At 34.2% G+C, this 72,089-nt stretch overlaps 1 long non-coding RNA gene across 1 annotated transcript; it reads right to left on the bottom strand.

Moving 5' to 3' along the window:
• Window positions 1-39,324: 39,324 nt before the first annotated feature.
• Window positions 39,325-59,636, bottom strand: LOC131410500 (uncharacterized). Its single transcript, XR_009221267.1, has 3 exons — window positions 59,572-59,636; window positions 58,285-58,394; window positions 39,325-39,470 (listed from the first exon to the last, which is right to left on the bottom strand). It is a non-coding gene; the product is annotated as an uncharacterized LOC131410500 (long non-coding RNA).
• Window positions 59,637-72,089: the final 12,453 nt, after the last annotated feature.

The following is a 72,089-nucleotide window of genomic DNA, read 5'->3' as shown; positions in this document are numbered from 1 at the left end:
ATTAAAAATAAATAAATGAGATTTCTTTGAGAATGTGATTGAGATTTGCTTGTGTGGCGGGTTTTATGGAGTGCTAGGGAAACCATTTTATACCAAAACATCCCAAGGTCACAAAAATGTTATTAGAAAATCATCTATTTTAACTTCTCTTTCCATCTTTGAATGTTCTAAATATTATTTCAAAAATGTATGTGTGTGAGAGAAAAATAGCTTACTAATAAATGTTTTAATGGCTTACCCAAGCTGATCTCTAAATAAAAACTCCAGGCTGGGAAAATGTAAATAAACACTGAGGAACAGACGGAAGTGCCAGAATTTAGAAAACAAGACTGAAAGGAGACGTATCAGATAGATTCTTTATCTCCTTAGGGGGGCTGGCTTGGGTGCATATAATTATACACAGGACTTGAAATATTCTCTCAACTTTACAATCCATACATTGAAGACTCTTGAGTGAAATAAAGAAAGGTATATTGGGATTATAGCCCAGGGTGGTTGAATCTTAGAATTTTTACAAGTTAGAAAGCGCCTCATCTGACAGATAAGCTTGTAGTATAGGATTGAAAAGGAGCAGTTGGGTAACCTAAGTGACCAGAAGTACAGATTTTGTCCTATGAAGCATCATAGTTATATGAAGAACTCGCATAGTATCAAATTTAACCAAACTCCTTGACTAGAACTTCTTTGTATTTAGTGGATATCCTGACCTTGAGAAAGTCACTTAATTTCTCTGTGCCTAAGTTTCCTCATCTGTAAAAAATAGGGATTCTAGTGATAGCTACTTGTAGAATTGTTACAAGGGTGAGATAACTCAATATTTGTAATGTGCTTAGAACAAAGCTGGTACATAGTTATTGCTACATATGTATGAATGATACATACATATATGTACACATTTATTTTCTGACATCAGCCTTATTTGCTTCATCATCATCTTCAATACGTTTGCCTTCTCACTCCTCCACTTCCCCATAAAAAATGAGAATCACTTCTTTGTAAAATTGCTGAGAGCATAATTTTCAAGTTTCTTGAGCATAGCAACAATCTAAATCCATGTATGTTAACCTTCATTATCTGATATTTATACTGAGGTTTGTTTTATGTACATGGTTTTGTGTATATTGTAATTAAAATAAATATTTGATAAAATATTTAAAAATTATGACGAGTTCTTCATATTTTCTCTAAAATTTCAATGTGATTATTACAATGAACTGAAATCAAAACTTTTCCATAACATGCATACTAGTAGCTAAGCCATTTATAAATTGAGTGCTATTATGTGTTTATCCAATTATAAAAACAGTAGAGATCTATTGTAGAAATTTTCAAAAATACAGGGAAGTATAAAAAATCACAAATTCCTTTCAGCAATAAACGTTGCTATGTTTTGATTATACCTTGCTAATCTTTTTTCTAAATAAGACTATTTTTAATGAAATTGGAAACACATTGTGCCCATTGTCTTGTAATCTTATTTTTCCACTTTACACATAAGCTTTTTAAACTTTATGCCTGTGTGACTTTGTACGAACAAAAGGGAGAATCTATGATATTTTGTTTGGTTTTAAACTTTTCTGATTGTGAAGGTAACACCATATATTTGAAAAGGTTAGCAAAATACAGAAATGTAAATAAAGAAATATAATTGATTAATCTTTTCCTCAAAGAAATTTTCCGTTTCAGTTTTCTGTGTATGTCTACAGAATATTTCCTTTATATATACAACCATATGGATAGATTTAGTATAGTTATATATATTGTTAGGGTGGTGTTTTTACTTTACAATATATTTTGGCCATCTTTCTAAATCAGTACATTGAAATCCATTCAATTTTTTTAAAAGCTGCATATTATTTTATAATGAGAATATATCACATTCGTTAAGCCATTACTCTTATTTCTGGACATTTGGGGTGTTTCCAGTTTTTTATGTTACCAACAATGTCTTAGTGAATCTCTTATATTTTTAGCTTTGCACACTGATACCAGAATTTCTGTGGCATGAGTTCCTAGAAATGGAATTGCTGATTCAGGGGAGAAGCATATTTATAATTGCATTAAATTTTGATGAATCTTCCTCCAAAGTGGTTGTAGAAATTTACATGCCCTAAAACAGAGTAGGAGAGGACTTGTATTCTACTCACTGCATATTTTTAATATTTCACTTAAATTTTGGCCATCTAACAGGACAAAAAGAAATAATTTTCTCAACAGTACAAATTGTCCCTTCATGTTAGACTACTGGATCATTGCTAATTTTTTGTGTGTCCAGTATTTGTTTGCCATTTTAGTAGGAGGTTGATGCTTGAACACCATGGGGGGTTTGGGTGGATTACTTAATGATGTCTATGTACCTTTCTCTAGTTTCTAGTAGTGGTAATGAGGACTGCTGGGAAAGTTGCTCACCTGTTATCTAGAAAGAGAAAGAGAGAGAGGCAAGTATGCAAACATAAGTAAGACATACTTCCTGGACTCAAGCATACACAAGCTAGAAACAAAATGAGAAGTTTGTAGGAAAAGAAGATATTATATCAATTTAGAGAAATAAAGAAAGGCTTGCAAAAGAGAGAACATTTTTAACTCTCTTATGAAATAAACGGTATTACAATTACAATATAGCAGTTGAACATTATGAGTTTTATTTTAACTAATAGTTTAATATCCAGTTATTAAATGGTCAATTAATCAAAGTGATTAAACTTTGGGTTTGTGTGTAACCCTAACCGTTATAGATATCCTCCCAGAACTTTATTGATTATGATCAGGAAGACTCAACAAGTAAGACCACAGATGCGTTAGCAGCACTGAATAAGTGAGGAGAGGCCCTGGGAATAGTTCTTTCCATCATGGTAAGCCTGATATCAGGGGGAAATGTAAATAAATATTAAAAGGGATACCACAGAACTGGACTCAAGCCCTGTTTTGAAACAATCTAGTGGCAATTTTAAATCATTTCATCTCAAATATCAGATTAATCATCAACAAAATTACTACTGTGAATGGCAGGCTCTCTTTGGTTCCCACCAGCTCCAAGACTCTATGAATTGGGATTCTGTGATCTCTTAGCAACCTCTGATCTCTGCTACCTTCCACAGTCTGCCTACCTATTTCTTTTAGTTGTACTCTCTGAGTTAACATTAAGCTTACTATCACTTCAAATTATCCATATTTTTAGTAGGTCTTACTAAAGAGTAAGAGTAACACAGAGTACTTACTAAAAGTACTCTTTGTTAGCATCCATCCCTTCTTTCTCTTTTAGGGCTGATCACTGCCCCTATTCTTTACCATAGTAGGTTGGAGGCAATGCTCTTCCTTTCACTTTAGAAGCTGAAATCTTCCTACTGCCCACTATTGGTGGTCAGGGCACTAGCCATTGGTTTAGGATCAGCTAATTGAATGCCCCTAGTTGGATTTTGTATCTTGAACAAGTGACTCAAAGACGAAGGGGTGATTAACTAATAGAAGCTCCTTTGTTCTGATCCGGCCATTCCAACTAAGTGTTGATGGCTGAGCCTCCCACTTCATAGACTTTGGAGCTGCTGTTTCCCTGACCATTTTCCAACACTGTTTCTCCAGTCTCCTGACAATCTTAAGAACCCTTAATATCCTTCCAATAAATAGTTAAAATTACTTTCTGTTCCCTGTGATCTAAAGGATTCCTAAGTATTATATCTAGCCTCTGCACTGGGTCATTATTTTTCATGGAGTCTATTCTTGTTAACACAGGAGTAATTATTGGAAATAAGGAAAACTTCCATTGAAAAAGAGTGAAAATGAAGAGTGAAAAATGCTGGGACAATAAAACCCTATGTTACAAGACTACATCATTGTCAGCTTTTGTTAACTGGAAGGAAGTGCATATAATTAGAAATAATTGATGGAAATCCACTTACTTAAGTGGCTAATATATGAGGGGCAACATTCATGAAGTAATATTTGTAAAAGATCCTGTGTTCACACCAATGTTACAGGTATTACAATGGTCTCTAACTGCTCTGCTTGACATATCCATTTTCAAAAAATTATGACATTTAGCATAATCAACCGTCTATTTTTCTTTCACTATAGGAGTTGTATATTAATATTAGACAATTCTTACAGGGAATAATATAGCTAGCTTGCCTCTGCTTTTTCTCTTGTTTCCAACCCACCTAGAAGATGGGATGAGATATAGAAATGAAAATCAATGAGGATAAAGCTTAGTCAATAAATATTTTTCATGCTACTTAGTCTTATTGCTTTACATAAAAATATTTGGGATTGTAGAGCCAAAAGAGTGCTGTAATTCTAAGGGTACAGGTTTCAGGAAACCCAGAGCTTCCCAGCATTAAAGAGAGCAGTGTATATTATAGTGTCTGGCTCATAGAAGAAACTCAATAAGCGTGTGTGGAAGAAAGGAGGAAAAAAGAAAAAGGGAGAGGGAATGATAGAATAAAGGAAAGGAAAGGAAGGGAGGAAAAAAGAATGTGTGCAAGTTGGGTTTTTGAACATCACAGAGTAAGGAAATTTGCTTCTTATTCATTCTTTGATGAATTTTAGGGCCTGCATAGAGTATAGCATAAATTGCTACCAAAGAAGTTGGAACAGAGATTAAATAAGACATGTAAGAAATCATTTCTCAACATGAAAGCACTGTATAAATATAAGATAGACTTACATGCCAAATTTTCAGAAATCTAGCAAAGCACACTGTAAGGTCTATGGGCCCAGTATCCAAATCTGACACTGTCATTGTCTTACCACCAACTGCATGGCCTCTCAGTTGTTCATTTGGCAAAACAAGAATGTCATGTTACTGTGGTAACATAAGGAATGATGTAGCATATGCATCCTTATGGTTCAAAAGCTGTTATAAAGCAACTCTACTAAATACTGTGCTACCATTTGAGAAACCAAACAATAACTTCTAGGGGACCAGGAAAGTCTACTAACTTCCATTAAGGTTGTCTTTTTCATTTCTATTTTTCCTTCCTTCCTTCCTTTTTCTCTCTCTTGTCCCTCTTTTCTCTCTCTCTCTCTTTTCTCTCTTTCTCTCTTCTTTCACAGTTTCTAGAAACTGGTCTTCGTATATAGAGATGTCTTTTAAAACCAGATGATGATTGAAATTAATTACCAGTGATGATCCCATATGCACCTTACCTCAGGATAGGAAGTCATCATGCCTGCAGAACCTGGGGCCATGCAGCATGAAATTCAGGTTCACAACGGAAATCAAGTCATAAGTCAAGTTGAGTGGGACAAGAAATCTAAGAAGACATACAGAAAAACTACTCCTTCTCTCCATTCATTCATTTAACAAATATTTCTTGAGTTACTGTATTGTGCCAAGGATATGAACTGGGCTATAGAGTCGTGTAGGCTCCAAGGTACAATCTTGCCAAATACCAGTTACTTTACTGATCCTTGATGGACCTTCTAGTCCTTGTATTCTCTAATTTATAAACAATTTCCCACTGAAAATTGAAATTTTAGATAAATCTCTGTAGGCCTCAATGACTTCAATAATAAAATGGGGACAATAAATCTAAAGTGCATAGATGTCATAGCTTGGGCCATATAAACGCTCCCAATAAACCCAGCACTACACTGAGTCAGCTTCAACTATGTCACTGAAGATAACGTTACGACAGTGGTATCCATCCTGATATCTAAATCCTCTCTTCCTTATCCCTCTTTAGCCTCAGTCAACTCATTGTCTTTTCTAAACTGTAGCATGCTGAGTAACAGTGCAGTACTACCGTAAGAAATTAGTTTTTATTTCTACAGTGAACCAACTTTTCCATTTGGTTTGGTTTGAATACGAGAAGAGAAAGCAGCTGTTAAAATAAGTAGCCTGTGTAAGAGTTCATTGTGAACATTGTACCCCAACAAAATAAATATGCCATATTTTCTGAATAATACATGTGTATAACATGTTAATCTTTTATAATATACCCTTATCAGGAAATAAATCTTATTAAGGCACAAAAAAGTTACTGCATTTATTAAAATGGGTAAATCAATTTAAGCTTTCTTATGGTTTGTCAAATTTGTAAAATATTATATTTCTCTTCAGATAAAGTTACATACTGTGTAGCTCAAAGATAACCCCTATGGTCTTGGCATATGTTACTTAATTGTCTCAGAAGGAAATGCCATAAATAGCATGCTGTCATCCCCCGCAGGCATTGGCTCATCTGTCACAGTGGGGGCTCCAGACAGGGTGAGGTGCTCTAAGACATTTCTTAGTCTATGTAAATCACAGCCATTACTTCTTACCACTTCCCAATTGGTCAATTATGTATAAACATGTGTTAATAAAAATTTGCCTCTGTGCCTCTAAGGTACACACCCATAAAGCTATGTGAGTATGATAAAGTATAAATGGCATACATTATTATCTGATTCAACCTACCTCATAAATTATGATCCAAAGTGCTTTCATGGAAACAAAACTCCAGAAAAGCCTCTAAAGCCAAATGCTTGGAAAAAATAAAAAAGACAGAATAGAAAACAATAATTTTTTTTTCGGTCTTCGTAACTCAGTGAAGAAAACACTCAGGTTTTCCTTAGGAGCAGAAAGAAAACTAAAGAATATATTAAATTTTATAAATGTTTTTTATAAACATTTGAACTCTTAATTGTTATAGATAGTAGGATCATAAAAAATAAAATCCCCTATTGTGGTAATAAATATAGTGGCATAACTGGAAAAATCTATCTATAAATGCACAGGTTTTAGAAATTGTTGGGAAAATATATTTTTTGATAATGTGTAAATAATGATTGTTCTAAAGATGGGCCATACACATTTTGATTGGGGTGCTCCCAATCAAACAATATAATGAACAGTCCGATGTAAAGCTATTGAAGTTTATGAGAGAAATATAATAAGCATGTTGTAGTGGAAGGTGTAATGGGTTTAGAATCATAAGGCCTGAATTAAAGTCCTCACTCTGTCTCTGCGAAGGCTGTATGACTTTGGACACGTTATAAACTTTTCTAAATATCAATAATCTTAGCAAAAAAATGGTTGATGACATCAGCCCAAGTCACAGAGTCAATGTGAGGAACAAATGAAATTAGTAAATGCTGAAAAATAGTTTACAAATATTAGTCATTATTATTGGCGTTTTAAGAGGAATTCCTATTTTTAAAATAATATTGAAAGACCCATTTAAGACTAATTATCATAGACTTAGGGTTAACTTTTTGGGAAGTAATAAATATAAAATGTCTTTTAAAAGTAAATTTACTAGTGTTTCTTAATTGATTTAACAGAATAGACAATAGTAAATCATGCTTGAACTGAATTAAAATTGGAATAGTAGTAACTGATTGTTTATTTTTGCACTAGGAATTGTATCTGCCCTCAATAAGCATATAATTTAGAATAAGAGCTTAGAAACAAGTTACTACAGACACCAAAGAAATGTCAGAATTTATCTATCTATTTATCTATCTATCTATCTATCATCTATATTTCTATCATCTTTCTGTCTATCTAGTACCTCTTTTTATCTGTGCTTTAAAAAATATGGAATTCCTTAATTCATTGACAACATTTCTTTAGCTTTAAAGTATGGTGGATCCCAGCTTTGTGTACAGAACTGTCTGGTATATCAGGACACACTTCAGCATATAATTGCAGAATCAGCCAGAACTTGATACCCGGTAGAATAATTTTGTGAGCGTTGAAATAAGGTTAAATCACCACCCAAAAGGTATTAAATTGACTTTTGGCAGTGATGGAATTTTAGAATTCTGTTTTAGTTTAACAACCATGGGCCAAGTGTGTTATTAATATTGTTTAATATTTCTGAGGATTCACATCACCCTATCTACTTGTACATGATTTATAGGAATCAATTCCCAAAAGACATGCCACAAGCAATCTAGTAAAAAAAAGCATGAAGCATTGAAGGATCTCCAGAATATCTTTGGAATTTTAAGGTCAAATGTTAAGTTGAGATTATATTTATTATTAAACTAAATAGAAGTGACTCTAAATGGGCTGCATCTTAACCAGTGGATCTCTTTTTATCAGCCAAGTCAACTATTATTTATGAACTATGATTATAATGAACAATTATAATGATGAATGATGGGTAGTGGAATCATAAAAAAATAGAGGGCTAGCTATTTACTTCTTTTCCTATCACTACAGCATCATTCCATGTGGATTTAATATACTAAACAGGACCTAGCACTTTTTAATGAGAATTTTTTGAATCCTTATTCATACTTGCATTTATTAAACCTTTAACCTACTTGTGACCAACATAATCCATAAGTAGATCCAAAGGGAAATATACATCATTATGTGATAAAATTAATAAATGTACAACAGAGAGGTCATTGTGTATTCTGGTCGCTTTTAACGTTTGTATCTGAGTAATTAACTTGGAAATCAATAATAAAAATTTTGCTAGGTAATCTATGTGTTATACGAAATAAGGATTTTTATTTATTTGAGGACTATGCCACAACCTGTCTTCCTACCTGCTTTTCCCTTCTTTCTTCCTCCATTTCTTTCCTCCTGCATACGTTTATATTAATTCAATACACATTTATTAGATGACTCCTATATAATAGCCATTGTGTTAGATTCCAGGAACACAGAAATGAATAAAAATAGCCAACCTTCAAAGAGCTTTCATATGACACATACATTACTTTTCATACCTTCTTTGTAACAGATTAGTTGATTTACGTTGGAATGCTTTACCAGGAGATAAGAATACCCTTCCATAGCAGGCTGTAGCAGTAGACCAAAGTTAATAAACACATAATTATAGAGTAATTAATATAAGAAGATGCTGCTGTGAAAACAGAAACAATGTGACTCCCCATCACCACTACAAAGTATTAGGGCAGAATACTATACATACACGATTAAATAAAAATTTGCGTAAATCTGAAAAAGGAAAGTTGTATAGAGATGTGGGAGCAGACTTCTGTTTCTGGCAATATGGCAAACAAGATACCCTAGGAGTACCTCCTTTTGCAAAATTACTATATCTTAATAAATTTTACTTTTTGAATGTGTTGCTGGGTTTGTAATAAAGAGGGAATATCTCAAGGATATCCCATAAAAATGAATTCAACTATGTGCCCACAAAGTATCTAGGAGCAAAGAGAGGAAGCATAGTTGCCCTGAGGGAAAATGTCCATACAATGCAGGGATCTGACATTAGGTATATATTTTGTCTTGGACCAGTTGAAAGAAGGACTTGCTGAGCCATACCAAAATGGCTACAGATAAGAGTTAAGCAAATATAAACTTGTAATCAGAAATCATTAAACACATGTGTTAGAGTAGCAAATGCAGACACAAAAACAACAGATGTAGATTCCTCCACATTCGTTTGATATTAAAATGGTTACATTCAGAATATAGAATTAAAATTATAAAATGTTTTGTGCCGGCCTGGTGGCTGAGTGGTTAAGTGCACGCACTCCACTACTGCCGGCCCAGGTTCAGATCCTAGGCGCACACCGACGCACTGCTTCTCCGGCCATGCTGAGGCCACGTCCCACATACAGCAACTTGAAGGATGTGCAACTATGACATACAACTATCTACTGGGGTTTTGGGGGGAAAAAAAAGGAGGAGGATTGGCTATAGATGTTAGCTCAGAGCCGGTCTTCCTCAGCAAAAAGAGGAAAATTAGCATGGATGTTAGCTCAGGGCTGATCTTCCTCACACACACACAAAAAAATTATAAAATGTTTAAAAATATATTGGCAGCAAAGGCAACAAAATTTTCAGGAATGACTAGGCAGACTAAATGTAAAAAATCATATATATGTGTGTGTGTGTATATATCTATATCTGTGTACATATACAAAATATATTACATTGATGGTAAATAGCATTGATGATAAATAGCAAATTAGACAAAACTCAAAAGAGAATTAGAGAACTGAAAAATATATCTGAAGAACTTACTGATAACACAATATGGAGAGAAAAGAAGGTGGAAATCACGATAGAAAAATTAAGATTTATGAAAGAGGGTAAAATTATGGTATTTGTAAAATTGAATTTGAGTTCCAGAAGGGGAAAATATATTTCAGGAGAGACAATATTTGAAGAAGCCATATCTGAGGAATTTCAAGATATAATTATTTAAAAATATATATGAAATATATATTTTTGCTGAAATATGACCCATTTCAAGCTGGATAAATTAAAAAGAATGTATGCAAAACACTTTGTAGTGAAATTGCAGATTACCAAAGCACAAAATAATTTAAAAGCAACCAGATTAGAATAGAAAAAAGATCACATATACGAAGAAATACTTATATTGAAGTAGACTTCTCAAGAGCAGTAAGGAAGAGGTAAAAGTACCTTCAAGTACCACAAATAATAATAATAATCATGTACCTAGCAAAGGTGTCTTTTAAGATCTGAAGTGATATAAAGAAATATACAAAGAGAATAAAAATAGAGAGGTTACTATCAAAAAATGTGCACGTAAGGAACTTCTAAAGAATTTATTCAAGAAAAATGAAAATAATCTTAGAAGAATGGTATTAGATGCATGAAGAGGGAATAAGTTGGTAAGCAAATATGCATTTAGAAACAAAAACATCTTCATTAATCATAAAAATAATGTCTAATGTGGCTTTAACATATTTTAAGAGCTAAAACATTAGGTGGAAAACAGCGTGTGAGTTGGGTGCTCTGAGTTTTAACATCATTGTGTTATCAAAGAATGGAAGTAAGAAATTGCTTATCATTAGACTTGGGTAGATTGAAAAATATGTGGCCAAATTTAAAGGGTAACCATGATAAGACTAAAATAATAGAGTTTGTTCTTCCCAAATCAGTAGGGAGAAGAAAGTAGAAATGGAAATAAATAACACACAAGGAAATATCAACAAATAGAAAATTAAGGAGAAATAATAGATTATAAAGAAATATAGAAGTGCTGAATTAAAGGAGTAATATTAGAAACAAATTCAAACATACCAATGATTTCAATAAACACAAACGCATAAATGCACTGAATTTGTCATTTATAAGATAGTTGTTTCCACATTATAATTTTCTAAAAATCCTGGTGTGTGCTGTTTAGAATATATACATAGAAGAGTTGAGAGTAAAATCATTTAAAATACAAAACAGAAATATGATTTAAAAAAACCTTGTGGTAGCCATATTAATATCAGTCAAAACGGACTTTAAGACAAAAACACTATTATGAATAGAGACAGTAACGATGCAATAATAAAAAATTTCACAGAGATTCAGAATGATTTTTAAACCTGAATATTATTGGGCTAGGCCGGTGACGTAGTGGTTTAGTTTGCATGCTCTGCTTCAGGGGCCTGGGGTTCATGGATTTGGATCCTGGGTGCTGACCTACACCACTTATCAAAAACCATGCTGCGGCAGCATCTCACATACAAAATAGAGGAAGATTGGTACAGATGCCAGCTCAGGCCCAATCTTCCTCAAGCAGCAAGAGGAAGATTGACAACAGATGTTAGCTCAGGGCCGAATCTTCCTCACCAGATGAAACCCTAACCCCCACCCCCCCAAAAACCTTGAATATTATTATCCTATGGAATCAAAAATATAAATCAATTGATTTAATTATAAGGATGAATTGTTAAATTTTTAATCATAGTTTGAGGGTTCAAGAGATCTCTTTTAACCATTGATATGTTAGACAAAAAAATAAATAAAGCCATAGAATAATATTTGAATAATATATTTAGTAAACTAGATTGAGTGAAAACAAGCACACTGCATATGGATATACATGAGTATATATATACATACATATGTAGGTAGTGTATTTACCCAGTCTAGTTTATTAAATATGTTTTTCAAACATATTTCAGCTTCAAGCATTAGGATATGTCTGTCTTTATCTATCTATCTATCTATCTATCTATCTATCTATCTATCTATCATCTATCGTCTAGCTATCTATCTATATCTATCTACCTATGTATCTATATTAGCAATGAAAATTCGTAATGTTAATTTACTATGTAAAAAGATTAAAGGAGGAGAACCGTGTGATAATCACCATATGATAAATTCATAAGAAGCAGAAAAGTATGTTTGATAATATCAACCATTATTTATCTCTAAATTTTTTAGCAAAGTAATCCATTGAAGGTAACTATGAAAAAAAATAGCAAACACTGTTGTCAATTGAAAATATTTGAAGTATTTCCTTTAAAATAAGAAATAAAGATGCCCATTATCACCACTTTTATTTAATTTTGTACTAAATGTCCTAGCCGGCACAGAAAAAAGAAAATAACGAAAAAAATAAGTGCAGGCAAATGATTAGAAAAGAAGAAACACAATAAATGTTATGATTGTTTACATATACAACTCAAAAGTATTTACAGGGGAATTATTAGTAATAAATTCTAGATATCCTTAAGATAAATGTACAAAAATCTATTGAATTTCTATTCAACAGCAACAAACAAAAAATATAATTTAAAAATAAGTGCAATTTATAATTATAACAAAAACCAATGAATTCTTAGGAATAAATATAACAAAAGCTATACTAAAACTTTTATGGAGAATTTTGTAAAATGTTTTGGAAGGCACTAAAAAGACAAATAAATGAAGAGATAAATCAAGTTGATAGACAGAAGATTTCAATATAATAAAGATTTCAACTTTCCCAAACTGATGTATATTTACACATAGATTGAGCACTAATTATAAATGTGTTTAAAATACTTTTAAAAAAAATTTAAGTAGAAAATATAGGTGAATTTTTCTATTACTTCAGGATAGGGAAGAATTTCTTAAAAACCACACCTAAATATCTATAACCATAAAAGGGAAGATTAATAAATTTGACATCCTCAAGTTTAAGAATTTCTCTTCAACCAGAGTCATGAATAAAGTAAAAACATAAGCAATGAATGGGGTAATCATATTTGTAACAATATAATAAAAAATAATTAATATATAAAATATAAAAAGAACTACAAACCAATATGAAAAAGACAAACACTCAATTTAAAAATAATAAAAGATATGAACAGGTGTTTCATAGAAGAGAAACTAGAAATGGCCAAGAAACATAGGAAAAGATGCATAGTCTCAGTAGCGTTCAGGTAATTGCCAATGATAATTATAAATAAAATTGATTGGAAAATTAAGAAATCTAACAATACCAAATGTGACTTATTAGGAAATGCCTACAGTTTTTGGTATATAAGGAATAGTCTATAAGTAAATGTCATGTAATGAATAAAATGCATATTACAACCAGACAGAGGAAGATTACCAATGCCAGACTAGATTTTTTTCCCTGTAGAAAATAAGTGCTTGGGAAAATGATGTGAACATTGACAAAAATAGAGAAGTCAGGAGAGAAATCAAATTTGTGGATAATTGTCATGTTAGACATTTTAAGTTTCAGTTGATGTCATAATATATAAGAAAATATAGAGCAAAAGTCTTTGGAGACTCAAGTCTGGCATTTGATAGAGTTATTGGTCTGATTCATTTAATTGTAGTCAGTTATTTTAATTGAGTTACCATAGGTTCCGTTTTCCCACAGGATAGTCTCAGTTGCCCAACATCCCATCTGGATAGCATCTCCTTTTGCTTTCAAAAGTGTCCGTTTCGGATGAAAATTTATACTGTCACTCTATATAAATTAACTCTCTTTCAGTCTTATCATGCCATATTTTGATAAGGGTTTATAGATCCTGAAAACTGATACAGCAGTCCTCCTTTATCCGAGGTTTTGCTTTCTGAAGTTTCAGTTACCATCTTCAGTCTGAAAATGTTAAAGGGAAAATTTCAAAAATCAACGATTCGTAAGTTTTAAATCGGGCACCATTCTGAGTAGCACAGACGTGAATCATCCCTTTGTCCAGTGTATCCACACTGTATACACTATGCACTCATTAGTCCCTTAGTAGCCCTCTCCATTATCAGATCAACTGTTGAGGCATTGCAGTGCTTGTGTTCAAGTAGCCCTTATTTTACTTAATACTGGCCCAAAAGCCAAGTTTATTATTGTTACCTCTTACTGTGCCTAATTTATAAATTAAACTTTATAAAAGATATATATGTATAGAAAAAAAAACATAGTATATATGTTTCGTTACTATCTGTGGTTTCAGGCATCCACTGGGGATCTTGGAACATATCCCCTCCCCATAAGGTGGTACTGCTGTATATGAGATCCTCAAATGATTAGGCACAATAGCAAAAATTAATCAGGAAAAAATGCCAGACAATTTTGAAATGAAATGCTCCAAGGATAGTCACAATAGGTACTCACCATGTTGCTACTGATACAGTATGTGACTTTTTCACTTGGAAAATGATTTACAAAAACGTTTGTAGTTAGTTGATAGCAAATAGAGAGTGGAAAATTCTACCTTCTTTATCAAGAACAAAGCCTTGATAGAGTTCTCTTGCTGGAATAGATGAATATTTCAGAATCAAGATCGTGTGCTACGAGTTTCATTTGCAAGATACATAGCTATAATATGCATTCCAACGTGTCATGGAATTTTGCTAAATTCTCCACGTCCATTAACTATAGATTATTGTGTTGTAACGTATGATCCCGTATTTGCTGGTATGCACTATAAAGATTTTTATACGAAGCGGTCCCATTGATTAACACGGACAGGGGGAGAAGGAGGCATTCTGACTGGACAGATTCCATCTTTTGAAGCCTTGAGTATTTGGCCCAATTTTCAATGTCAAATATAGACTATAATTTATTCAGACTCGGCTTTTGTTCTTTCCCACCCCCAACCTTAAAAACTATAGGGTAATATTCGGCATTTGAATTTATTAGCATTCATCAAAGAGTATTTTTGGCAGCATTGTATCACAAAGGCTGACATTGGCGTATATAAAATAATACATGTGCAAGCCTGCAAAGAGAGGAAATTTGAAGGGAATGTCCGTTATATAACTTAAGCTATTTTTTTCTGGATCAAATAAAATGATAGAGGCGCCATGCATAGTACTGTTGCTGAAGGCCATCATAAACCCTGGTTTTCATGGGGTTGTATGGTCTTTTCACTAGGAAAAAAATTCCTTCTGTATTTGACTTGCCAAAGTATTGAGGCGGCCCGGGAAAAGGGAGATTTTATTTTTTGTTCAATTAAAAAAAGAGTACCCACAAAGTAAATCTTTTAAAGGTAGATGAAACCAAAATGTAGATGCCTTGACGACTATTCTGAAAGCATGTGTTTTTTTCTTCTTTTAGTAAATGTGTATTATGTGATTGTAGTTGTCTCTAGTTAATGTGTTTTAAAAGCAAGGAGATATGTCTATTACACTAATTTATTTTTCAAGTATCTTTGTAAAAGTGAATAAGCAAACGGCCTGGGAATAATAAAACAAATTGGTAAGCATCCTGTCACTCATTCACTGCTTACGATTCAAAATTATGTTTCCATACTTTTATGTGAGAAGGAAAACTAATTGCAAAAATTCCAAAACTTGCTAATTTCCTTATGTATTTGATGCTTTAAAAAAATAACAATCCAGGGAAACTGAAAATTTGAGTCACATCTGGATTGATTTCTCATAGGGAACATCTGTATATTCAGAAATAACTAAATGTTTTACTAAACCTTTCAGTCAGAGAGTCAGATATTTAACTAGAGAGAGGATTTATTTCTTTTTTTTAATTGTGAATCAAACAACATATACATGCCATCAAAACAAAATGAGCATAATAAATTAAATCAGCTAGATGTTTCATCTCTGAAAAACTTCTCAGACTCTATTACTGTCAGTTGTAAAATAGATGGCAGTTCTTTCTTGAAAATGCTATTAAATTGATGTTATGTCCTGTCAGTTTGTTCGATTATTGACAATGCTAAGTTTAATCATTTGGCTCAGGTCATCCACAAGATTTCTCCATTTACTAATTCTTTTCTCTTTTCGTATTAATACGTCATCTATGGGATGATACGCTGAGACTGTCTGAGTATCTGGCTTTCCACCAGTTTTTCACCAACAATTTTAGCATCCATTGACAATTTTCACTTAAAGTAATCATTTCTATATTTGTAGTAAGGCGATGATTTTCTATCTCTATTATTCCTTCTACATACTTTGGTAGACAGCAATCTATTAGGAAAAGCCCCCTCACCTCGAGTTACTTATTTTAATGATTTGTTTTTAGTATCAATAAGGACTCATGGATCCTTGGCTTACTCAATATTTTATAACCAATTTCTGTCCATATTTATTTTATGGCAAGTTGTCTCTAATTTGGCCAGTGAAAGAAAGTTCCATCTGGATGGCTTCTATATCCTTTAGAATCACTAATAATTTTTGAGCACTTCTTCAGTTTCTAACATAAAAGCAATGATAACTAAAATTAAAAAAGAAGTGACACTCGATTGGATCCTTGACTGAAGAAGAAAAAGACCAGCTGTAAAAGGCATTCTTGGGACAATTGGGAAAATTTGAATATTGACTATATATTAGATACTTGTATGCATTAATGTTAACTTTCCTTATTGTGAAAATTTTACTGTGTTCATATAGGATAACACTATTGTTCTTAGGAGGTATATGCTTAAATATTGAGGGGTAAAATATCACTGTGTCTTTAAGTAACTCTCGAATGTTGCAAGAAATGTTACATAACGTTAGCAGTTGGTAAGCCTAGGTAAAGAGTACTTTTATGTAGTTGAAAATATTTCTAAATTAAAGTTGGGGTAAAAATATAAAAATTATATTTAGATAATCCCCAATAGAGATAAAAGAGTAAATTTACCAAGCAGATGGAAAACAGTTGATGGTTTTAATTTTTTTTTTTACTAATGAGAACAAATAAAGACCTCAAGTTATAGGAAATCCAGTTGCTTACTTTAGTTGACAAAGATTCAATTCTAACACAGCTAAAATCACATGTCTAGGACTAAAAAATAAGCTACTAATCAGATGGAAAAAGAAACAGTGTGATTAACTGAATTTTCAGGTTTCATCTGTTTATTTAAAAAATCTTCTCTTTTTTTTTTTTCACTGAGGAAGATTTGCCCTGAGCTAACATCTGTTGCCAATCTTCCTCTTTTTGTATGTGAGCCACCACCACAGCATGGCCACTGACAAGACAAGTGGTGTAGATTCATGTCTGGGAACCAAACCTGGGCCGCCGAAGCGGAGTGTACCAAACTTAACCACTAGGCCATTGGGGCTGGCCCCAAAATCTCCTCCTTATATTTGTAAAAAATGTTAATAACAATCCCTGTCATTGTATTATATGTATATTTTCCTAATATATTAACTGTATATGCTAAATATAATTGAACTTCTATAATGTTCACCATAAAGTATGAAGATGATGTAGATGATTCAGCCGAATATGTACATTATAAAACAGGCTAGGATATTTTGTATATTAACATATGTTTCTCTCATAACAACTTTAGAAATGAAAGTTCCTTTGTTGTAGATTTTGGTTAGCTGGGTTCCAGTCAATTAAAGCCTCACTCAATAATTTCACCCATATTCTCAAGAACTCCTACAGGAGAAAAAAAAAAATTTTATGATAGCTTAGCAAAATATTAATGTTTTACGCTTGGGGAAGAGGAAAAGTGGAAAATGAAATTAAGTTTTCCCTATCTTGTTACTGAGTTTTCTGTCTGAATGAAGCTCCCTAAAAAATGAAATGTTAAATAAAATGTAGAGCCACGGGTAAAAAACAGAAAAAGATGTGTGCATATATTGTGTGTGTGTGTGTGTTTACATGTGTATGTCTGTATAGATATATATGTGCACATACACATATATATGTATATATTCTTATTTAATCCTCACAAAACCCAGATAATATGACAATGTATGGATTATCATCACAATTTAACAAATGAAAAGACTTGGACATAGGAAACTTAATCCAAATATGCTATTTTTAAAAGATAAATTCATGCAATTTTCAAGTTATATCTGGTGTTCTTCTGGAAAGAAAGACTTAATTTCTTTATAATATACAGGAGATATTGTTTATCTAAATGACTAAGCTACTTCCAACTCATCAAGGGCAAGTAACATATTCATGAAGAGCAAGTGCTACAAGATACATGAAATTGTTGGAAATATGTGAGGCGGGAAAAAGGAATTTATGAGCACTCAGTATTATAATAGTCAGTACTATTAAAAGTAGTCTGAAAAGTTGTTTTTGGAATTCTAAGTCTTCCATTTCAGAAGCATCAATTAAATTAAATTTATTTAAATTAATCATTGTAAAAGTTGACTTTTTTAATTACAAAGATTTATAATTAAGGAGGTAAAGACAACAGGTTAGCAGTGCATATTGGATGTGCTGGAAATCAGAATGCATATGAAAATGAAAAAATCCGACTAAACTGTGCATGCCAATAAGCAGCATATTATTAGCACTTTTAAAACTCTCCTTTTGTAAATCCAACTAAACTATATTTAGATTTCTAAACACAGAAATTTCCTGCTAGGACATTGCTGTTTTTGTTGTTTAGTTTTACTTTTTATTTCTTTTTTACAGATAATTGCTGCTTAAAAAGAAAAATCATGTTGTTAACCAATTTTTCAACTGTATTTAAGATTTCAAAAATAATTAGTCTCACCTATGTATGTTTTTACATGATGTTCAAACAGCATTTTGAAAATATATGGTGTAGTAAATAATGAACGGCAAGAAAAAATATGTTCAAAGGAGTAAGTAATATGAAATTAACATTTTGACTTTTAGTGCAAAAATACTTTATTAATTGGAAAATAAAAATGGGACAGAGATCTAGGCATTTGATTTTTAGATCATCCCATTACACAGGAGAGCACATACAGCCTGGATACCATGGAGGTGCAAGCTATGCAAAATGTATGAACTCTTACTGTTGAATATTATACATATCTTTTTGGGGGAGGGCAGATTGACACAGTCTTTGCAGAGCTTTACAATTGACTGTTATTAGTCAATTTTATGTTCCCTAAAATATAAAAAAAATATAATCCAAGAAAAATGTTAATATAATAATAATGTACTTCATAAACACAATAAAAATTATAACAATTTATTAATTTTTCAAATAAATTATGGAAAATAAAAGCACCAAAATATTATATAACTTAAATCAGAAATTTTATCTATTCAAAATGAGTTTAATAAAATTGAATAGTGATTTAAATAATTACCCAGTTATCTCCTCCTCTTTCTTTACCCTATTACACTAGTGATATATATATATAATATTATATAAGTATTTATATATAATAGATCATATATATTAGAATCTCTGGTAAATAATAATCAATTTTAGAATTTGATACACTTTAATAATTTACATTCTATTTAATAGTTTATATATTTTATAACAATTCAATAGCTAATGTGATAATGTCCTGGGCTAACATTATCACAAATATACTAAGAGAAATATAGACACAGGTCAGATGACTTAATTGATATCCAAAATCAAAGTCAAAGTCATAACTAAACAGAGACTTAAAGGTCTTATAAAAGATCCTGATGTTCTTAGAGGTGAAAAGGGCAGTATACCTGTTTTTGTGCTATTTGTCATTACAAAAGACTTCCTTATGAAACACTGTTAAGCGTTATTTGGTAAATATTTCCCCAGTTTTCTCTTTGTCTTTCCACTGTGTTCTCAGTTTCTTGGTTTCTAATTGCCAAAAATTCAGAAGCAAATGAAATATTGCTTCTTTATCATCATACTAATTCAACCCTATATTGTCCAGTTCTTACTAGTATGTACTAGGTGTCGTGGTAATGAATCAGAATATATGAGTTTTGTGACTAGGAGATTAGAACAATGATTGATAATACACATGTGTATTCCTCCATGCGATAAGTTGAAAGATGGGATAGTGGCTTTTGGTGTTGGGACCTACGCATTTCAGTTTATTTGCTAATGATGAGGAAGACAACATAAACAGGGAGATGGTGAAATAGTCTGACAACACTAAACTATTTTAGTTAGTTAAAAACTAATGAGGTTTGGGAGATGCTCCAGATGGCTCTAATCATACTGGAGAATTGGGCAGCCCAGTGGCAGATGAAATTCATTTTTGATAAATGTACAGGAAGGAATATTGAAAAATTATAATCTAAACTCTCCATGTATACCATGAGGTATTGAACTTGCAAATTCTCTGAGGAGCAAGACGTTTACTGCTACCATTGCTGGTTCAATGAAGGTGTCCCTCAGTGCACATCTTTTTGGAAATGGCTGAGTAAATGCTTGGATGTATTTAGAGAAAGGTTTGAAAATGCAAATAATAGAGAAAGCTGTTCTGAGACAGATAAAGAATGTTTTACCCATTGTGGCAGGATGGATTTCTTCTGGGTAACAAGTGAGAAGTGACAGAAACAAGAAAGCCACAGAAGCCTGTGGAAAGAGTGACTTATTTCTGAAGTAAGATTGAAAGATAGGCTGACAACTGGAAAACACATTTACATATGCCCAAACCTGTTAGTGCTATAAAGCTTTTCAGTTTTGAGCAAGATTTGAACCATGGAGAATTTGATCTCATTAACGGGGCAGCAACTGTGGGGCCCTGACAATTAATACATGAGTTTGAAGATTTGGCACTTGAAAGTTAAAAATTCAAAGCTTAGCTCTATTTGGTACTTGGTGGTAGGTGATAAATCCTGAATGTGTATAATCACAGCTTCTTTGTGATGTTTATACTTTAAGAAAAAGAGTGATTATATTAGCATATCAAAAGACCATGCTTCCAATTCACCACTGTTTGAGTAAGTAATAGGTAAAGATAGCAAAGAAAGTATTAGATGCATACACAGAGATTGCCTTGAACTAAAGAAAGTCAATAATAAATTGCTCACACTATATTTTTTGGGTTTGTTCTAAATGAGTAATCGAACTGCCTCAAATAGTTTGTTTTTGACTTGCACTCAACTAAAATGGGGAGAAACATTTTATATATTCAAGGTTCGTTGATAACGTTGACAGCTTTTTTTTCTTAACTAAATGGAACCATTTACTCTGTTTAGTGAAGGAAACATGAAAATATGTATTATTTTCTCAAGGGATTGCAACAAAGTCTTTTGATCTGTTAAGAATAAGTGAAAAGTATCAGGATAAATATTCTGAAAATACTATTTAAGAATTCATGGGAAACTAGCAAAAAGCTATGCTTTGAATGAGATAGAAATAAAGTTAGTCCTAAGAAATACAAATCAGCAGGTATCTAAAACTATATTACACATTTCATGACCACAGAATATGATTAAATAAGCTGAATTTAAATAGGGCAAATAAACCTAATAGCAATTGTATACCATATATTTACAATGTATATGTTTATATAATATATATATTAGTATGCATATTTATTTATTATAATTGTATAACTATATGTTATGCAATTATCACATACTTATACTTTATATATATTATATATTTATATAATATAAATACTTATACATTATATAATATATTCTTATTCTTATGTACAAGTATGTAGCCTACTACAGTGTATGTATTATATCACTGTACGTGTGTCACTAGTTTTTATTCATAATTAGAATTTGCTCTAAGTCTTTTATTCTTTCAATACATGATTACTAAATGAAGAGTTCAGTGAAGTTTACTTTTTGCTTTCCACTGGAGCAATTTTGGGAATATAATATTTGGTGGTGGAATAGATCTCTTTTGGGAAGGAACTTTATTTGGGAGACAGAATTCAAGAGACATGCTTCATAATATCTTTTTGTAGCAGATGTGCATAACGAACTTTATATTATTGATCCATGTAAGGTTTTCCATATTTTTAATAATTTTTTCATTGAAGTACAACCTGAACATTAGATTACAGATATGCTAAACAACTCTTTGGATTATTTTAGATATATGCATGAGACTTTAGGGAAACTGCCTAATAATTCGTTTGGATCTACATTAGAGCAAAACTACCTATATGTGGGTTTAGAGATCTATGAATGTTTCCAAAATGCTGGCATGTTGATGATGGCTGGGGATGCCAAGTGAACCTGCAGTTGCTGAAACAGTAGCAATAAGAAATGAATGAAATGAATGAAGCATTAAGGAAGAAAAACATTTCTTATCCTAAGCATGTCCCTCTGAATGCCACATGTTCTCTCAAGATGTTGAACAGAAGGCTTCAATGGGGATGCCCCCGTCATCAACCACATAGTGAAGGAAGGCACCTGAAACTGTGATTGAATCCTTCTGCATGCATCTGCACTGCCCTCTGGCTCTCAGCGTTCCTAGAACTCAGCTCTTCCTAGTAATAAATCTCTTCCAGCACACTACGCTGAAAGTTCACTATTCAAACATGCTGTTTCCCTTTTACTGAATAATTTGTAGAAGTGAAAATGAATAATATTGGTCACAGGAGTTACAAACAAAAGTGGTTCCACGTGTGCTTCAAGAGGCAATTCACTTCTGCAGAGGGGCAGCATCATCCTGTAACTCCACTGGCACACTAAGAAAGGGATGCTGATCCTAATTCTCCTGATGAGGGACCAGATTACTGTGATAGTGTTAGTTTGAAGTTGTAATTTGTTGATAAAACCTCTTACAAAATAATTGTTTCAAAGAGAGAGGACACAAATCAATGAGTATAATAAGCACAATAGCATCAGTTTGGGAAGCTTTATTCATATCTCTTTTACATTACGTTATCTGGAGATTCATGGGCACACTTTCAGTAGCAAGCCAAGTGTTTTACTCTTTTCTCTTTTTCGTTTTTTCAACTTTTAATTTTTCCAAGAGCCCTGAGTTCAGGGAAATAAATAAGAAAGTGGCTGCTTCAGCTGTTCAATGGATCCTATTACCAGAGGACTAACCTCATTCTCTTATCTCGCCTTCCATAAAAGTGAGCAGAGAGTGTTAGTTCGAAGGCATATAGTTTGAGGGCAAATTATATGTGTGAATGAATGGATAAATAAAATTTCCACTGTCCCCATACGTTCAAACCACAGCTAAGGAAATAGGCTTGGCAGAATGAAAGGAAAAATAAGACCCCATTGAGCTTGGTGGTAGTCTCAACAGTGAAATGGAACGAGAAATACAGCAACATATTCAAAATCATTGCTTCGTTGGTTTAGGTCTCTTGCAGCATTTATATGTCATTAGATTATAAATTATTATGGATCTGCCATCCTGCTCTCCCATGGCTTTATGAGAAAGAGTTATATCTATTCTCCATGAGGACAGGGGTTTTCTCTCTCTTTATTTTTTATGATTCTACACATTCTCTAGCATATATTTCACCAGAAAGTATGATTTTAACGAAGGAGAAACAGAGAGAACATTTGATATTTGTGATAGGAGGGAAAAATATGGTGAAAATCTAAAGGCATGAAAATGGAGGCACTTTCAATTGTTCTCTTAAAAAATGCAACATTTCAAGAAGTCTGTCTTACAGTATCCCATCATCTTATGTGTATTTTCAGTGCCATCAACCTGTATATTTTTATGGGTGAGAATATAGACATTCTCTTATAATTCCTGGTTCCTAGAGATAAGAATATAGCCTGGAATAAATTAAGTGCTCTATCTTTGCTTGTCTGAAACGAAACTTTCTCATCTCTTGATTTTCTTGATGTTGTCTTTCTTGATTCTCCACCAAATTTTATGTCCACTCATGTAACTCCTCTTCCTCCCAACAAAAAGAGATCTTCCCCAAAGCTAAGTCCATGTCCATCTTCCACATTTCTTATCAAACAATAGCTTGAGATCTCACGTTCATGCAAACGGCTCATCAATCTTTATATCCAGCTCTGACCTCTCTTTCATTAATCAAATTCTATATTTCTAAGTAAGATAAGAAATCTTAAATTTCTTGTGCTCAAAATTGACGTCTTCTATTTTACTCTCCCACTTCTGCTTTACTTTCTGGGTGCCATATTTTTCTCTCAATGTCTTTTTATCAAGGGTTATAAAATTAACTCAGCTGTTGAATATTGGGATGATCCAATCAATTCTACCTTCCTAACAACCACCCCCCACCTCAGCTTTTACTTTTCCACTGCACACCTTCTCAGGCCATCAGAAGTTTTTACCTCATTACCCCATGTCAGTACTCTCCTCTTTTAAATCAACTTGCATTTTGTTGCCAGATGTGTCTACAATTACCCTGATTCTTTATAGCGAGATGTTAATAAATATTATTCTCCCATCTAAAAAACCTTTGATTATTTGCCCAAGTCTAGATAACTCAATCTCAACTTCACCTCCCCAAATGCAAATGGTAGGATGCTCATATTTATCTCTCTCTCATACCATTCCTATACATTAAGTCCAGAAAGAGCAGAACTTTGAGAACCAGGGAGATCTGAATTTGGAATTTAACCCTCCAATATACTAGTAACTTTGGATGACATAGATAATCTCTTTTAGCCTGATTCTTTATTGTAAAATGAAGATTGTAATGTTAACTCTAAAACATTAAGATAATAAAATAAGGTGAAGTATGCAAACATACAGAGTATACCAGGATCACACATGTTAGTGGGCTTTCTCAGAAACAACTCCCCTTTTTGACTGTTAAGTTACTTGAGTGTGGGAACAGTTAATTAATCACAACGGTGAAAGAAGGAACCAGATTTTGCTGTCAGATGACAAGAAGTTTGAATCTGTCACTCACTAGCTGTGTTGAAAAATTCAGTTCATTAACAGAGCGGCAGTTACTCCATCTGTAAAACAATTCCTACTTCTCATGAGTGTCCTCAGGATTACATGAGGATTAGGTCAAAGCACCTAATGCGAAGCTTCTCCAAAGAGACCTAAATAAAGTGTTTTCCTTTTCCCTCCAGTACTTAGTCTAACGCATAGATAGTGGGTTCTCATAGAGAATTATGAATTAGTGATAATTGGTTTAATTAATTTTGTTACTTCATTATTAAATGCAACTTTTAGATCTATTTATTGGTCTGCTTTAGGAATGGAAAGAAGTATCAAACTGAAATAATTTATTATTTTATGGTTTTCTTTTCTGGGTTATGTTTTCAGAGCTTTCTAAAGCACCTTACCCTTTGTTACTATTATAAAAATATTCAATAAAGGTCAGTGCCTCAAACATTAGTTTCTGATTTCCATTTCTTAGACTGTGTTGTTGGATATGTTTTTGTGAGTGAAATTACTAAAAAAAGAATCAGTTAACATAAAAAAGATCTTTTAGATCCTATTTCCAAACAAATAATAACATATATCCACTACTACTTGAAATATGCAAATATTGCATTTCATTTCAGCCACTGACATTGTGGATAGAGTGGATGGGGTTAGTGAATTCTGACATTTCAATATTGGGGAAAAAATAAGGAAAGTTAATCATTATTCAGCACTCATTTCTCCACATATTTAATTTGCCACAGATTAGTGAAATGGCTTCATTACAGGTATTTAGACTAGATTGGTAAATTCATTTGTGCTGATTGAGTCCACACAGATTTGTGATATTTGGCGCCCCACATCTACATCTGCTTTGAGACAGAGGTGTGAGAGGCTCACTGTGCCGGAGCTGTCTTTGTGTTATAATTGCCTGGGCTTACTCCACTGGGCTACATGTACATTACTGCAACTGAACTAAAGTGGATCTGTTTTTCACCAAGCACAATTTAGTCATGCATCAATACATTTTTAATTAAAAGTGTGTGACAGGTACAATAGTAGAACACGCCAAATAATTTTCTCAAACATTCCATTCCCTCATAGATAGGTAATCAGAATCTTGTCTCTCTCAGTCAGTGAGAGTATAATTTTTACCTAGATGTTTGATTAAATATCTAAAGACTTTATGCTAAGCCATTGCATTTTGTTTGTAAGTCATCTACCAGAGACACTGTTACATCAAAATAAAGCATTGGTTCTTGACAGAACTAAAATAGGTGACAAGCAATCTGATGTCTTTTTATTTTTATTTTTAATGTTCATAATGAAGAGATGAGAAGTCAGCAGTGATATGAATAGTGGAATCAATTAGAACATGGTTGTTTCAGAAGGAGAGAAATCACAGCGGAAGGCTCAGACACAGAGAAACTGAAGGAACAACTTCAGGAGGCCTGTACTAAGGTCCATGAATAACATGACAATATTGCTACATTGATATAAAGATCTTATAGAAAGACTAATTTCTCTAAATGATTTCTAGCATGAAAGTTGGGTGACACACAGAGACTAAAACTTCTTGAATTCTTTGCATATATCACAATGCAAATTTCCAAAACCCAATAACCTAAATACGAGGTGGCAAATCCAGTTTGGCTAAAAACACTAGATCCAGTGGTACAATTACTGATGCAGCAAGTTTAGGGCTTTCATGAAAAGAGATTCAGTTTTCTTTAATGGTCATGTATTTTCAGAATTGAGTTTTTTACATCAGTATTTTGTATTTAAATGATCCATTAACCACTACTAACAAATACAAAATAAATCACACTCCTAAAAAATTGGTGGAGTGGCACTTTGGCGTAAATTCCACATGAATTAAATCCATGTACTAGAAATTAGCTGGTGTTCTCAATAATATTGCATAATCCTGTCAGAAGACAACTCTCACAATATATGAAGTAAAGAGAAAACTGAAAGCCTTTGGCCATCTCAATAAAACTTAACTTATTCGCATTGGTTTTGTGTTTAAAGGTTGTCTGACTACTAATTATATGCAGTACATTTCTCTAAAATATTTTTAAGAAATCATTTTTGTATATCCTATATTAATTTATAATTACAAAGTTCATCTACTAGGTTGGACTGTTATGGTCAATGTTTTTAAATAAAACAATAAAAAAACTGATAAAGGGGATTTCTTGTTTTGAATTTTATGTTAATTCATTGTATAATGGTATTACTAAGTTAAAACATTAAGTAGAATTAATATCATTAAATAAAGAGATAGAATGTGCATATTCTTAGAAAACATATAATTTGGGGGAAAACAATAATTTTACAAAGAATGCCTCTATAAAATAATATTAAATATAACCAAGCAAAAAGTCATCTTGGTTTGGCAGAAAAAACTAAGAGTTTTACGTTGGAACACTTAGTGATTATATGTGTTGTACCTTTACCTACTTTCAGCAATGTGGGACATTACAAACTCACTGAACTTCAATTTCTCCTATATACATGAGGATAAAATAGAAACTGTAGCCAATCACACAGGATTGTTGAGAAGAACTAATTAAACTATGTCTATGACAAGGGTTGTATTAACTGGAAAACTCTATATCCATTATTGCTGGTTCATTCTTTCAAAAAAATGTTATTAAGCACCTGAGTTAGTCACACTTAAGCTGAGAATTGAAGAATGAGTGGAGAGACTTAAATGAAGAGAGAAGGATACATGGAAATATCAAGCAGGGAATATAACATGGTAGATCATGATCTCCACATACACCACTCCAGAGCAAGGAGGCAGATATTGACCATGGGAGTTCTATTTACATGTTACTCTTCCCGGAGTTATGCGGTACACTAACCTACGTGGCTATATATATGTACAGTGGTCCTAGTGAAACCAGAAAGAGCTTGGCAATTTCCAGAAGTGAAATAAGCTCGGTGTAGCTGGGCTTTAGTGAATTAAAGTGGCAAAAATCTGGAAATAAAGAGGAAGGCTAGGTGAGATAATTTAGGGTTCTTTAAGATCATTTTGAGAATGTTGTACTTCATCTTAGGAGAGAGGGGAACATAATGGTTTGGGGAAAAAAAGATGAGAGTTGTGTTATAAAAACAATCATTTTGACTACTGTGTAGTGAATGGATATGATGCGTCAAATTTGAAGTTATGAAAAACTATAGTAGTTTAAGCTCAAAATAATTGTGTCCTTGGTTAGGGATGTGGAGATGGGGCAATGTACAAGTTGTCAAGAAAAATTGGGGGCATTATAAACAGGATTTGATAGAAAGAATAGTCAGCAGTGATACATTAAGCTAATTCCTCAAAAATGTCTATTATATTTCAGGTGCTACACATTAATTGAAGGAAGACCCAGTTAAACTAAGGTGAATCTGATCTCTGGTTCCAGAAGAAGCAGAACAGATGTTATTTACAAATTATTGTGTAGATCTGCTCTAACCTGTTTTGGGGCTACCTGAAGTATTGATACAAAACACTTGTTTCTGTTTTACTTAACTCAGAACTCATTTAACTTACAGAATGGGGGAAAATATTCACAAATCATATATCTGATAGTAGTATATTATCCAGAATATATAAAGAACTCTTACAACTCAACAACAAAAAGACATATAATGCAATTAAAAAATGAGCAAAAGACTTGGATAGATATTTCTCCAAAGAAGATACACAAATTGTCAACGAACATGAAAAAAGGCTTAACATGATTAAGCATTGGAGAAATGAAAATCAAAACCACAATAAGAGACCACTTCCAACCTACTTGGGTAGCAATAATAAAAGGAAAAAAAAGAAAAATAATAACTATGGGCAATGATGCGGAGAAATTGGAACTCTCACACATTGTTCGTGGGGATGCCAAGTGGTTCAGCCATTGTGGAAAATAGTTTGGCAGATCATCAAAAAGATAAACATAGAATTACCATATGTCCCCAAGATTCCACTCCTAGCTATTTACACAAAAGAATTGAAAACAGGTACTCAAACATGTACATGCATGTTCAGAGTAGCACTATTCATAACAGTCAAAAGATAGAAACAGACTATCAATGGAGGAATGGATAAACAAATGTAGTATATACATGCAATGGAATATTCTTCAGCCAGAAAAAGGAATAAAATATTGATATATGCTATAATACAGATGAACCTCCAAAATATTTTGCTAAGTGAAAGAAGCCAGACACAAAAGGTAACATGTTGTATGATTCCATTTATATCATTTTTGGAATTGATAAATCCATAGAAACAGAAAGCAGGCTTATTGCTTACAAGGGCTTAAGGGAGAAGGGAAATTGCTTAACGGGTAAAAGATTTTACTTTAGAGTGAAGGAAATGTTTTGAAACTAGATAGAAGTGGTGTATGTACAACATTCTAAATGTACTAAATTCCACTGAATTGTTCACTATTTAATGGATAATTTTATGTTATATAAATCTCACCTCGATAAATTATTTAAAAAAGAAACAAAAAGGGAATGTGGATTGATGTTCAGGTGTGTGCATAACTGCTATTCCTTCAATAATGAACCCAATACAACCTTTTCCAATCTACGCAACAGCTCAGAAAGTAACTGTAAACTAAATCATTATTTCTGTTGTAGCATGATTGTCTACGATATATAGCACAAAATGTAGTTGAACCCTTCTCTTCATACACGTACTGAACATTAGAAAATTTATCCCTCTACAGAGCAAATTGCTAAAACAAACAGTTGAACTTAACTGGTAACCTCTACTAAACGACATTGATATCATGTAGTGTCCAATAAAATAATCTGATTAAAAAATTAATGACGACTTGGTTTGCTTTCTCAAACCAATTTCCTCATCTCATTGATTAAGTGGAGTACAATGTTAGATGATATCTTTCTAGCTGTGTGATTTTTCCTGTCTTGGGAGGTAAAGTGATTTTTTTACTTGATGCCTACTATCTAAAATGAGTTTGACTTATCAGAGCAGTCCCTATACTTTATTCAAAACACTGCAAAATCTTCTATGAGTTTCTGTCACTACTGTGTGAATTTGTAATTGGTGACATATTGGCCTTAAAGGCAATGAGGAACAAATTGATCAGCATTCTAATAAAATTCAATTTTCAGATATTTATCAATTTAGTAACTATTTGCCTTAATGAACCACTTTTTAACTGTTGATCCATTTTAATGAATTGCAGGTACAATGAAGTGCAATGAGAATAACCAAACATGCAAATTTAAAACTACAACATACAAAGGAAATGTTAAGTAAAAGAAGATATTTTGCTGTTACTTGAATGTTAGTTGAGACACACAGACTAGTTCATGAAAAATATTTAACAATGAAATAATTATTTAAAAATATAGAAGTTTCTGTGAAAATGATAACCAGTCTAGCATTTTCAAATTTATGAAATGTATATAAACAAAAACAATTATTGATTTTTTTTTCTTCTGAACATGATAAGCCAGATGGGAACCTCATGATATGCCAGATGGGAACCTCATGATACGACTTCTAAGACTGTCAGTGATTCGTGGACTGTATTTTGAAAATCATTTCCCGAAATGATCTATATGCCTTATAGAGAGTCTAGGCAGGTTTTACTATTGTTATCACACTTTTGGTTCCTCTAGTTCTTTATATGCCACAGTTGCACACATCATGGATTTTCTACTACATGTAAATGGTTACTTTCTGATTCGCAGCAATTCTTCTTTTTTATGACTTTTGTTGAAAGAGAAAGCAGAGTTCAGAAGTACCTACTCTGGAACGTTTCGCTTTCTATGCATGCCTTGCAAGATTCCCAGTGGCTCCTCTATCTCAAAGGTAATGCTGGGAAGGATACCTGAAGAGAATCATCATTTGACTTATTCTACAGTATAGAACACTAGGTCATATTTGTTAAATGAAGGTTAAGTGTTGCAGCAAAACCATCCTATCTAATGACTGAACAGAACTTTTAGGTATATTGACCTCCAGCAAATCAATACAATTGCATTTTCATTCTATATATATTTTTGTGTGTTTCCTACATGATGTGCACTACTGTAAACATTCAGAATAACAAGTCTGAAACTTGTCAAACACTAACATGATTTTTCCAAAATCCCTAGAATAAAGTGAATTACCACGTTGTCACCTACAAAATCTCTTCCACTTCTTCTGACTTAATAACCACCTAAATTTTGGGTAATTTCTTATTTATTTCTACAATTATAAATGAAGTACAGGAGTCAGGTCCAACACTGCCTTGTTCACAGTTGAAGGCCTAATATCAAACAGAGTGCTGACTCACGTAAGATAGATTCCCAAGAACTCTTAGTTAAATAAAAAATGGGATCAAAGAGTAAAATTGAATCAGTTGTGATTTTTGTTCCACTTGACTGTTGAAGTACAAAGATAAGTTTAGATTGTAAAAATATAAATTAATTAATTTAAAGTGTGATAAAGGAAAATCAAGATTTTTCATTTTAATCCTTCAGGTCCAATCAATTCCTTGCCTTAATTTCTGTGTGATTTGTTTGCTTATTTTCTATGATAATATCCATAGGCACTATATGTATATAGTTTAAACATAAATGTTCACATTAAGCCAAGTGATATCCTCATAGTTGTGTTCAGTCTTAAAAAAACCTTCAAACCTCTTATTAAATTAGCCGTCCAGAGGATGTTTACACTATATGTGCTTGAATTTGGTTAGAGCAAGTGAGCGAGTCATAATAGTGTCAAAGCAATTGAAGACCCGGAAGCACACAGGAAGTCAAATGGGACTGTGTATACAAAAATTTTAATTTTACGTTGAAACATACTCACGTTTCTAAAATGTAGCAAGTTATTTAGCTACTACTCTTATACTAAACTTTTAGAGCTATTTCTGATGTGCTTCCTAATAAGAAAATTAAGAGTTCAAAAATTGTTTAAATTCTTTTCAACTCAATTGTTTTCCTGCTCTAAGTTAAGATATAGAGCTAAAATCTCATTTTGCCAAACCCTACATTCCATTTATAATCTATTAATGCAATACTCTGTGTCTTCCATCAGAAAAATAATTAGAATTAGGCAGAGAGGGTGAACAAAAACATAATTCCTACACTACCTCTACCTCAAGTTTATTTTTAGCTGAGATTACTTTTCAAAGAAGAAGGTTCCAAAGAGGGGAGAAAAAAACTCTTATTGAATGTTGAATGAATCAGAATGACGAAGCCAGAAAATTATGTTTCTGCCCACCCTTGATATACTTGCTAACCCCAAGGATATAGTTCAAATCTAAAATATAAGTCAACCATGATTTGAATAATTTTCAGTATAAAACAGAAAAAAGGAGATGGTTCCACTTCCAAGTAGGTTGTAGAAAGCTGCAAGAGAATGTTACCCACCGTCTGCCAAGAAGAAAAGGCCACATAATCTACAAAATTATTGTATTTTTTGAGGTTATAAGGTAACCAGGAGAACTGAACTCCAAAGGGTGACAAGCCCCTCTGAGGAGGGGGGACAAACGGACTCTTTTATCTTTGGCAGAGAATGGAAGAAGAAAGCGGCTGTCATATAAGTGAGTTAGAACAAAGCATCTAAAATTATTAGTGAATTCTTAAATACCAAATGTGATCTAATGTGACAGATTAGAAACTCTGGGAGCTCCCAAGAGAAGGTTGGGACTCACTTCCAAGTTCTTTCATATGGGCCTCTACCGGTAGTTCATGAGAAAGATTAGAGCAGGGTAGGAGACTGGGGAGAGCCCCTTCCAGGGTGAGTTATAGACAGGAAGTTGCACATACCTCCTAGATCCTTCTATCATGCAAAGCAAAGCATTAAGCTGCTGTAGGAGAGTAAGGAAGTCTGCCAATACTCAATGTTCAGATAAAGGCCCTTGACTTCTGGGTGGTGGGAGTAGAAACAAAGGTCTCTGCCCTGGAGGAGAGACAGGAAACCTGCTTGGGCCCAGAATCTGCACTAAAACAAGGCAGAGGTCTGCTCCCACTGGGCAAGGGGCAGGAAGCCCCTGATAAACATTGCTCTAAAGTCCTTGAGAAAAGTATTAGTAAAACAAATCCAGAAACATATAAAGAAGATAATGCATCATGTCTAAGCTATATTTGTCCCAGGAATGCCAAAGTCACTCAATACTTAAAAATCAGTCAACATAATTCCTCATATCAAGAGACTAAAATAACAAATCTATATCATCATCTCAATACCTTCAGAAAATCATTTCACATTAAAAATCTATTCATGATTTAAAAGAAAAAAGTAAAGTAGGAATGGAAAAGATCTTCCTCAACTTCTTAAAGAACATCTATGAAAAAACTACTAATATCGTGCTTAATGGTAAAAGATTGAATGGTTTCTCTTTAAGATTAGGAATAAGGAAAGTGTGTCCAATTTCAACATTTCTATTCCTTATTGCATTGGAGGTTCTAACCAGTGAAGTCAGAAAAGAAAAAGAAATGAAGCATTATTACTGGAAAGAAAGAAAGAAATAGAACTGTCTTTATTTGAAATCAGTATGATTGCCTCTAAGAATGTCCCACAATATCAAATTAATATATTGTACACTTTAAATTAACAACGTTACAAGTCAATTATATCTCAATTTAAAAAAACTGACGTTCCACGGAATTTACATCTATTATAACTCATACGTGGTTTTAGCAAGGTTGTAGGATATAAGATCATATACAAAAATCACTTGTATTACCATGCACTAACAACACACATTTGGAAATTGAAATAATACAAAATTGAGATAAAAATGGAAATTTAAATAGTATTATGAAACAAGAAATATGTATAAATCTAACAAAATATGTGCTAGTTTTGTATACTGAGAACCATATAACTTTAATAATAAAATTAAAGACATAAATAAAGGAAGAAATATACCATATTCATAGATCAAAATATTTAATATTATTAAGACATTAATTGTATAATTGATTAAATAAATTCAATGCAAAATGAATCAAGAAACCCATGGACTTTTAGTAGAAGTTGACAAGCTGTTTATAAAATCTATATAAAAATGCAAGTGACCTAAAATAGGCAAACAATTTTGAAGAAGATGAACAAAGTTGGAGGACTTACACTATCTGATATCAAGACTTCCTATAGAGCTATAGTAATCAAGACAGTGTGGTATTGCCTTTAGACATATAAATAAATGAAACACAATAGAGAATTGAAAAAATAGACCTATACGGATGTGGTCAATTAACTTGTGAAAAAGGAATCGATGTGGGGAAAGAATTTCCTTTTCTTCAAGTAATGCTGCAAAAATTAGACATTCATTAAGAAGGCAAGAAATATTCTTCTATTCTTACCTCATACCACATACAAAAATTAACTTGAACTGGCTCATAAATCTAAATGTAAGAGCAAACCTATAAAACTTCTAAAAAAATGTTTTTGTGACATTTGATTAGGCAAAGCTTTCTTATCTAGGGTATAAAAATTACAAATTATAAAATAAAAAATAAGTGGAAATCTATCAAAATTAAAATTTATGCACTTCAAAGGCAGTGACGCATGCCAATAAATTGGATAATCTTAGATGAAATGGACAAATTCCTAGGAAAAACACAACTTATACCAAGACTGAATCATAAAGAAATAGAAATTCTAAACAGAACTGTAACTAATAAGGAGAATGAATCAGTAACCAAAAACCTATAAACAAAGAAAAGCCTAGGACAAGATGGCTTCACTGAAGAATTCTGTGAAACATTCAAAGAAGAGTTAACATTATTCCTCCTGAAACTTTTCCAAAAAATTGAAGAGGAGGAAATATTCCCAAACTCATTCTATGTGGACTATATTAACTGACAACAAAGCCAGAGAAAAGCACTACAAGAAAAGAAAACTATGGACAATTATTCCTGATGGATATTGATGCAAAATTCTCAACAAAATGCTAACAAACAGAATTGAACACTACATTAAAATAATTAAACACCATGATCAAGTAGGATTTATTCTAGGAATGCAAAGATGGTTCAACATATGAAAATCAATCAATGTACTACACCACATTAACAGAATGAAGACAAAACCCCACATGATCATCTCAACTGATGTAGAAAAGCATCAACAAAATTCAGCAACTTTTCATGATAAAACACTAAAATTAGGAATAGAAGGAAACTACCTCAACATAATAGAAGCCATATATACAAGTTACACAGCTAACTCATACTCAGAGGTAAAAAGCCAAAGTTTTTCCTCTAAGATCAGGAACAAAACAAGGATGCTCACTTTTAACACTTCTATTCAACACAGACTGGAAGTCCTAGCAAGAGAAATAAGGCAAGAAAAAGAAATAAAAGGCATCCAAAATGGAAAGAAAGAAGTAAAATTATGTCTGTTTGCAGATGACATGATCGTATATGTAAAATAACCATACAGCCTCCACAAAAAACTGTTACGTAAATGAATTCAGCAAAGTTTTAGGATACAAAATCAACACACAAAAATCAGTTGCACTTCTATACACCAATAATAAATAATACAAGAAGGAAATTAAGAAAATATTTCCATTTACAGTAATATCAAAAATAATAAAATACTTAGGAATAAACTTAACCAAGGAGGCAAAGGCTTGTACATTTAAAACTACAAAATGACGTTGAAAGAAATTAAAGAAGACATCAATCAAAGGAAAGACATCCTGTGTTTTTGGATTAGAAGACTTAATATTGTTAAGATGTCAATACTACCGAAAGCAATCTACACATTCCATGTGATCCCTATCAGAATCCCCAGACATTTTTAGCAGAAATAGAAAAATCCATCCTGATGTTCATGTAGAATCTCAAGAGACCCCAAATAGCCAAAACAACTTTGGAAACAAAGAACAAAGTTAGAGGTCTCACACTTTCTGATTTCAAAATTTATTACAAAACTACAGTAATCAACACGATGTAGTACCGACATTAAAACAGACATATGGACCAATGGAAGAGAATAGAGAGCTCAGAAATAAATCCTCATGTATATGGTGAATTCATTTTTGACAAGGGTGCCAAGACCATTCAATGGGGAAAGGAAAGTCTTTTAAACAAATCATGCTGGAAATACTGGACAGTAACGTGCAAAAGAATGGAGTTGCACCCTTACTTTATGCCACATACAAAAATTAATTCAAAATGGGTAAAAGATTTATCTACATGTAAGACCTAAAACTATAAAACTTTTAGGGAAAAACTTTATGGCATTGGATATGGCAAGAATTTCTTTCATATGACGCCAAAAGCACAGGGAACAAAAGAAAAAAATAGATAAATTGAACTACATCGAATTAAAACTTCTGTGCTTGAAAGGACACAATCAACAGAGTGAAAAGGTAACTGGTGGAATAAGAGAAAGTATTTGCAAATCATATTTCTGATAAAGTTAATATACAGAACTCTTACAACTCAATAATATAAAAAACAATCAACCCAATGAAAAATGGACAAAGAGCACCAAAGAAGATATATAAATAAGCACATGAAAAAATGGTCAAAATCATTGATTATTAAAAAAAATGGAACTCAAAACCACACTGAGATACCACCTCACACCTCTTAGGATGCCTACTATCAAAACAACAGAAAATAACAAGTATTGGCAAGAATGTTGAGAAATTGGAACCGTTGCACAATGTCGGTAGAATTGTAAAATTGTGCAGTGGCCATGGAAAACAGTATGGCAGTTCCTCAAAGTATTAAGAATAGAATTACCATATGATCCAGAAATTCCACTCTGAGTACATATACAAAAAAATTGAAAGCAGAGACTTGAACAGATATTTCTATATCCATATTCATAGCAGCATTATTCACAATAGCCAAAAGGTGGAAGCAACACAAGTGTCCATCAATGGGTAAATGGGTAAATAAAAAATGGGGTATATACATACAATGAAAAATTATTCAGACTTAAAAAAGAAGGAAATTCTGACACATGCTACAACATGGATGAAGCTTGAGGACATTAGGCTAAGTAAATAAAGCTAGTCACAAAATAAAAAATACTGTAAGATTACTGTTATATGTGGTACCCAGAGTAGTCAAATTCAGAGACAGAAAGTAGATTGATAGTTGACAGGGGCTGGGGGGAAAGGAGAATGAGGAGCTGTGTTTAATGGGTATAGAGTTTCAGTTTTGCAAGATGTAAAGTTTTCTAGAGATGTGTAGTAGTGATGGTCCTACAACAATGTGAAAGTACTTAATGCCACTGATATCTCTACATACCTACATATCTACAAAAATGTCAGTGGTTCCCAAGGACTGAGAGTGGGCTGGGAATTGACTGCAAAGGGGCATGAGGGAACTTCTAGGAGTGATGGAAATGTTCTATATCTTGTTTGTGGTGGTGGTTACACAACTGTATACATATGTCAAAACTCATTTAAATGAACACTGAGACAGGGTAAATTTTACCAGCTGTAAATTATACCTCAATAAACCTTATTTTTAAAATGTCATAAAAGGGAGGTGCTACTGTGGAGAAAAGATTCTCAAAAAATATTAAGAGGAAAGTTGTGCCTCTGTGAATTGTACAAGTAAGCAATCACATGATACCAGACCCATGAAACAGAGAGATGATAGTGTGATGGTTAAGAATGCAGCTCTGAAACTGATTGTAGGCGTTTGGAAGCTGGTCACTCCAAATGACGTGACCTTGGGCAAGTTGCTCAATTGCTCTTCTGTGACACAGGGATAATAATAATGCCTTCTTCATAGGATTGTTATGAGGCTTAAACTAATAAAACACTTAGAGCAGTGCCTGATATATGGGAAGCACTACATAAGTGGTTTAAAAAAATATTATGTACTATAATGAATCATTAAGTCACAAATATATCCATTAATTTATTGAATAAAATAAATAATACAAATCAAAGGCAGCCCAAAATATTGGGACTTTTTTAAGTAATGGTTTGTTTCGAGAGTAGGAGGAAATGTGTTTAATTTTTTTTCTTTTGACAACCAAATGTTTATAAAGACCATGATGCATATTTGAGTTACCCAATGCATTTTGATAATCATTATTACTTACAGATGATGTGGTTTTGATTAAAACAATAAATGGAAATGTGTTCAACCAATCATTAAGCCAATATTTGCTATTCTTGCCTAGGAGTTTGGCATAAAGCTATGTTCTGGGGATACAAAAATGGGTGAGGTTCCAGCACTACTTTTAATGAGTTCACAGTCTAGTGAGGAAGAAAGATAGGTACACAAATAAGTACAGTATGGAGAGTGCTGAAGGATAAGATATACACAGTGAAATGGGAGCTCTGGGAGGTCCCAACTAAGATTAAAACAGAAGAGAAAAAGAAACAGTAAACCTCAAGTTAAAGGGTTTGATCTTGCTGGTCACTGGGTGATGGGTCAACTCTGACTTCCTCGTTGAGTGGCCTTGAGGGACTGATTTAATTCTTTAAGCCACAGTTTCCTTATCTTGAAATATGGAACATAACAGTATATACCATAGGGTTGTAGTGAAGATTAAATGAAATAAGACGTAAAAAGTGCTTAGTAAGTAGACGAATCTAGCTTTCAGTAAATGCTAACTACACTACTATTATTAGCATTATTATCAGTACTTGGTTCTACTACTTAACAACACATCATGCCATCACCGAGCCAGATGTCTCTACAATTTACAAAGCATTTTCATATGCGATTTTTTTCCTGCATCCTCAGTAAATCAAAGTTAGAATGGCAGATTTTATTGTCCTCAACTTAGAGATAAAAAAAAAAACCAGGAAGAATGTAAATGTCTTGATCCATATTAAGATATAGAATTTTCTCATGAAAGCCTGTATTTGTTTCACTATATCAGACTGAAAAGGTTTTCTTAATTTTTACTATGATGTACTCATAACTTTTCTTTGATCCACCGTGCAATGCTACCTAAACGTACATGTATTCACACACACACACACACACACACACATACACACACACACACTCATAAGACCCCTATTTATTTTCAATCCATTACATAGCCTGTGGTTCTTTAATATAGCTTTTGATTAATTTGAACTCCTTTTATTCTGGCAAAGTCCATTTTTCCAGTTCTTTATATTTTTAATTGGGTATGTTTCATTATATTAAAAATATGTCTGTCAGAAATAACAGGAACAAAAATAGCAAAATAACTTTGAGCTATAAACTTGAGATTTTATACCCAATTCCATTTCTAAGCGTATAAAGATAAAACAAATACTCAGTAACAACAAAAAAAAGTTCTGTTACTGATTTGTCGTGTCTTATTTACCTTTTAAAAAGACCCTTTTATTTATCCTTTTAATAAAACATGCATGCTCCTTGACTAATGAGAAAGGTGGGACAAGTATTGTTCAATGCTTTTTCTTAGACATCTGGCAGAGAAAAATGTCACACACATGAAAAAGCGGCAGGAGGGAGAGTAGGGGAAACACGACATAAGATTAAGCTCTTATTTTCTATTAAAATTTATATGACACAGATATAAAGAGACATAGCTACTTACTGTTCATAACAATTCACTGATTTAGTCAATTTAGTTAATTTAATCCAAATTTTTTCTTTGTAGACTTCATCAAACAGCTACCAGCTTTTAAAGTTGAACTTCAGATTTCAGATTTTGATTCTTCATAGAATTTTGAAAAAAAGAAAGCCAAGGTAGCATAGAGTAACAGCAAACAATATAAAAATAGTAAAGTTATTGGTCACATTGATAATAAATTTCTGTCATTGAAACAGTGGAGGTAAGGTACACAGGTTATTGTTATATTTGAAATCCAGATATTCTGCCACTAGGAAAAATATTTGCTGGGAGTGGAAAAATGACTCCATGTGTTGTTAATTAATCATCCAGTTAGCTTCCTGCTGGTAGTTGTGTAGATCCATTACTGTTGTGAATATTTTACCTGTGAAATCAGGGAGAAAAGATAATTAAATACACATTAACCAGACCCAGGGGTTTGAGTATAGCAATCTATTAATCAATATTGATTGAATATTATAATAAGCATCATGAAGGAGATGGGTTTTGGCTACGTCTTGAAATATGAATAAGGTGGGGATGGTAAGAAGGCAATAGGATGAGAAAAGGGTACAAGAGAAGAAATTTCAGCTACAGGAAATATATTTCCAAAATTTCCTTATTCACTGTAGAAAATTATACGTCTACTTACTTTTTTCAAAATCAAATAACTGAATATACATGCCTTCTTTTCTTATTCTATCAAATGTCATAAGTATGAAACACATTAGTATATAATTTTGAAGAGTTACTTCTTAAATGTGAGTTAATCTTAAAATAGCATCAAACAATATTCATTTAGTCGGACATTCATTTCAAAATTCCCACCTACTTCTCACTTCCCACTTCCGTTTCCTTAGTCTAAGCTCTCATTGATTCAAACAGTATTTCTATGTACCTATTATGAGCCTGCCACTGTGCCGGGGATATAAGGATGAGTAAAATATGACACGACTTCCTGATTTCAGGAAGCTGATAGGCTAAAAGTGGAGACAGAAATTTATCACATGATTCTATAAATAAATGAAAATTCATACTTGGGTTTACTGCTAGAATAAGATGTGTGTGGTGTCGTCAGAGCATGTGAAAGAGGGAGTTGACCAGGTCAAGGATGTCAAGGCTTCTTTGGGGAACTGAAAATTGAATTTCAGTCTGAAGGATGAGTAGAGATTAACTAGAAAGGGAAAAGCATTACATATGGAAGGGAAATCACATGTAAAAATTTGTAGTGAGAGGATATTTGGCAAGAAGGAAGATCACACCACCTATCAAGCAAACTGCAATCCTTGTCAAGGCCTCACCCTCTGCCCTCCCCACCCGCCCCCCGCCAAAATCACAGTGAGGCAGTATCTGTCCCAGGGGTCTGGCCAAGTTGGGGGGACCCAGCTCTGGCTCAAAGGTTGTGCAGGGGCAGGGCCACCTGAGGCCAGAACAGGAGAGTGAACTGCAATTTCAGGGACTCAAAGTTTATTGCCTTCGAGGATGCCGAAGGCTGAGGGCAGCAACCTGGGCTTCCGGCTCAGGCTCCTGGGGTCCGAGTCCCATGTCTGCCAAGGTCCAAGGCTGCAGCAACCCACACCCTCCATTCCATTCTTCTTGGGGTCAGTGGTTCCTCCTGGCAGCAGGGAGATATCTAGGATTCTTCCCAGGAGTCTTTCATTGTCTGTTCCTCTAGCCTTTCCCCTTGAAAAACAGCCTCGGGGCATTACTCTCTTTCTGACCTAGCCCAACTGCCAGTACTTTTTACTGCGTTTGGTTTTTTGTTTTTGTTTTTAACATTTTATTAAAATGCTTAGGATACAGATTGACTTTCTTTTGTAAATGACTATTTTACTTTTCATGAAATAGGACATATATATGCACTCAGATAAAAACAGAATGAAAAGTCTCAATTCATGGGAGTTCTTATACAAAGTCCTGATCCTGTTAGAGAGGAGCTCCTCACAGCAGCTTCTTCCACTATTTTATTACAGGAATGGGGTTTTCTGTGGGGCAAGAAATAGACTGGTGTTACTCGACTTTTCAATCTCCTCTTCCTCCAGTGGCCAAAATAAATCATTTTCACAAAGAGCTGCCCTGTGTAGAACCCATAGTTTTCTAGCTTGCTACAGAGTGATTAGGGACAAATAGGAAAAAAAAAAAAAAAAGCGAAAAACAAGAAAATGAACACTGAAGCCATCATCCTTCTCTTGTCTCTGGGTAGAGAAATATGGGTAAACTTTAGCTAAAGGAAATTAAAAGTATGCAAGTTAACTACCTAGTTCATTCGCCGTTAGCTAAATTTGTTCACTTTAGGTTTTAATCTCTTTCCAAACTAACAATTTTGTCTTAACCCAGCAATGCTTGCTAATAAATGGAATGCATGCCCTTCCCAGACTTATACTTCATTGAGCCTCTGTATTTAGTACCTGGCAGTGAAAAAGTATGCTTTCCCAACAGGTGGACCAGGGAGAGCAAGGAGGAGTTTGGTGCCAGGTGAAGTTGGTTATTTCTTCTCCTGGATTATTACTGGACACCCTCTAGTTCAGCATGATACTAATGTCTCTCCAATCCTGTCCTTCCACCTGTGTTTTACTAAAGTAAATACGATCACACCACTCCTGTGGTTAGCCCCTTCCACCATCCCCCATGGAGACAGCATACACACAGGCACAGGGTGGATCACATCATTGCCAGAACATGTCCTGCCTTTAAAAGGTCTTTGAATTTGTCACCCTTTTTGACCCTTGAATTCTCTTTGCCGGGATTGTCCTAATACCAGCCTGGCAATCTAGATCTGTTCTCAGGAGATGCCAAATGTTGGTGTGTCGCCCTGGTGGGAATCTTATCCTCTGTGCTTGCATCATTTCCTTTGCCTCTCTGTCCCTACCTCCTCCATTTACATGGCATTCCAGGGATCTAGTCTCACTTTCTGTGCAATGATGAGAGGGGTCTAAAAAACCCTGGTACTCAACAAATGCTTTTTGTCAAACGGAAGAATCATGTCAGTGTTTCAGGCCTTATTCTGATCATTTAGGATGAATAATTTTGTCTGAATTGTTGATTCAAATCAATTAATTTTAAACTGGTTCCTTTTAAAAGGAGTTTGACTTTCATCATTAATTATTACAATGACTGACTAGTTAATGCTTTTGGTGTAAACCCTGATGGAGCCTTGACTTCTCATATCTAATTCCTTTACTTAAATCTGAGATTAAGAAATATTTTCATTACCATTAAAAATATAACCTTGAACAATTTACTTAACTTCTCCGTGCCTCAGTTTTCTCATTTTAAAAGTGAAGATAGTAACAGTTTCTACTTCCTAGGATTCTTGTGAAAATTAATTGGTTAACATTTTCAAAGTGCTTTGAACAGTATCTGGAACAAAGTAACCCCTCTACCAGCGTTTGTTAAATGAGTAAACAAATGAACGAACAAAGTCATTCATTGGCGGATATTTCCGAGAAATTTTTCTGAGCTGTAAGGAGTATAAAGGGGAATCCCTTCAACATGTTTTGATCATGCTTTGATAGATCACTTTCATAACTACCCATATTTATTCAATATAACTATAGAAACACCACCTCCTCTCTAGCCTTCACAATTCCAGGTACAGAGAGAGACTCCACGGCTTCATATTTCTCTCCCAAATCCATCATACTCTTGGGCCTAGTGGTAAGTTAGGTATTTTCCTTGATGCTTATTGCCACTTTTGACCATTGTTTCTCCCATTTTCCTTAAAAAAAAAAGAAAAAGTTTGGAGCTGGCCCGTGGTATAGTGGTTGAGTTCATGTGCTCCGCTTCTCTGGCCTGGGGTTCACAGGGTCAGATCCCAGGCGAGGACATATGCATTGCGCATCAAGCCATGCTGTGGCAGTGTCCCATATAAAGTAGAGGAAGATGGGCACGTATATTAGCCTAGGGCCAATCTTCCTCAGCAAAAAGAAGAGGATTGGCAACAGATGTTATCTTAGGGCTAATCTTCCTCACAAAAAAAAAAAAAAAAGAAAATGTTTTAAAGCTTATGCCATCAAAGAATACCATACTCCCTTCCTCTTATTGCAGTTATTTACAGGGCCCTGATCACTGACAGCACTGCCTCAACAACATTGGTTAAATATTACTTCCTGTCCTGGGCTTCACGACAGAGCTGTGTGGAAACCCACTTGGGTATTCTGATCCCTGGGCAAACCTAAACTGTGAGAGAGTTAACACCCGAGAGGGTAACAGTTGACCAGTAGGGAACAGTTGCTAGTGGATAAATGCTCCTGCTTTGATTCCATGAACCTTCTAAATCATATTCGACACAGTGTCTCAAATTGTCCACAGCATGATCAAACTACAGTTGCCTGTGTTGGTAACTTATTGGTAATGCAATCTTGTATTCACTTTACCTCCTTCCTTGGCATCTCTTTCTAAAATAAACTGCCTGCACTGAAGCTCTTGTCTCAGGTTCTGTTTTCTGGATGGAACCCAGGCTAATGAAATTTTCCAATGAAACAAAGTTCCAAAATATTCCCTGGTATACAATCGGCACTTAACAAATATTTACAGAATAAATGAATTGGAGAATCCATTATAAAGGCAAGACTCTTATTACACATTTTTAGATAAGTCTTAGGAGATCAAATTTGTCTTATTTATATCATCTCCTACTGCTTCATTTATAATTGTATATCAAATACCAGAAGCACAATGTCCCAGGAGTCAATAATCTTTTTAATCCTTTGTTTTTCAAATTGACTAAAAGGATCATGGAATGTTTATAATCACAGCTTTAGAATACCTTCTATTTTAATGGGGGAAAAAAGATGAATTACAATATGAAAAATTTCATTATTGCCTTCTACTAAAACCTACTCCATCGGAAGAATAATGTCATCTTGCAGTTTAACTCAACACAAGAAGCTCTTTTAATTTGCACTTCAAGTTCTCTTCCTTCAGAACAATGCTTATAGTCATTGAATTTCTACAAGCTACTCAGTGGGTAAAATTCAAACCAAATAGTAGGAATGAGAAATAAATGACTTCATATATCTTGGCAAAAGTAAGGTAAGAGAACACAGTTAGAGTGGTTTATAGTGATTCTTATTCCACATTTATTTTCTTTTCTCAGCAATAAAAAGTAAAATCTTTATTCCCTAAAGTACTTTTGGCTGGTGGCAGCTGACAGGAGGATCATCATTTCCTGGTTCTAGTTTGGTTAAACTAGGCTTTTACTATAGACATAGAAATATAGGCACAGTGGTGAAGTGCACAGAGCAGTCAGTGAATGACTCTTCATACAGCCCAACATCTTCCCTCAACCCATCTTGCTATGCTCGCAACTTAATCAGTTTCTCAAACACATCCTACTACAAGTTTGTAAGATCTATGTATAATAAAGGATAATAAATCCACTTGGATTCACCTTTCTGGTATTCAAATGAATGTCCGCAATAGCAGGTGTCTTCTTTTAGCCTTTTTTGTGTGTGTGTGAGGAAGATCGGCCCTGAGCTAACATCTGCCAATCTTCCTCTTTTTTGCTGAGGAAGACTGGCCTTGGCCTAACATCCATGCCCATCTTCCTCTACTTTTTATGGGACGCTGCCACAGCATGGCCTGACAAGCAGTGAGTCGGTGTGCGCCCGGGACCGGAACCGGCGAACCCCGGGCCACCACAGCTGAGCGCGCCCACTTAACTGCTTGCGCCACTGGGCCGGCCCCTTCTTTTAGCTTATTGAGAGTTGTTTGGGAACAGAAGAGAAAACAAAGCTACTCTTCTGAATACACAATGATAATGATTGAAGTCTCAGTTCAAACTTCTCCTTGAAAATGTTACTGAAATTTTGGTAGCTGTTTTACATTTTATTTTTTATTTTGATGACAATTCTATGATAAACTCTTCCAGTAGCTATGAAAATTTTACCTCTAACCATCTCACAGACTGAGTTGAAATAGGCAAAGTGGTTGGGTACAAAACTGGGCTAAAATTGAAGGCAATTACTAATGATTCTCAGTGCACGAGTATTTCTGTAGCTTCCCCCACGGTCTCTTAAAGCCTGGGTTTGGCCTATTTGAATTGACTAAGATTAGGAAGTCAATTTTCCATTCTGGTGTTTTCCTAATCCTAGTTACCCAGTGAAAGTCTGGGTTTTTATTTGTTTTTTTGTTTGTGTTTTGAAGGATTAAGAGAGCAGTGAATGTTAAAATTATATTTATCTTTAACTAAAGTAGTTCTTAAATCATGTATGTCTAAACATGTCCTTTGAAACCGTGTAAAAGGTAAACTAGCACATATTTTAAATAATCTATTATTTCGATTCTCTACACTATACATTAAAGTATCTTCTCTTTCATGAAAATAAAATTAGGTGTTACAAGAGAACAGACCAACTTATATAGTCAGATGATTTTATTTCATGAATGATTAAGAAGTACTCTGTTGTAGTGAAAAATGAAATGGTACCTTTGAAATGTTTAGAAATATTTTATAACATATTGATAAAACAATAAACAGCATTGCAGAGTTCTGTTGTTTTCAGTACATTTTCCCATATATTAATGCTTTTGAACTGTCCAATGATCCTTTTGGAAAGCTGGGACAAATGGATTTATCCTCATCACACAAGCTACAGAAGCAAGGCAGTTCATATCTCTTAATCAACTTGCTCAAGGCACAGAGTTTATAAGTGATTGAGTCTAACTTAGACTCAGGTTATTTTTAAATTTTTAAATAAACCAAATGCAAAAGCAATGAAAGGATAGCTGCTTTCTTTTCTTTTCTTTCTTTTTTTTTGTTTTTTGTGAGGAAGATCAGCCCTGAGCTAACATCCGTGCTAATCCTCCTCTTTTGGCTGAGGAAGACCTGCTCTGAGCTAACATCTATTGCCAATCCTCCTCCTTTTTTTTTTTTCCCCAAAGCCCCGGTAGATAGTTATATGTCAAAGTTGCACATCCTTCTAGTTAGGATAGCTGTTTTCTTAATGGAAGCCCAGGCTTTGTTTCTCATAAAACATTTAAAATGAAAGCATAACATATTAATAGTTACTATTATAACATTATAACTTTGTAATTATGAGTAATGACAAAATGTAGCACAGACTATTAATCAAATCTTATGAGAATAAGGTAGGATGGATTACCCAAGTTAGTAAAAATTCCTTTTTTCCTACTACATACCTATTGCTATCATTCTAAAAGACTCAATAAAACTTTTTAAACTCCTAACTATACACAGAAGTATATGTAGCCATTTTGAATTGCATTGTCACAACAGTACACACACTTGAGTATAAAAATAAGTATAACTTTTTTTAATAAAACCAAACTTTTATTGATATTACCATTTCAATTAGCACCTGAAATTTTTCCATTTTTTTAATTGAAGATCACAAAATCACTGCTAGCATTAGGTTTAGTGTATTCATATTTTAAATTCAAACGATCCACTATTTTTCCTCTCTCCTATCTTCTTCCTCCCTTTTCCCTATGGATAGATTAAATTTCTAGATGCTTACCTATCGCCAGAATTGAGCAAAGGGCCATGGTTTTGCATGGCTTTTTCTGACCACACTGGCTTCGACTTCATGTTGGCCGGTCCCTCCTGATTTTAGCTGTCATCACATGCTGACAAACATCAATGATAACCTCAGTTCTTCTATAGCCACTGCTCCATCGGTCTACCTTTACAATATCATTCAAACCCCACCTCTTGACTGCTTCTTGTTTGCCAGCACTTCTGAGTCCCACTTGAGAAGTAAACCAAGGTTACCTTAGCTTGTGATAAACCTCTAAACTTAGTTGGTACTTTTTTTTTAAATCTTTCTTCCATTGATGTGATGACTCCTTCTCAAGTACTCACAAATGCCTAAATTTAGTCATATTCCCTCCATTGCTTTGTTTCTTTCAGGTTGGTCAAAATCTTCTTTCTCTTTGGAAAGGAAAGTAATTTTTTAGTTGTCACATATTCTACCCTATTACATAGCTTATATTTTGTAATTCATGCCCTCAGTCATATACCTTCAGTTTTGATCATCAGTCAGAAAGTTACAGAAAAGATTTTTCTTTATCAAGCACAATCAAAAGCCATTTCTTTCTTTCTTTCTTTTTTTTTTTGAGGAAGATTGGCCCTGCACTAACATCTGTTGCCAATCTCCCTTTTTTTTCTTTTTTCTCCCCAAAGCCCCAGTACATAGTTGTATATCACAGTTGTAGAATTGTAGCTCTTCTATATGGGATGGCACCTTAGCATGGCTTGATGATTGGTCAGTAGGTCCACGTTCAGGATCTGAACCAGCGAACCCCAGGCCTCCAAATTGAAACACCCAAACTTAACCACTATGCCACCATGCCGGCCCCATAAACCCAATTCAAGATAATTCTTCATTCAAGAGTGTGTCTACCCTCCTGTAGGGAAAGTGCATACAAAAATTGGCTATCTCTAAGGTAGAAGGAAGAGCAGTGGACCAAAAGGTGCTCCAAGAGGACAGTGAATCGGGAGAAGGGAGGAGACCTCAATTAAAGCCCCAATACTTTATATCTCTTCATATATTCTTTTTCCTCTTACTGTTTAGAAATTTATTTTATATGTTGATTAGTAGTACAATAACTCTTACACTCTTCTTTAAACGAATGTTTACTGAACACTTGCAAAGTCCAGACGCTGTGCTAGATTCTTTTGGTTCCAGCATGAAGTCCACACTATCTCCGTGTTCAAGAGTCTCACAATTTAATTAGAGGCAGCTACATAAACAGATAATTAGAGCATAATAGATAGAAGGCTGTAACAATGAATAGAATACTGTGAATGGAGTGTTCAACTTAATCTAGAGAATTCCAAAAAACCTTCATAGAGTTAGTCATTTGATCTTGCTTAAGAGAGATGAACAGGAATTTCAAAGGTGTATCAGGGTAAAGTGAGTGAAATAATTACAGAGATTACTAGACAAGGTCACTGTTGATTGATTAGAATTTCTGTTGTACCCATAGGAAATTTTGCACTTTATCAGGGACACAACAACTTTACTCTAGCATTAGAAATTTCTGAATCAGAAATAAATCAATGAGTAAATTACTCTAGGTAATCCTAAAACACAATTTTTGATACTTTGAATTTCTTGGCTAGCATGAGCTGATCAACTCTTTGGCTCTGTTCTCGAATTAATTGGTTAATTCAGTCAAATTGGCCTTTAGATTAATTGACTGCTTAAATCAATTGTCTTCATCAGGTTGAGTGATAAATAGAAAATATCAAACTACGTTTTATTGTAAAGGCAGGAATTTTTCTCAAGTTTTATGTTTCTTACGATATGCTTATAGATTTCTTAAAAACATGATATATTTACATTTTTACATAGCACTTTCAATTGAGTTTTTACAATACTGTAATGTTAGTGAGGAAAGTATCTTTGACTCCACTTTACTGATGGAAAGATTAAGGCATATCAGGGTTAAGTGACTGTTAACTGTAATACTGCTAATAAATGACATATCTGAGACTTGAACCCAAGGGCTGTTGAGTCCAAATAGAGTATCCTTTTGCTCTAATTAATACAGAAGAATGGAATGTTGTATGGAGAAAATTTTAGAGCCATCAATAATTAAAAGATATTCTGAGTCATGAGGAATTGTTATTTCACCACAGAAACATTTCCTTGCCTTAATGATTAGAATGGGGATAGTATTTCTAGCTTTATAGTTGAAAAATAGTTAAGGCAGATGGATGATCTTGCACAATGTTATTGGAAATAAGATATTATCAAGAAAAATATGTGCCGTCAATCATTATCATGAAGCTTCTCTAAAATTAGTTAGACAAAAACTAACAGGTTCTCATGTGAGCTCACTATAATATTAGCTGGCTGGTATGTAATTCTAAGGACCATATTCTCTCCTGTTTAACGAGTTGAACAAGAGTATTTATTAAAGTACATACAGCATGATTGGTACTGTTGGAGATGGAAAAAAAATGAAATACGAATTTTTTTTATTTGAAATATTTTCTTTCCGTCCTTCTTTCCCTCCTGCCACAGACGTTCATTGAATGCCTACCCTCTATTGGGCATTATTGCATGCATGTTAACAGCAAACAATGTGTAAAATATGGTCTCCCTCCTGGCAAAGCTCACAGTCTAGTGACGGAGATAGAATTTCCACTTGTTAAAAAATTAGAGAATTACATTCTGACCTGTGGGTTTCTAAGTAGAATTGTACAGTCATGTAGAATATGGAAAAGAGCTGATCAGTTTAATTAGTTAACTGAATTTGAGCAGAACTTGCAACTCAAACTTCTATGGATAAGAGAGAGAAGGAAACCTGGTGAAATTGTGACACACCGGAGATCAAAGCCCTGTCTAGTCATGTTCCTCACCTCCTGAACTGTAGAAGGCTATTGCTATGGGGAAATTCAAGCTCAGCACGGCCAAATTAACACATCCTCTCTTTTTCTAGGGATCTGGAAATTAAAGTCATTGTGTGAAATCTCCCAATTAAAGATCGCAAACAAATCAGACTGTTGGAAAAGATCATGTGAGTAAAATGAAATAATCATGGCCATCAGTTTGCAAACCCTATTTTTAAAAAATTTACATAAACATAGGAATTATAACACTGGATAACATTTTTCAACAAGACCATTTATACCAAGTTTGATCAAAATTGAACTTGTTTCTGGACCTAGGAAAATTTCTCAGCTATAAATTGAGAAGTAAAACAATAAAAAGTAGAGAAGAGGGAAAGCAGCTGAGGAGGGAAGGGAAGAAAATGATAATGGAGGGGAGGGGAGGAAAAAAATCCTTTTGTTCACAATCTTTGTGATGGCTACATTTTCACCCTCAAATTTATTAAAAGAGGAAAAATCCTTTTTGCTAATTTTTTTAATAGGTCAATTAAAGAAATACTCTCAACTTGCATTTTCTTACGAGTGGTTAACAGATGTTTCTGCAAGTCAGTGAGTTTACTTAAGTGTCAGAGTCTGGACATTTGTATATAAAATCTCTCTTTAGTCAAAAAGAAGCAAATTAGAAGAATCTCTTACCAGTGTAAATATTTCAGTCTGTAATAAGCTCCGTAATGCCGAGGCATAAAATGCTTGGCCAGAACACATTAGCTTGTTCTCTCTGATTTCAGTAACAGTAGTATGTTCCTTTTTGAGTTTGAAATAACAAATCACACTTAGCACAAAAATTCTCCAAATGCAAGAATTTTTTTTAAACTCTGCCTCTTTAGCACGTGAGCCTCATTCCTAAGTAGTTAAATGACAGACTATTAACTTTGTTTTCTACTTCCTTTGAGTCATGACTTGACTTTCAAAATATTTTGGTCAAGCAGACTCCTTGCAGAAGAAACATCGAAGAACCATGTACTTCTCCTTCTTAGCAATTCTCCTTCAGGGCAGGGCACACACAAGTGACCCTGGCTTTTGACAATCCTTAGCTGAACAAAATGTAACAAGCCCTGTCTGTTTTGAGCAGAATTTTCTATTCTGACAGATACAGCTCAGGAGCATTTGATGTGTGCTTGCTGGTCATAGATAATGGTGCATCTTGGGACCACTGACATTCCTGTCAATAAGAAGGCCTGGGGGGACATGCAACAAAGCTACCTTTTGATTCACCATTTTTCGTTCCTTCCCAAGACATTTGTAAGCCTGTGGTCAGCTAGGTCATTTTATTTTATCTTGATGTGCCTTGATAATAGCATGATGTCTACAAAAAATTTGACAGGCCGTCGATGTCTGTTTCTCTGGCTCCTATGTTGTTTTTCAGTCCTTCTCAACGTCAAACATACTTTGAAAACTACTGATTATGTTGGTTGGGACTGTATTTGACAAGACATCTATTCTTTGATAAAATTAAACTCATGAGGGTTGATCTTGGAATTTAAGGTAATTTTTTGAGCAATGCAAGAGACTCTGTCCCTTTATGGCTGGACTCAAGAAATACTTGAAAAACTGTGAATTTCTTTTAATTCAGATAAACAGTGTTTTTAGTATGAGTTTTAAAGACTGCAGCAAAAGGAAACTGGTAAGTGAAAAAAGGACATATTATTACTCTGTCACATTAAAATGAAATCTGCTCTTCTATTTATTGATTTAGTAAATTCTGGGACCATTATGGATAATATAATGTACAGGAATGTCTATATATGAAAATAGGAGTTTACATATAGGTCAGTCTTTGAGAAAAGACTGGCATTGCTTTCTATTCTTAAAAATTAGTTGACAGTATGTTAAGAAATTATATATATATGTGAGTGTGTGTGTGTACACACATGGTATATGTGTATATATATGTGTGTGTATGTATAGGCGTTGGGGTGTGTGTATATATATACTCACACACAAATACATATACATATATAAATGTGCAAATACAGACATATATAATGAAATACATGTTATGAAGTATATGTTATGAAATAAAGAAAAAATGTCATTGCTTATAATGTGAATATCAAAGAGAATATGCAAATGTCACAATGGCCTGTCTTCAAAGATAATATTGTATTATAGGGTTTTGGAAGGGTTTTCTCATCTTGTTTCTGGTCAGATTCTCTCGGTATCATTCCCTTAACTTTATAGATAGGTAAACAAAGGCTTAGAAAACTTGTATGAGTTTTCCCATTGACACATAGAAATTGACAGAGCTGAGAAAAAAAACAAGTACTTTGTATTGAGTCCAAGATTCCTTCCATCATGACACAATAATGCTCATAAAGTTCTTGGCACGTAGTAAAAGCTCAAAAAATGTCAACTTGCATTATTGAAATTATTTGGCATATGTTGAGAAATTCCTATAGCTCAGAGTTATTTCATATCTCCTACTGGGATGGAGGAAATTTTCTTTTCATTGAATATAGTGAGAAAAATTATTTATTCATATACAAAAGGCAATTTTTAGCACAATCACATCAAGATATTCTAGCATAATAGTTAACTAACTCAAAAAATCAAATCTAAATAATTATTAGGTTGGAAGTAGATATTTGCTTAGGTTACTGATAAAGGAACAATACATTATTGATAACAACTTCAAATGCTAGTTGATTCTTAGTCTTTATATGGTATCATGGCCTTTGGATAATAACCAGGAACTATACTTGGAGGTTAAATATGTATTTTAAATTAACATCAAAGGGAATTTTATGTATGTCCTTTCCAAATATGAGATACTTTTTGTCTTATTCCTTATGCTACTTTGTCTTGGTCAAAGCTACTGAACTTCTCAAATCATCTTATTCTATGGAAGGGTCTCCTTGTGTCTCTGGCTGAGTACTGATCTATTCCTGTGTGAGAGGAATCTACAGGAAAGAACCACCAGAATGGAGTAGACAGACACTTGTCAAAGAATGGGTCATGATCCTGCAAAGAAGCATGGCAAAAATCTCTTAATAAAGGAGACAATTAGAATCCTCAGAATGTCACCTTAGCAGTGGGGCAAAATTAGTCATGGACCAAAGGCTTCTCTGGGCTTGCCCTAAAAACTTAAAATGAAGCTGGATCCTCAAAAGGATCCAACTTACTCCAAGAACTTAACTAAATGACAAAAAAAAAGTGAACACTATTTTAAAAAATACAGTGACACCCAGTAACCAACAATGTAAAATTTAAAATATGTGGGTTTATCGCAGGAATGGAAGATTTAGAATTCAAAAATCAAATTATTTCATTTTATTAACAGATTAAAATGAACAAAAAGAAAGAGAAGTATATAATTATGTCAATAGGTGCATGAAAAATATTCAATTCTTAGGGATAAAGTTAACAAAATATAGGTATAAGATCTATACTCTGAAAATTATGCAACATTACTACAAGAAATTAAATAAAACCTAAATAGAGAATGCAGAGGAATCATCATTATTAAGATGTAAATGATCTATAGATTTAATTAATCTATAGATGTAATTTCTCTATACATTCAACATGATTCCTTTCATTTCCCATCAGTTTTTTTTTTTTTGGTAGAAATTGACAAGATGATTCTAAAAGGCAAAGAATCTAGCATAGGGAACATAATTTTGAAAAAACAAATAACAAAACTGGAGATATTAGAGTACTTGATTTCAAGACATAAAGCTACAATAATCAAGAGTGTGGTATTGACATAGATAGACATATAGGTCAATGAAACAATATAGGTTCTATACATAGATGCTCAATTGACTTTCAATATTGGTGCTAAGATAATTCAATGGGAGAAATTTAGTCTAATTGATACTTACCTTGAGTTCAATCTGTTTCAGTTTTCATATCAGACTAATTCTCCCCATTAATTCCAAAGACTTTCTAGGGATCTGCAAACTGAGAAAACCTTCCCATGTGGCCCTCTCTTTGTAGCTCTTAGATTTGAGTTTCTCCTGCTCTGCTAAGTCATTTACTATTTTCCAATCTCTCTGTCATGAGATATTGTGGGTTAAATGGTTAAAGATGTCCCCTAATTTAGACAAATTCACATTTTTGTTTCTCTTTCTTGTTCTCCTTGTAGTTTTAGAATGAGTTTTGAAAGAAGGAGAGGAAAGGGGAAAAAAAGCATTTCTAACACACTGAGATGTATTTTTATTCCTGATCCTACTTTGTCTATGCATTCCACACTGTAATTCAATTTACAGTTAAATATTTTTACCTATATAGTGGAAGATGATATCAGCATATTTTTACACTCTTTAGAGCTAACCTGCTTTGGATTTCTCCAAATCAGCACATATTCTATTTCTGATTTTTCTTTAAAATAATCACCATAATAGTCAGGACTTATTGAGTAATTATAGTATTCAAGGCAATGGTCTATGAACTTAGCAGACATTAACTGTTACGTTGTTTGGAGATGAGTAACGTTATCCCAGCTTAACTGAAAAAATTAAAGAACACTGAGATAGAAAGAGTTTAAGTAGTTTGCCCAAGGTAATATAGCTTGTAAATAATCGAACTATAATTTGAACCCAGGCAGTTTGACTTTAGATTTGCATCGTTTAACTATTATTCTATACAACATAGTGGAAATGAGAAGTAAGACATGATCACCTACACACACACACAGAGAATTCAATTTTCAATGTGTTTTCTCTTCTTTCCTTTCTGACATGCTACTTAGGAACCAAAATTAGAATTTACAGGAAATTTTGGGAAAAAATAAACACAGTATTCAGGTAAATTATATTCCTATACCATACAGGCTAATCTTCTCTTTAGAGTATAAGAATCTGTTATGAGGACCTTGAACACTGAGCTGCCCAGGAAAGAAGCTACTGCACAGCAGTTAAATTTGCTGATGACAAGACGACAACTTGCCAATTCCTCAGATAATCTAGTTACCTTGGTTGATTAGACTAGAATATGGTCCTGATGTTTTTAACAGAGGCTTCTTCCTTTCCCTCCCTTCTTCCCTCCCATCTTCTCTTCCTTCCTTCCTTCCTCCCTCCCTCCCTCCCTCCCTTCTTCCCTTCTTTCCTTCCCTCCTTCTGTAAAGCGTAACTGGCTTCCAGCAAATGCTGAGAATAAATTAATAAAACAGGCACAGCCCGTGATCTCATGAAGCTGGGTGGTAAAAGAAGGTGGACAACTGAGCAGTACACACTTGATTGTGTGATTACTAAAGTGAAATATCCTACAAAGTAAAAGTACAGGTGCTATGAGAGTGCAAAACACATTAGCTAACCCAGCCTTGATGACCAGGGAAGGCCTGCCTGAGAAAGTGACACATAAACCAAAAAATGAAAGATGAGAAGAAAATTCTCCTTTTGTGGATTTGTGAGAAATTCCTGGAACCATACAGTGTAAGCCAAGTAAAACTTTTACGAAGCTTTATGTCCTTTAATACAGAGTTTCAGGGAAAAAAATTTGAATTAATTAGCATTATAGCATAATTTATGAAAGCTTTTATATACTTTAGGAATGTGACTTAACCTCTCTGAGACTCAGTTGCCTCATCTCTGTAATTGGTTTTAATAAAATTTCCCACATGTGTTTGTTGAGAGGATGAAATAAGATAGCCTTTCAAAGAGAACAGGACAGTGCCAAGCACATAGCAAGAATGTGTAATTGTTTATTTCTTGCCTCATTTAAAAAAATCAATCATTCTTTTAGCTAACATAAGGACTTGTCATGTCAGTCAACAGTCATGCAAATAAGCTATTATCTACACCCAAACTCTCAGAACAGCAGCCCTGCTATACAGATACAAGTTATACATGTTGTATAAGTTCCCATATGTGCCGACAACACTAGCCGTATTTCTTTATAATCAATATATTCACTTTGCGCTATTCACTTCTCTTTAAAGGACAGAAACAAGAGAGTAGAAAACTTAGGAAAGAATGATAAATTGAGATAGAGAAGATCTGGAAGTCAGAGAATGCAAACCAACCCTGTTTCTTTGCATTTTTACAATGCCGTGATTCTCAGGACGGGCATAACTCGTTTCACAGTTTTCCTCACCAATTTAGGCTTTCACTTTGGGGCCTTCAACCCTGGAGTGTCACTCAGGCCTGGTCTTCTTGGAACAGAGGTTCAGGTTCCCTATATTTTTCTAAGCCTTGCACATCTTTTATTCGCACTCTATAGTTATCTCCTTGAGTTCCTAGTTCTTTCTTCCACACACGTCTTGTGACCCCACACCACGTTTACCTCCACTCTCATGATCTGCCCTGTGTGCCAGTGCTTCACAAGGGTTGTGTTTGTCTTTTGCAAGGTATAGCTATCTAAGGAATGAATCCAAGTTGATAGTTTAATATGAGTAGACTGAGGGTTAAGTCAACTGCATCTTTCAGCAGTAGGCTTCTGCTTAGTTTGTTCCTATAAAATATTACCAGACGCTGAGTTCAACAAAAATGAAATGATTTTTATCTATATCTGAATCTATATTTTTATTGGTACGTTTTTTCATCTACTAAGACACATAGTCTTTTATTACTGAAATTTTCCATTTTACCTACTGGTGCCCATCCATGTTATCTTTGGATAACTCTGGAATATAAATATGATGAAGTAAAAAGAAGTGGAAAGTATCACATATTTGTTCAAAATTGTACAGGGTGACATCTCAATGCCCCAATTAAACTGAGTGTTTGGGAAATATCTATAACTCTTTTCTTATCAGTCATATCCTTGGTGTTATCTCTGATACTGGCTCTCATTAATTCTTACTGATTATTTGAAAACACTTCTGTCCACAATCTGGTCTAAACTTTAGTCTCTAACATCATCTCTTAGGGTTTTTTCATATACAATACGTTAAGGTTTCTCAACAATTTAGCATATGTAAACCATTTAATGGATGTTTGGCAAAAAAAAAAAAAAAAGACCCACCAATCCACCAATTATATCCAAATTAAAAAAGAGTTTATTATGATGTAAACTTATCAAAATAAAGCATGATATTATATCATAGTCTTATTTTAAACAGTATTAATTATTAAACATCAGGAGTGGGATTATTTGGTTTTCAGTCTTTCACAAAGCTGTCTACATCTGGCCTGTTGACAGTTTGAGCCATTTGTCAGTGTCCACATCCACTTGGTTTCTTTTATCACTTAGTATTTTTATTCAACAAAGCAACTTTAACTCATAATTATAACTCTTTTTGGTAACTAATTAATTAAGTCAACAAAAATATTTATTGAACACCTATTATTTCCCAGAAACATTCTAGATACTTGAATACAGCAGGTCCATAGAATATAGCAGCCAAAATTCCCAATACTTGAGGAACTGATATGCTAAAGGGGGAAGACAGACAATAAATGATATATGTAACCAATAAGTAAATTATTTAGTACATTAGAAAGTGGTAAGTGTTATAAAATGACAGAACAGAGTAAGAGGGATAATGAGATAGGAGTTTCAAGGCAGTCTTCATTGAGAAGGTGAGATATAAGCAAAGCCTTGAAGGAGGTGAGAGATTTAGGCAGGTGGATAACTGGAGAAGGAATGTTCCAGGCAAAGGGAACAGCTAGAGTAAAGGCTTAGGAAGGCTTAGGGCTGATAGGTCCAAAAAACATTAATGGAGCCGTTGAGGCTGGGTCAAAGTGAGAACGGGGAAAATGATAAGAGGATGGACATTTGGATGTTGCATAGAGTTCTCACCAAAGACTATTTTCAATGCGGTAATAAATAGTAAATCAAGCAGCATATCGTTCACATTTTCAAGATTTGGTGATGGAACACAACACTGATGAAAATCACAGTTGACATGTAATTGACATGAAAATACCTATATTGAGAGACCTTGTATCCTCTTAGCTGAATTTTTGTCAAGTTGAACTAGATAGTACAATACTTTTGGTAAATGGACAACCTTTGAGAGCAGTACGGACTAGAAGAAGATAGCAAAGAATGAACTCAGTATACTTTAGTTCCGTTTAGTACTGGACAGTATCTCTTCACATTCTGTGGTCACATTTTCAATAATACATGACTAATATATTTTTCCCAGTGGGTGAAGAACATCATTAAGTGATGGTAAAGATAATAAAACATAGTGATTGTCACTTGTATCATGATGTCCTTAGTAATACTGATAGCTCATCCTCAAGTTAAAAACACCCATACTATGTCCAGAAAACAATACTTTCATGCTATTCAAGATACTCATTATATATGTTTGAGCTTTCTTCTTGAAATCATAGTAGGTATTTTTTCTGCCATTTTCAGTGCCTTGAAAGGACATGTTTTCGTTTCATCCCTGATGCATAACTTTCCCTCAAAGTAGCATACTTCAGGCTGAAAAAAAAAGATACTACTGCCCAAAGAAGTATACATAATTGCACATGATTGTGCCATTGTGCATAATTACAAGATTGTACATAGTCTCAGTTTTCAAACTTCTATTCAACATGGAATCAAGAGTTTTAGGTATATTGCTGAATGCCAACTGATCTCTGCAAATAAAATGATATAGGAATCATCATTCAGATATAAACTCTTTTATAGACTTAACTGGTCTTTCTTGTCCTATACTTCACTGTCCATGAGGCCTAATCCCAGTGCACTTTTTGAAATCCATGTGACAACTAAGAAAACTGCCTTACTAGAAATGAAATATTCCTTTTCCTGTAGCATGATTTTTAGTGATGAACAAAAGAGACCTTGTTCCTCAGGCTTACATGTGACCTGCATATTTTCATACACTGAACCTCAATTTTTTCCTCCAGCTGTAAAGCAAGGTAATTGGTAGTACACATCCATGATAGTAATTGCTCTTTCATACTACTTTCCAGTGAAATGATACATTACTTACCAAAAGGGGCATGTGACCGAGAATATTTGCCATTGTCTCATTCTGTTTTCTTTCCTGGAATAACTTTGTCTTTAACTTCTTTGCTAGTTTATGAGAGGTCATTGTGTGCTCTGTTAATCAAACAAACAAAAATAAGTGAATGCGTGGAAACCTTCCTGCCCATGTTTTATAGCAGACAAGGCAGTATTAGAGACTGGTGGGCTGATGGTCCAATAAAATTTGATTTTTCCAATATACATCATCATAATCCCGATCTTTAGTTTTCCATTCTAGGTTCTTGAGAAATTCATCATACCTGCAGACTAGTGCTCTAGTACTTAAAAGATTTCTATTGTTTGCTTCTCACCAGTGTCCTATTCATGATATGCTTTGTTGAATTTACTATTTTCTTCCCCATTTTTAGGGCTCAATTTACCATTTGAATCATTGATCCATTTTGCTTAATTGATGATGCAAAATAGCAAAATATAGTAGTCCTCCCTTATGTGCAGTGTCACTTTCCATGGTTTCACTTACCACGATCAACCGCTGTCTGAAAATAAGGCTACATCACAATGCCTACATCATTCCCCTCACTTCAGCTCATTACATAGGCATTGTATCATTTCATATCATCACAAGAAGAAGAAGGGTGAATACAGTATGATAAGATAACTTGAGAGTAGGGCCCACATTCATATAACTTTTATTATAGTATATTGTTGTAATTATTCTAGTTCATTATTTGTTGTTAATCTCTTATATGCCTAATTTATAAATTAATCATAGATATATATGTATAAGAAAAAACATAGTATATATAGAGTTTGGTACTCTCCATGGTTTTAAGGCATCCACTGGGGGTGTTGGAACATATCCCCTGTGGATAAGGGGGACTACTACAATAACAAAAAACAAAATTTAATGAATTTAACAGTAATATAGAGATGACATGAAAATATCTCAGTTAAAAGAAATTCAACCCTATTCACTAAATGTTGGTTGAAAGCATAACCTTTGCAGAACACGACAACCCACTTGAGAGGCCCTGGGAATTACTATAGTAAATATTACAACAGTTTGAGGAGAACATTCTATGCCTTTGTTGAACTACACCCTCTGCATTACCGAATAATAGCTGATATCTTCCTTTGCTGATATTGTGGACTAAATTTGAAATGCCTCTCTTCTTCTACTCTTCTCTCTCTTTCCTGATTACTAGAATTCATCATAATCTTCAAGGCCCAGTTCAAATGCCATTTCCTCCATGAACTCTTCCCTATCCCAGAAGCAAGAATAACACCTTACCTTGTTTGTATTCCGATGGCAAATGTTGACATTTCTCTTATAGCACTTATCACATTTTGTGTTGCTTTCTTTCCTTCACCTTTAGGGTAGGGAAAATCAATTTTTTAATGTTATAGCTAATTACTTGCAGAGCAAGGACTAGACCCCAGATTTGTTAACTCTTAGTCCACTGCTCCACCTACTATCCTACAAAAAGTCACCTCCTAAGTCTCCATCAAATCCAGCAGATATTCTGTTTCTATTAGTCTCATTTTTTATTATTTTGTTTATATTTTTATTTTTTTTTCTGTGCCAGGGTCCCCTAAGCTTGTAGTTTGCTGACAGAAAGGATAATGCTTATTATTGTATTTTGTGAGGACCTTAAAAATACTCAACTCTCCAGGCAATGAAGTGTGTCTAAATGATGATAAAGAAAAAGAAGAATGAATAGGGAAGTAAAATAAGGAAGATAAGGAAGCAGAAGGGAGGGAGTACAGAAGGTAACAACCATAGAGTGAATACTAATGTCATCTCTTATAAAGAAAACACATTTCAAGGATAAACAGAGCTTCCATACACCTACCTTCGTCTTGGAGGTAGGGAGAGGAGGATTATTAACAAATCTATAGAGCAAGTAGTATTTATCACCAACTGGGAATCATCATTAGATGGAATTAGTTTCCTAATTACATTGGTGGGAATGAGGGAAAAGTATTTGGCAGGGAGGGCAACATTAGGAAATAGTTGTCAAGTGACTGAGACAAATGGCTGCTTCTAATCAAAATCTTCTGAACATCGCTCAACACAGCATCTTGCAGAACAGTAGCTTGTGTTCCCTATACTGTGCTTTTATTATTCTCTCTCAAATTTAAGTTGTTCATGTTTTCCTGTTTATTCCAGATATGAAACTCAGAATTTGTTTCCTTCACAGCTGTGATTGTATTTATTCTGTTTAGGTTTATTTTCTTCACTTGTAAGTCTCCATTAGCTTTTAAACTCTTCAATAGAAGTTTCTAATTAGTTGCAAAGTGGGCAGAGGGCAAGGCAGTTGCTTGATTCTTTACACATGGCACTATTAACCCCAAAGAGCTGGCAAAAAACCTAGCACTATGCCATCTGTTTTGAACAATGCAAAACTTTAGAGGACTACCATCCTTGAAAATTATATATACTCTGGAGCTTACTTTGAACTGACAGTGTTTATCCTCTGCATTTGCAGAAATAAACAGAAAAACCTTTAAATACTAACAGTTGCATTTGATTCTTGATATTCCTTTGCAACTAATCACAACTCCTCTGCAAGACCCTACCCATGACACGTAAATATTTGACAAGAAGCTAAAATATAGCTATCTGAGCCTCTTATGCTTTTAACGATCCCCACATATAGAGCCAGAATGTAGACTGAGAGTGAAAAGTCAATACTGAAAAAGGGCAGTGGATAATGAGGTTCACCAACCAATATGGTGGCACTCTTTCAATGGCCTACTGTGTATACTGCTAATGGGAAAATTTCATACTGATGGTTCCTGTTCACAATATTATTTACCATAAAGTTTGGAAAAACACAAGTTTTATTCAGGCTATATAGTCAAAGAAAATGACACAAATAACCTGTCACTTTTCTTCTATAAGACATGTCTGCTTTTGGTTTCATACCACTAAATTAGTTTGAATATCAACATAGAGGACTTTTGTAGAATCAAAGGAGCTTGCATTGGAAAGAGCCTAAGAAGCTTCTTAAAAAGCATAAGTTGCAAACTAAGACCTCCCAAGCTAAATCCAAACCAAATGTGTGTTGCTTAGCTAACAGACTGTTATTCTTTAGAAAATGAATTTGCACACCCTTAAGCTGGACTTGGTCCCAACAGTTACCAAAATCACCAGACCCTTTTGTCATGCATCTCACTTGAATTACTTAAATGCATTATCTGTGTGTCTTCATCATTTTAGGAGGAGGAAAAATGAACCTTAGAGTGGATAATTAGCATACCTCAAAACTTACAGCTACTTAACAGTAGAGCTTGGATTATAACATAAAGTTCTTGGTTCCCAGCTCAGAGCTCTCAATGTATTCTAAAAGTTTAAATGTAATGGAACAAGCATCAACTATAGTGTTGAATGGCATGATTATTACACGTAATTGGATTTTTTTCTCAAAATATTGAGCTCTCAGAGCATGTTTGCACATATTGGTGGAGAAACCCTTTCTCATAGAATGGTGAAGCTGAAGTTCCTGAGTGCACACAGGGACATAGGTTATCACCCAAGTCAACAAGATTAATAAGACATCATTACACCTTCCAGCTGTATCTCTCTTACTACTAGAAATGCCAATGAAACTCAGCGAGTGAACACTTCCAGCGACATCCACTCACCCATAACCTGGAGAAATGTGCAAGGATCATGATGGACACCAGTAATGTATAAATATATTTACATTTTTGACAGGAGGAATTAGGAGGTAAACATACCAGCACACAAAGAAAATCTAGGGATACAAAAGGAATACATGGACCATGATTTTGTGAAGATGAGGGACAATATAAACTATAAAGTGACCAGGAGACTCATTTCAGAGAAATGGAATTGGTGAAAATCAAAAGTTTCTTTGCTCCATTGGTTTGGTTTTGGTGCGTTAAACTTACAGAGTCAAATTTAAGAAGAGTGCCTCCTTTAACATAGGTTAACATAGGTTAACCAGAGAATTCCCTTACCCATTATACTTTCTGGTACAGTGGAAGCAACTTGTGGAAACAGAGGCACACACTATATATATAAATACATATATATATATATTTTTTTTTATTGAAGTCACATTGGTTTATAACATTATATAAATTTCAGCTGTATATCATTGTATTTCAACTTCTGTATAGTTGAAACATTGTGTTCACCACCAAAAGTCTAGTTTCCATCGATCACTGTACAGATGTCCCCCTTTACCCCTTTCACACTCTCTCCCATCCCCCTTCCCATCTGGTAACCACCAATCTGTTCTCTGTATCTATGTATTCATTCGTTGTTGTTGTTGTTTTATGTTTCACATATGAGTGAAATCATACGGTGTTTGTCTTTTTCCATGACTTATTTCACTTAGCATAATACCCTCAAGGTCCATCCATTTTGTCACAAATGGCCAGATTTCATCTTTTTTTTTCATGGCTGAGAAGCACACTATTAAAATGGTCTGTTCATCTAAATCTATTTTGTTGTGTTAAAAATTTCTCCTCTGGATAGCAGTCTCACTTGACTCTCTTGGCATCGAGAAGTGTTTAAAAGCATAAAATTGAAAATGAAAGACAAGATGCTTAGTAATCTGCTCTATGTGCCAGGCTAACAGCAGACTCTCAAGGCCAAGTGTTTCCCTGCAGATGATTCATTGACAAAAGGGGCCAACACAGACACAGAAGAACCAAAACTTCAAAATCCTTAGATTCAAAATATTTCACCAGTGAAAATGATAATTTATATTTATGGGTGTCTTTTCCTTTCCCCTTATCATCATCAATTAATGTTTATTTTCCTCCTTCCTAGAAGTTTCTGCCACTGCTTGTTTAATGGTGTGTATATGCTTTTATAATAAGTGTGTTATCACTTTGTGTAATTATTATGTGTGATTAATCCTGCATGCCTTGGAAAACTGTTAGGTTTTCTTATTTAACCAGAGGGAATGTCTTTAAGTATTTGTGTTATTCACATATAATGCAAGTTGACAAGAACTCCTGTGGAGTAGAGTTTGAAAAGTGGTATTTAAAAATCTATGCAGGTACAAAATCAACTTATAAAAATCAGTTACATTTCTGTGTGCTGATGGCGAACTAACAGAAAGAGAACTCAAAATGATAATTCCATTTGCAATCACAACCAAAAGAATAAAATATCTAGGAATAAAATTAACCAAGGAGATGAAAGACCTATACAATGAAAGTTATAAGACATTATTGAAAGAAATTGATGATGACATAAAGAAATGGAAAGATATTCCATGCACATGGATTGGAAGAATAAACATAGTTAAAACATCTATATTACCTAAAGCAATCTACAGATTCAATGCAATCTCAATCAGAATCCCAATGACATTTTTCACGGAAATATAACAATGAATACTAACATTCATATGGGTCAACAAAAGACCCCAAACAGCTAAAGCAATCTTGAGGAAGAAGAACAAAGTTGGAGCCATCACAATCTTTGACTTCAAAACATACTACAAAGCAATAGTAATCAAAATAGCATGGTACTGTTATAAAAACAGACACACAGATCAATAGAACAGAATTGAAAGCTCAGAAATAAAACCACACATCTACAGACAGCTAATCTTTGACAAAGGAGCTAAGAACATACACTGGAGAAAGGAAAGTCTCTTCATAAATGGTGCTGAGAAAACTGGACAGCCACATGCAAAAGAATGAAAGTAGACCATCTGCTTTCACCATTCACAAAAATTAACTCAAAATGGATCAAAGACCTGAAGGAGACTGAAACTATAAAACTCCTATAAGAAAATATAGGCAATATACTATTTGACATTGGTCATAAAGGAATCTTTTGGATGCCATGCCTACTCGGACAAGGGAAACTAAAGAAAAAATAAACATGTGGGGCTTCATCAGATTAAAGAGCTTCTACAAGGCAAATGAAACCAGGATCAAAATGAATAAACAACCTACCAGCTGGGAGAAAGTATTTGCAAATCACATATCCGACAAGGAGTTAATCTCCATAATATATAAAGAACTCACACAACTGAACAAGAAAAAAACAAACAACCAAATCAAAAAACGGGCAAAGGAAATGAACAGACACTTCCCCAAAGAAGATATACAGACGGCCAAGAGGCATATGAAAAGATATTCAACATCACTAATCATCAGGGAAATGTAAATCAAAACTACACTAAGATATCATCTTACACCCGTTAGAATGGTTATAATCATCAAGACAAAAAACAACAAATGTTGGAGAGGTTGTGGAGAAACGGAAACCCTCATTAACTGCTGGTAGGAATGCAAACTGGTGCAGCCTCTATGGAAAACAGCATAGAGATTCATAAAAAACTAAAAATAGAAATACCCTATGAGCCAGCTATCCCACTACTGGGAATCTATCCAACGAACCTGAAATCAACAATCCAAAGAGGCTTATGCACCCCTATGTTCATTGCAACATTATTCACTATATAGCCAAGATGCAGAAGCAACCCAAGTGTCCCTCAACTGATGACTGGATCAAGAAGATGTGGTATATATATACAATGGAATACTACTCAGCAACAAAAAAAGACAAAATCGTCCCATTTGCAACAATGTGGATGGACCTGGAGGGTATTATGTTAAGTGAAATAAGCCAGAAAGAGAAAGACAAATACCACATGATTTCACTCATATGTGGAATATAAACCAACACATGGACAGAGAGAACTGCATAGTGGTTACCAGGAGCAAGGGGGTTGGGGGCTGGGCACATGGGCTGAAGAGAGGCATTTATATGGTGACTGACACACAATAATGTACAATCAACATTTCACAATGTTATAAACTATTAAGACATCAATAAAAAAAATTTTAAAAAGTCTATGCAGAGTATGAAAAGTCTGTATTTAAAAGTCTATGCTGAAGTAGTTGGGAAGATGGTATTATTTTCCCCTCTTGTTACCATTCCTGTGGTAACTGGTAAGTACAGAAGAATTTTCCATGTGACACAAGAATATTTTGGAGATCAAGGTAATAGGCATATTATATTTCACAACAGGATGAATGGCAAAACATTATATTTCTTCTGATAATAAAATGTGAATGAAAGTGTTATCAACAGTATTTATGACATAACTCTGGGTGCATGGATACCAGTCCAAAGACTATAAATTGATAGATAGATAGATAGATAGATAGATAGATAGATAGATAGATAGACAGACAGACAGATAAACGAGAGAGAGAGACAAAGAGGGAGAGAAGACTATAATACATCTATACAAGACAAATAATAAATTGCTATTTTGATGAAAGAGGTATCCTCCCTCGATTTTCAGCTTATGACTTGCAAAATTCTCTCTCTTCGTAGGCATTGGAACTTGACAATATCAAACGCCACTTGCCAGATTTCTGTCCAAAATTAGATGGAAAAAGGAGCCAAGCAGATGGAGACCAAAATATCAGTTTTTGTCCTGACTGAGGTGGAAGAATACACCTTATGAATCATACAGTCAGAGACTATGCTGTAAAACTGAGACCGCACTCCACAAGGAGAGTCTTTGTCTCCAGTTTACGGATGGCTAGGAGCAAGCAAGAATACACATCTCAGATTCAAAGTGAGAAGAGAGAGAAAAACTGAAGCTCCACAAGCCTAGTTCTTCATCTCAAATGGACCAATCAGATGTGTCATTGCTTTTCCTATAGGAAATGACTTAAATTCTCTTTCAGAGTCATTTTCCAATCTCTGACTTTTTTTTTTTTTTTGAGGAAGATCGGCCCTGAGCTAACATCTGCCAATCCTCTTCATTTTGCTGAGGAAGACTGGCCCTGGGCTAACATCCATGCTCATCTTCCTCCACTTTATATGGGACGCCACCACAGCATGGCCTGACAAGCGGTGTGGCCGTGCGTGCCTGGGATCCAAATCGGCGAACCCCAGGCCGCCTCAGCAGAGCGCCTGCACTCAACCACTTGCACCACTGGGCCTGCCCCTCCAATCTCTGACTTAAGGCCATTCTTCCTTGATCTTCCTTCTTGCGTTGAAGTCATCATTACACAGTGTCTTTATTCTTGTTTAACCTTTATTTCATCACATAGATTGTTTATACTGGCATCTCCCACTTTTTTATTTTAAATCAAATATTTCATCTCTATAAATTTCCACTCTACTCATCCCTCCAGCTGTTTAGAATAACATTTTTAAAAACATTTTGTTTAAATCCTTCCTTAAAATTTTTTTGGTTCAACAGCAATAAAATGAATTTTAATAATCAGAACAGATATAGCATAGAAAAATAAACAAATTATAAAACCATATACATTGTTTATTAAATGTACTTACAAGTAATCAAATTGAGAATTACAATTCCACATCAGTTAGTCCCCTCTCATAACTAAAGAAAACTCTTGAGAATAAAATAACGATTCCCGATTTCAGATGCTAATAGGTAAACTAAATGAATACTGCCTCCACCAATGTTAGAAGTTTTTAATGTGCAAATGAGTTCACTTCTTGCTTGTTAACTTCTCTAAAATAGGTCAGATTGATGGAATGGTACTCACAGTGGACAGTGAGAAGCTAAATTTTTCCTATTCTGTTCTAATAGTACTCAAAGTAGAGAACCCAGTCTTACTGAGCTTTTCTTCCCAGAAGCACCGTTCCGGGAAGAAGAGATTTTAAAGGAATTTCAGCAAGCTAAGGATATTCATTTTTCATATTTATTAAACATGAAGCAAGTTATGTTGTGTACTCCAAAAGTGTCTTCAATCCTTCAGCAGCAGCAATTTTAATAATTGATGCTGTAGAGTTATAATTTAGTTTATACTATTGTTCAATGAAATAATTGGATTCTAGATTTCCTATGAACAGATCTTCTTTGGATGGAAAAAAATATTCTACAAAATTTATATGGTGTTCTATGATAAATTTGGCAGATGTATAATAAAAGGATCATCATCCACCTCTAAAAACAGTTAAATTTTGGAACATATTACAATCTGTTGAAAGCCTCCAACTTCTCACTTCTGTTTTTTTTCTTCAACTTTTTCTACCATTGAGAAAAAGGGTGCTTTTCATTCTTGCATGAGCAGTAGGATTATTAAAATGACAAATATATCAGACAAACAAGTATGACTGTTTTGTTTACATCTGGTTCAGAGTTGGAATCAAATTGGTTTCTTACCTGACAAAAACATCACAGGATCTTTTCTTAGTGCATTCTTGATACACTCTTTAACTTCAATAAACTTGGTAGTTCAGCCTGCAATAATAGTTATTTTTAATCACTTTGTTTTATCACTTAATGAAGAATAATATCAAATTTAACCCATTAGCCTTTACATCATTTTTAATTTCACTACATCGCTAAGCTTCATTGTTTAGTCAAAATGACTTTATTTTTTTTAACCTAACATTTCCAATGAAGGAAGTGTTGAGCTGCTTTACATTCTGATACAAGCTCCTTAATTAGGATAACTACTGCAGAATGTTTTCCTGCCATTGCAGCTGCACCATTAGAATATACTTGTACCCCAAATTTAACCTTCAAACTGCATTTTTCTGTAATGCAAGAAGTCATAGTTTTATAGAGTGCAGAAGTAGTTGTGTTTGTTAAAAATTAAGTAAAAAAAATAACAAGAAATCCTCTATCCTAAAATCATCAAACTTAAATTGTCCGTATAGTAAAAGAAATGTTCTTTTAACAAAATATGTGCATCCATCAAGCTACAATGAAAAATACTTTGCTAGCATTATTTGTTCTTCTGACTAGTCCTCAGCACCTGAATCTATTCAGATATGGTATGTCATTGGAAAGTGGTCCTTCAGTTACCTTCTTTGCAGCGGTCACTGAACATGTCCAAGCAAACACACTTGTTGCAGTATTTCACTAATGTCTTTGCAATTGTTTGTATTTTTCTCAGTCCTGCCAACCCAAAGTGCTACTTTATAAGAAGTCCACAATGCACTCATGTTTATACATAAAATATTGAACATCTGCTTCTGTTGACTTTTTAATTTAATAATCTGTCTTTCAAATAGTTCTTTGGTTTTGAACTTAATTCTTTATGCTTTTCATATTAATGTCATTTAAGTTTTGATAGTTTAATTGCCTCATTAGCTATTACATTTCCACAAATGATACAATGTTGTTTTACATATTTACTATCAATTATGGTAAATATATGAGAGGTCATACAAAGAAGGAAAACTGATATGAAGTCATTTGATTTCCATTTCTTCACAATTTTTTCTATTGTCATCATTTGGTTTAATTGTCATCGTTATTGTTTTATTTCCTTCCTTCCTTCCTTCCTTCCTTCCTTCCTTCCTTCCTTCCTTCCCCCTCCTCCTCTCTCCCTCCCACCCTCCCTCCCTCCTTCCTTTCTCTCTTTCTTTTTCTTACATCACTTGTAGTTATCTAGCTAAGAATTTTTTTCCCGTGATCCCTAAAAACTGGCTAATAGAGCCATATAGGAATGTTCTCATTCCTTTATGTCTCTTCCTCCTATTGTCTCACCTTTATCTCATAGCCATCTCATCACTTTCAGCAGTTCTAGGGCAATGTGCAACAACCTCAAATTCCCTTTCGTTTTGGATTCTTCAACCTGGCCTAATGTAACTGTCAACATGTATGGAAAAGCCCATTGTCTCGTATCATCAACAAACACTTGGTAATGTCAAATTTTAAAATGTTTGCCATGGCAATCTGGTGGACATATAGTGACTCTCATTGTGGTTTTAATTGGCATTTCTATATTATTATTTTATGGTCTCTTTTGAAGATCAAAAATTCTTAATTTTAATATGGCTAAATTTATTAATATTTTCTTTATTGCTTAGTGCTTTTTTCTAGATGAAAATAAACTTTCCCTATCTAAAGTAAGAAGGTATTTTTCTATATTTTCCTCAAAAAGTTAATAGTTTTGCATCTCGCCCTTAGGCCTATACTCCCTTCAAGATGATTTTTGTGCAAAGTAGGCATTCAATTTCATTTTTTCCTGTATATTTCTCTCCCTCTTTATAGTTATGCCTTTGTTATAAATCAAGCATCCATGTAGACAAGGATGTGTTTCTGGGCTCTCTTCTCTTTCATTGCTCTATTTTTCTACCTCTATGTGAATATCATAATTACTATAGAATCAAAATCATTCTCGATATCTAGTAAGTAATACTCACCTAGGGATTTGTCCATTTGTCTAAATTTTCAAGTTTCACTACCTGAAGTTGTCCATAATATCCTGGACATCATGAAGGTTTTGTTGTTCAGACTTTGGATGCTGTTCTAGTCCCCTGAAGAGAGTTGATGTTTTTGCTTTAGGAGAAAATTAACCTGGTTAAACTCAAACCAAAACCTCCACCTTTGAGGGGAGAGCTTATCAAATCTTCATTTTCCTTGCCATATATCAAATCATAGTCCAGACTGTTTTCAGTCTACCCCATTAATGCATGGTTCAAAGGTGAGCCAGAAACATGAACAAGATTTATACACCAAAACTTTCTTTTCTCTCTTTTTGGATCTTGCTCTCTGCCTTATGAAATCCCATCCTGATCGCCACAGCTCTTTCCGTTTTTCCAGCCAGAACAATGAAAGACACTCTACTGGAGTTTCAAGAGACTCTGCAGCTGCCCTCAGTGTTTGTTGCGAGTGCCCTCAAGTAGACTTTAGTGACGCTGTCTACAGCAGAGGAATCCTGCCTGCTCTTTGCGCCATCCTGTCAACTTCCGGCACTCTATCAAACAATGCTCTGCTGCTATTCAAGGATTTTCATGGCCAATTTTTTCAGAAGTGGCTGGCCAGGTCCTCCTTCCTGGTCTGTCTTAGCCTGGAAGCTCCACCTGACACCTATCCACCATGGGTGACCCTACTGATATTTGAAATACTGGTGGCACAGCTTTTAGCATCCCAGCAACACTCAGCTGCCACGGTATGACAACCGACAGATGGAGGGCCACACCAGGAAACAAAGTCAGACCACTGTGGTGAAAGCACCAAATCTTAACCACTAGACCACTACAGTTGGCTCAGTATAAAGTCCTCAGAATAGGAGGCTCACCCAGGCCAGCAACTTCCTTTAGATTTTGGGTCCTCTTCAAAATCAACCTGCTTTTCTTTACCTTCTAGATACCCATATTTTACCCAGATATTCCATTTGTTATCTGTGAGATGTTGGTTTGATAGGAAATTAGTTTTTAATACAGAAAGCAGAACTCCTCCTTACTGTTTCTTAAGGGTCAGCAAATGTCCTCTAGGTTCTCATTTTCTTCTATATTTTGACTATCTTATCTCTTTGCTATTAAAAAAAAATGGGGAGGGAGCGTGTTTTGTTGTTGTGGTTAACTTTTCCTCTGAGAGAGGATTGTTGGCCCAAGTAACCGAATCCATTTTCACTGGAAGGGCAAGTCCTCAGGGCATTCCAGAGTACGTCAGTAGCCTATGTAGGTTCGCTAGATTCGCTAAAAACTGTTTGTCTCTAAATGAGATGGACTAGGCAGGTAGTAAAATTGACGGAATCTCAGGCGTTGTTCTTTTTGGCATATACAATAAAACTCCACACTAAGAGGAATCGGAAAACTCAATGATCTAAAACGGGTGTTACATTATAGAGCACTTGGTATAATTATCAGGCTGATCTTGTGCAATAGTTGAGAGAGCCTTTGAGTGTGGATGAGGTTCAAGTCCACTTACGTCCCAACTGCAGCGTGATGCCACCTGGTGGTGCTTGTCAGCTTCAATTTAAATATTAACAGAGGAGACTTTGGGTCTGTGGCTTATTGGAGCTTATAGAACAATGTCAGTGATTCCAGGAATCTTCCAGTTAATTGCCTACATTTCTAGGCCTAAGCAGGAGAGATTTGGGGAGGAAAACCCTAGAGCCACAGAGTCCACCTCTTCTCCCATCTGTTCCTAAGGTCGGATTGCAAGTTCTTTCCCTGCCTGCATTGGTCATCCCTTCCAACTACCTATTTACTTCCCTTCCCGCAGGTTAAAAACTTTAGCTTCCCCGTGTTGAGACCCGGAACTGGGCTGAGAACAGAGGTTATCACCAATATTCTTATATGAAAAAAATTTATTATAGCAAGATGAATTATTTTGAAATTTTATTTTATATTCTCAAATCCAAACTGCAAAATTGCATAATAAATGTATTAGAAATGATATAATTGCAATGCCTCCTCAGACAGAGATTCCTTTTTAAAAAATATAAACAAAATTGACTCGTCTAAAATTTACTTTTCCATTACAAATATTGAATCATTAAGTTGTACACCTGAAACTATTATAATGTTATATGTGTATATCTCAATAAAAAACAATAAAGTTTACTTTTTCAGAACGGCTGAGCATTTTCCTTTCTATTAAGTCTCCAGATACAAAATCAGTTAGCTCTAGATCTTACATATAAGCTTCCACTTACTCCCGAGAAATTTATTTACTATATGGTTGTAAATAAATTTAGGGCTCATTCAGGAAAAAAAAACCCCAAAAACACAAAGCCTCAACTTCACAACTGGACCTCTATTGGATAGCTACTCACAACACATCTTCTCTTAACATGTTTGCCTTTCCTCCTAGCCACTTACTTGACTCCTAGCAAGATTTGCTGTATTTATTTATTTATTTATTTATTTATTTATTTATTTATTTATTTTGTGAGGAGGATCAGCCCTGAGCTAACATCGTGCTGATCCTCCTCTTTTTGCAGAGGAAGACCAGCTCTGAGCTAACATCTATTGCCAATATTCCTCCTTTGTTTTTTTCCCCCAAAGCCCCAGTAGATAGCTGTATGTCATAGTTGCACATCCTTCTAGTTGCCGTATGTGGGACGCGGCCTCAG

Source organism: Diceros bicornis, chromosome 10, assembly GCF_020826845.1.
Source record: "Diceros bicornis minor isolate mBicDic1 chromosome 10, mDicBic1.mat.cur, whole genome shotgun sequence".
NCBI lineage: Eukaryota > Metazoa > Chordata > Mammalia > Perissodactyla > Rhinocerotidae > Diceros > Diceros bicornis.
The sequence above is the reverse complement of the archived record's forward strand: the minus strand, read 5'-3'. Positions and strand labels throughout refer to the sequence as shown.